This window comes from Lotus japonicus, chromosome 3, assembly GCF_012489685.1.
Source record: "Lotus japonicus ecotype B-129 chromosome 3, LjGifu_v1.2".
Lineage (NCBI taxonomy): Eukaryota > Viridiplantae > Streptophyta > Magnoliopsida > Fabales > Fabaceae > Lotus > Lotus japonicus.
The window spans coordinates 34,482,337-34,553,131 of record NC_080043.1 but is presented as its reverse complement, the minus strand read 5'-3'; the positions used below and the strand labels follow the sequence as shown (position 1 = coordinate 34,553,131).

Sequence of the window (70,795 nt, the reverse complement as noted above, 5' to 3'; positions counted from 1 at the left end):
GTTGATGCTTGGTAGGATAGGATGAAGCTACCGTGGGTGGTGATGATGTGGTTGACGATTAGGCACATAAAAAAATATCAAGGTGTTCATGCACTGAGGCAGTCTATAAGGATGCTTACAACGACAACAAAGGAGGTAATGCATGTCGCGTTCCCCTTCCATGAGTGACGACTCCAACCGTCTCCTATCACCTCAGGAGCGGGCGACACAGACCTAGTTTTTTTTCCTTGTCTTTCTCTTACTTTCTATCTCTCAATCAGCCATAGGGACCATTAGGTAAGAGAATTGCCCAAGAGTTCCCACTATCCCTTAGTTAAATGACCTCCATGTCTAAGTTATGTAAGGTAATAATAATAGTAAATGAAAGCAAGCACAACACCATATCATACATGAACAACAAAATTAACAACATTGTCCACAAGTCATAGGAAATTATTAAAAATGAGGATAAAGTATCCTCTCCACACCAAGTATGGATTATCAACACCACGAGAAATAAAAACAAGCAACATAAACACAGAACTAAACTTCATCGGATGAATTAGCATCATTCATTTCCTCCTTCCTCCTCGGGGTCCTCCTCCGTATCATCACTGTCTTAACCAACAGGCACTAGCACTAGCACACGCTTACCCGAGGTCTCTCCATTCTCGAAACGCTTGATGTATTTCTTGGCATCCCATGAGAAGTATGGTTGCCTCACCCGCTTTTGAGCCATAGTCCGAAAGCATGGGCATGCCCTCCGTGGGGGAGGTGAACCCACTGACTCTCGAAGCTGCGGTCTTTATTTGGATTGGTGAAAAGGACTCATCATATGAATTGGGGCGGCCGGAATAGGCTGCCCATCAAGTATGGGACCATCACCAGGTGGTGGTGTCTGGGGTGGTGATGTTCGTGGTGACGGAAGCTGAACTATGCGGGCATACTATGACAAGTAAAACGAGAACATCAGAGGCATCATCACTAGATACCCCAACTGATCTGCTCCAGGCACTCTGTACCAAAAAATAGTGAGACCTGAGTATGAGCAGAACCCAGTGGTCGGTTCAAAATGCCAGTCAGCGCGTGCCGGAGGGTGATCCATCTAGATCCCTGTGATCTGCTATATGTAAAAGAAGACGCAAGGGTGAGTCAAACACAACTTTTCACTTTATACACACCACACAGGTCATACGTTAAAATTCAAGACAACATATCATCATCACAAACATGTTAGCAACCACACAGAATATTATGCAATATGGGTGAATATCTCCTTATGACTCCGTCCTTCGGTTAGACTTCTCCCCCATGACTTCTTTGAAGTAGAGGGTCCCTCGTCTACCTGTTTATACTAAGTTATATGCAATGCGTGTTTTAGGGCCCAAAGCCTTATGTTTCTTAACTTCATAAAGTCATCTCGGGAACATCTATTTACCGAAAATGATCGCTCATTAGCTTTCAGAAAGAAATACGCGACTATCCTATTCTTGATACTTCATATCAGGCCGACCATCAAGGACCTTCCGGAAGCTGATAGAGAGGTTGAACCATCGTGTAAATCCTTGGTCTATTCATCTCTAAACAAGACAACCATTGGCGTTTATGTTTTTCCACTCTCCTCCAGTGGTAGTGACAACACTTTCCTACTCCTTATTTCTTCAAGAGTTTTGTTTGCATACATCAACCATCGCCCCTTATTCTTCATTTCTATTTCTAGCATTCGTTTCCTTACTCCCCGAGTAAGTATACCTCAAAACCTATAGAGGTAAGATTTTTTACAAGATCAGGTTGTCAGGTTTTCCAAACAGGAAATATCACTCCGCCCGGTAATGGTTATATACTTTTTCTTTAGAAAAAGGGTCACTACCCACTTTGTTCTTTTATTCCATTATCTTATCTAACTATCCTAAGGGAGAATACCTAACAAGTTATGTGTAGGCTTAGTTTCACAAAACAAGTATCAATAATGAATTAAGCAAGGGGATCATTTCCCTCTTCCCTTCTACCCCAGATGCATAAGTATCATTGTCTTAAGACAATCTTGATACCAAGCCATACGTCTTTTAATCCTAAGTACAGCTATATCCCATAGCGTACTTTTAACCTTTTTTAATAGTGCAACATTACAATCATGCACAGGCATTCCATATCATGGGTCACAATCAAAGGCAATTATATATCATAGCACAAAGCATATCAACATATAACTCAAACATGCATTCAGTACCATATAAGGAAATAACAATATGCTTTTATCATTATAACAGTTAACTTATACGATATGTACCAAGACGAGGTCTTGTCCATTACCTCAGACTTTTATCGGATGTTCGTCACAGATGCCCAAGTCTTCTTTCTCTGTATTATTGATTATACTAAGGTCACAATAGGTCTATCTAGTAGCACATTATGATATTTCAAGCATTATTTCATTTTCTAAGTTCATTATCTCACTCAATGCTTATCGCCTATGCTACCGTTAAGGTTTTCTTCCGAATTTCTCATTAAGTTTCTTTCTATCACTCTTTCTCCATAACTAGTTATCTCTGTCCTTCCCTGACAATTTTAGTAAGCTCTCTCTCTCTCTCTCTCTCTAAGGTTAACCACTTTCTTCTTCCTAGGGTTCCTAACCTTCAAGCTTACTTACTTCCTAAGATTCTATCATTCTATGTCCATAACTTAGTTCCAAGTGTAGAAACCTATCAATTTCTACCTACTGAGACTAACTCTCTTGATCCCAGAGAGATCTGGCCAAAGAACTCTCTATAATCCTCCCTTTTTCAAGCTACCCGAGAAGGTGAAATGATGAACTTCCCCTCTCAATGCCTTCTTTCACTTTCTGGGTTTCCTATTGGGTTCTAAGAGGTTCCAGGACTCCATTCAAGGTCCTAACATGCTCTAAAAATCAAATAGAACCGCAACTCTAAGAGAATTTTGAGTTGTAAACTCGAAGAGAATTTCGAGTTGCAAACTCAAAGAGAATTTCGAGTTGCAAGGTTCAAACCTTGTCTCCTTTGATTTCTATGGTTCCAGGGCCTAAAACTACTCTAATCCTTCTTCAAATCATCCTATTAAGCTTAAGAATGGAATTAGACGAAAAACAAATTCTGGGTTCTCACAGTTGCAGGCGGTGCTCGCGCTAGTTGGCTCGCCGAAGCACTTCTAGGTGTTGGGCCTTGGTCTACTCATTGAGAGGAAGAGAATGGTGGTGATGGTTGGTGCTGGAGTGGCTAGAAAATGGAGTTGCAAGTCGCTGATGCTCGCCGGATTTTGGAAAACTCGTCGGAGAAGATGAATCTTCTTCATTTCCACTCTTTCCTACCCAAAACTTCACCAAAGATCGACTCCTCTACTCTCCATGGACACAATGGAAGAAGAATTCCTCACAAAAACTCAAAGAACAAGAACAATCGAAGAAAAGAAGTCTGAGGGTGATGGCTCATGTTTGAGTGGTTTGGGGGCTCTCCACTCTACTTTATTTGCTCTGAAACTCTTTGTTCAACTGCTGAGTTGAGTTCCATTTTATAGGTTGAAAGGTGATTAAATTCAAGAATCAAGTTTAGCTCCTAAACTAGTTACACCACCAATGGAATTTAATGCAAAGGGCTTAACTCATAGATTAAGGCATGATGGGATGTCTAAAAACGAGCTGACATGCCTCAAAAGGGTTAGGATGAAATTAGAGTTGATTATGGCCAGTTACTATTGATGAACAATGACCTTATCAATCATGAATAGTGACACGTTGCACCGGTTGGTTGATTATTTTATTATGTCTTCAGAACATGATGAATGGGTCACTATGCTTCACTATTCAGACATGGTGTTGAGTTATGAGAGTTTCTTCCCCTCTCAAGGCTCAATCCCATGTGATGTGAGTCAATAGAGTCTTTCAACTCAACTCAAGTTACAATCACTCAGAGACAATGGTCCTCATTGTAAAGAGAGTTGATCAGATTACTTATCTCTTGGGTTTAGAATTTCTATGGGGTTGTGACGACCATGTCCTTGGTAGTGTCTCTAACATTTACCTCTATTGGTGAATAGATCTTCAGAAGAATCTTTACCAATTTATTTATTCTTATATTTTCCCAAATTAAAAAGGTTAAAACAAATTGAGTTAATGCATGATAAGACATTACCTTTTTACAGTGTGCAGAGCTTGCAGTAGTGCGCAGAAAGGGTATACTCGTAGGCTGCATGCAGCTTGAGTTGGCTTCTATTTTGACTTCTAACTATCTCTTTATTGGGTTTCGACGGGACTAATTTTCACATCCAAACCCGACTGTGATACCCGTTTTAATTCTTCCACCCGATTAAACTCATACCCAAAAGAATCCTCTCGTCAACAATTTTTCAAACACTGGTTGATCGGGTTTTGGGTTAAAACGGATTTTGTGCTCACCCCATGTTTGATATGTTATATTGTATAAAGCATGATAGTATTATGCTCGATATGATAAGTTGTGATATAAATTTGATACTATAGAACGTTTGTTCATACATTGTTTATCATTTAAACTAATTAATATAATCGTATATTTGGTGGAGTGTGCTGATGATGGTTGTGATGTTGGTAGAGGTAGTGGTGGTGGTGGGTGTGGATGTTGAGTGGTGGTGGTGGTAGTGATGATGGCTATGGTAAAGGTGACGGTGAGGGTTGTGGTGGTGGCGGTGGTAGTATTATTGGATTTTTTTTCGATATTCCCTCTAAATTACGGCCTATCAAGGGATTGGCCCCCCTCCTACAATTATGTGAAAGAATTAGTGTTTTCATCCTCATCCTTCATCCAAATAAGCCTTTATATTTAACATCCATCATATTAGATAAATGGCCCCCTTCCTCGAACGGATTTTCTCTTGATTCTTCTACCTTTTTATCAGACTCGTTCAGCTTTGTCACTATATCTCTTATCTTGCTGTTTAGATCACCACCAAAAACCTCTCAGTTCAATTGTTTCAGCTTTTATTTCAGTGCTTTTCGCTTTTCCTTGGCACTAATTCTCTCCAACCCTGAGCTTGAAATCATATCCCTGTTTCTTCTACAAATCCTTCAAATCTGTCAAGACACATGTAATAGTTAAGGGCAGTGATAAAAAATCATCTAATAAGTACCTCATGAATGCAGCCTGGCCATGTAGAGAACCATCATCTGACACTAGGACACGATCTAACTTGTTTATTGCCTGATCATTAGGCCTTATCCAAGTAAACCTTCTTCCAACCAGAGGTATCCATGAGTTTCATGGATATCAATAAAGCCAATAAATCCCTCTAATTCCTTTCTGTTATGAGAAGAGGAAGCAGAAGCACTTTTTCTTTTATCAATGGACTTGATGGCATTAAGACTTCCTAGTAAGCACCAAACGGGAAAATTGTTTTTGTTTTATCAGGCAATTAAATCAGACCACAATTGCTTCTTATCCACCAATTCACAAGGAGTGTAAATATTTGTTATAACACATTGGGTCTCATGCTCCCCTCGAAGTCCATGCAAGCCAATGAAGCTTGGTTCACCGACACAGTTCTGGATCTGCATTATTCATTTCCTCCATGTACACACTAAGCCACTAACCCTGCTCAATTCTAGTGAGAGTTCCCACTCGAAGTCATCATCTCCCCACCCCCCATAACTATTTGCATAGCCTGAAATCAATATCCTGCATTTTGATCTCCTGAAAACAGGCCAGGTCCACCTTCTCTTGAACAATAAGATTTCTCAATACTCTCTACTTTACCTTGCTCCTTATGCCCCTCGTATCTATTATAGCTCAGTATCTTCATTGGACACCTCTATTCATTCCTCCCTCCAAAGCATCAACACCATATATAGACTAACCCATCTTATTCCTTCTTTTCTAAATCAATAAGCTAAGTCAACTTATAATGTTTCCGTCTTCTCCAACGTGAGTTACGCCCATTCCCCATGGCCTAAATATTTTTAGCTTCAACGTTCTTAATCCAGGACACTCTATTTTTAGCTTCAACATTCCCCATGGCATAAGGGAGCTAGTAGAGATATGATGGTGTACTCATTCCTAGTCGCAACCTTTATAGATCACCTTGATGTTCCCAGCGAATGAGATTGCATCTTCCTTGGTCATAATCGGCCCTGTTGACATAATATGATGTGGTCCATTACATGAGAGAACACACATTGCAAACTATGGTGATTCTATAGAAGACCATTATACTATTCTTCTATAGATATTTTTTGACCAAAAAAACAAAAAGACTATTATTTCAAATTTTAGCTAATCTTTTGGCTATAAAGTAGTTACAATTTAGTTAAAACTATAGAAATAGAAAGTGTATAGCGGTTTTGATTCATCACATCTAACTTTTTCTTTCATGTCATTTTAACAAATTTTCTTTTCAATTTTTTTTTCATATCACATCGTTCATCATATTTCTTATCTCTCACCGTTTTCCCTATCTATCTTTGGGTGTTGGTGGAAATTGGGCGTCAATCAAACATTTTTTAACTTATTAATTAGTAGAATGCTAAAATATCATGGCCCAACTTTAGGACTTGGACACTGGACATCTAGATAGAGCTCTTTAAATAAATCATAAGAGCGAATAATAGAATGTTATTATTTAATTATTATGCACTTTACGTTTACCTTTCACCCTAAGATGACTTGGTGCTGAAGTTCATTGAAGCTCAAAACCATTTTGAGCCATTCCTAAATCTATTTTATATTAAGCTTAACTCGCACTCAATACATAAGACATGTTGCATGGAATCCTAGCCTAAGTTACCATTTTTATCCAAAAATGCATGCAACTAAAATCGCTCATAAACCCGACTTGAACCCTAAAATCGACTCGAAGCCCAACATAAACCCTAAAACTGGCGAAAAAACCCTAAAATCAGCTAAAAACACAAAATTTGACCCAAACCCGACCTTAACCCAAATCATTTGAAAAAGTGAAAGTCTCCAAAAAATCTAAATCGGCTCAAAACTCGAAAATTGACCCTAAGCCCGACCTAAACCCTAATACTAGCAAAAAAACATAAAATCATCCCTAAATCCTGATGTCGAAAAAAAATCATAAATTCGACCCTAAACCATACGTGAACCCTAAAATCGGCCAAAAAACCTAAAATTGAATATAAACCCTAAAATCATCCTAAACCTAAAATGAACCCAAAAACTATAAAATTAGCATACAAATCTAAAATCGGTCGAAACCCCTTAAATAGGTTGAAAACACCAAAATCGACCCGAAACCCGACCTGGACCCTTTAAATCTACTAGTTTGTCTTGGATTTCACATGAATTGAAATTCGGGATAAACAATGACAGTCTAAGTAATTAGTCTTCTACTCAGACGATCCCTTTAAGGAAAAGCCTTATCTGCAAGGATCATCTACACAAGCAAAAGACAAAGCTCAAGAAGGCACATCATTGTATGAGTCTACGATGATAAAGGAGCTTAGGAAGAAAGTTGAAGATCGTCTCAAGAGGAGAAATCGTCAAAATCTAAAAGTACGATTCTTCAACGAGAAGATTTTGATCAAAGATGAAAAGAAGACAAGACAACACACATCAGAAAGGAGAGCTGTCAACGGAAGATCAGAAGACCTCCTAGAAGAAGAGCAAGATCGTCTTATGGAGAAAGAGTGATTGTCTGCAAAAGGAAGAAAGGAGAACTTGCAGAGGAGGATCATCGTCCAACTCAAGCTGGCCAACCAGAAGATATTGTGTTCAGAGAAAGAAAACATCAAGTCAACATGGAAAATATCTATAACAAACAGTATAGAGAGGTCAAAGTGCAAAACTTCATGCAACCATAGTATGCACAGTGACCAAGGGAAATCATTATAATCTTCAAAATTAAAAGTTTCCCTATTTTTCTCTCTCCTTAGGAATGAGATGAAGTCCTTCGTTTACTGACACATCATCAGCCCATCCATTTCCTAAGGAAGAAACTTTAAGTCACTTTTACCTACAACCATCGTCTACATAAAAAAGGCAAAGGAAGGATATTCGTTAAAAGGTGAAGAGACGACGCTACTCACTGCCAGGCTACCTCATCAGTGAAACACCCCTCATCGTCTGATCGAAGAAACTCCACAAGGAAGTCAGTCAAAGAAGTCTCGACATCTACAGTTGCACGTGATCTGACATTGCACAGTGACCAAGGCTGACGGCACAACGCTCCATCCATCAACGAGCTGTTTGGCCATATCAACGGGTAATAGCTTCGACCTATGCTTAAGCAAATTGCAAATTCCAAAGCACTAGTTCTGCATCGAGCTGTACCACTTCATCACGTTTACTGACCTCATTGGTTGACTTATTTCTGGATGTTATCCGGAAATAAAAGGTAAGCTCAAACGAGGATCATGTAAATTTGTTTCCGGATAACATCCAGATGCTTAGCTTTTATTTTTTTATTTTTATGAAGTTATTTTCACAATTGCTTCTTTATTTTCATTATTATTTTGACTTATTTTCATAATTTTAAATTTATTTAATAATACAATAATTTAAAGAAGTTTTAATAGAAAATATAATAAATAGATAATAAGCATAATTACTACATAGTAATATGTACAAACATTGAATGTGCTCGATTGACATTGAATGTGCTCAAATGACAAATCCCCTAGATATTAACATTCTCCATTACTGAGGAGGACGGTGTTCTGGAATTTGTTGTGGGATTCACGGGCTATCCCTCGGTGCAAAGACCTTGTGTGGCGTGCGTGTTCAGACATCCTACCCGTGAGGGAGGTGCTGGCTCGCAGAGGTATGGATGTGCCGGTGGAGTGCCCCTTTTGTGAATTGCATAATGAGTCACTTGTTCATGCGTTGTTGGATTGCCCAGAAGCTAGGTGTACTTGGTTTGGCTCCCCACTTTCCGTTGTGCCTCCTAGCTCCTTGACAGGTACCGGAAACCTCCTCCATTGGTTGTATCAGTTTTTCAAGCTTAAGGATGATGCTCTCACTGAGCAAGTGATCACGATTTTGTGGGCGTTATGGATGCGTCGCAACAAGTGGATTTTTGAGCACGTACGGTTATCGCCAGAACAAACTTGGAGGTTGGCGGCGTCGGTGTGTGTTGTGCCTATGATGGAGAGCGGTTGTCGTGTTGCAGCGGATCGCGGGGTGCCTGCAATGACTGGCTGGTGCGCTCCACCTACGGGTTCAATAAAAGTTAATACAGATGCCGCAGTCAATTCCTTTGGAACGGGTGGGCTGGGCATGCTCGCGAGGGACTGCCATGGAACTGTTCTTGTATCAGCTGCAGCTAGGGAGTTTCACACTTTGAGTGTTAATGTGGCTGAAGCTCTTGCAGTGAGGTGGGCGTTGCGCATTGCGTTGGACATGGGCTTCAAGGACGTCATCTTTGAGACAGATAATTTACCTGTTGTTAATGCATGGTCTTCTTTTTCCTCAGATTTATCGTACTTAGCTTCCGTTATAGCGGATTGCGTAGCTTTATCTTCCAGTTTTACTTCTTTTAGGTTGTGTCATGTCCGTCGTGGTTGTAATAAAGCCGCTGACTTTATGGCTAATTATGCTTTCTCGGGTCAATGTTTTGTTTGGATAGGGGAGGCTCCTCCGGGTATCGAAGGAATCCTTTCCACTGATGTTCTTTCTCATTGATTTAATGAAATTTGGTTTATGTCAAAAAAAAAAAACATTCTCCATTACGAGCAGGACTAGCATCGTATGAAGTTGTTACTTTCAGTGACTAATTTTTATAGCCTAGCAAGTTTAGGGACTAAAGTAGCATATGTTACTACTTTTATGTACCAAACTATAAATTAAATCACTCATCTTATCAGCATTAGTAACCAAAAAAATATATAAATAATAATCTAACACATGATTCAATCACAAAAATGCGCTTTATCAAGCTCTACATGTTTTTCCAGAATCAGAAGATTCCATCACCGGTTTTAAATTGTAATTGCAGCCGCAGTTGTATACTCAATACTTGAAGTGAAAATTGTGAACAAATATAACTGATGCAATGGCAGAAATCACTAAAATTTTGATATTGCATAAGTAATTACTGTAATAGTCTAAGATTGCAATTTGAAACATTGGATTCCACATATGATATTAAGAATAGTACCTCCCAGCTGACAAAGTTCTAGCCTCTAAAAGCCAGTTTCTTTTGTATAATTTTCACTAGTAAATGTCACGCAATTGCTATGCTGAGATTTAACTCAATTAGGTAATCCCTTGTGTTTGATTTCTGTTTCTACAATGAAGAGCATATATGAAGAAAAAGAAGTTAAATTTCCCAGTTGCAGCTCCAGTGTTCAGACAGATATTACAGGGGTCTTAAAATACTACTCCCCAAGGGTCAATAGTCTTGTAAAAACAGAGTTCACCATTCTCCCTCTTAACCATAAATTCCATTTCATCTTATTATGTCTAAAGGAATTTCACTTGTCACAAACAATTCCTGGTTAATAGCAATGAAGAGGAACAGAATACTATAAAAATGATTTGAGAGATACAAAAAAATTCTGGAGGCTTTTTTTTAACACTCCAAAGGATGTTTTACAAACACCTGTATCAGCTATAAGCCATTATCTTTTGTAGATGCTCCTAGGTTGAGATCTGAGAATCTCAAACCAACTTGAGTTGAAAGCCTCACGAATTTTTCAGCACATCTAAGAACACATGTTTCCTCGTGCTTGGTCAGGGATTTTCGATAGAACGTATTGACACAATTCTTGAAGCATCTCTCCACTATTGAATTATACATCCTTAGACTGCAATGTTGGAGCAGGAAATAAATCAACAAAATCCACCATATGCTACAAAGCTGAATAAAACTTCTACAATCACATCTTCGCAAACTTCAATTCTACACAGACAAATAGTTGCACTCCAGCAAATTACATGTATTGAATTATTGATATATTATGTTCATTCATCATCAACCTGCATAAGTAAGGTATGCCAGTTCTAAGTTCTTAAAACACAATTCTAATCCAATCAGTAAATCACACCAAAATCATTAATTACTGTGTTCAGACCAGGTTTTTAGTCAAATCTTAAGGAACAGAAACATTCATGCAAGTCTTCAATGTTACAAGCCCTACTCCTCCCAATATTGCATAGCATAAGTTCTGAAATTCCATAGAGAATAGACCCATTTGACAAGCATGAACATTGAACAACAATAATACAGAGAGGGGGGCAGAATGCATGGAGTCCAATTCGCCAATGATCACTTGCCAGAAACACACCACATAGAAATGCATTTATTTTCTTCTCCTCAGCAAAACTTAGGTACTAATCGGGTAAAAACATCATCCAAGTATCATTTTATCTGCTCAATAAGCAATAAAAAAAAAAGCTGAAAACCAAACCAAATTGAAAATACCACTATCGACACAGATTCAGTATCAAGTCTCAACACTATCTAAATCATTCTTCATATATTACAGATATCAGAATTCAGAAACATTTGCACCCAGATTCAGTAATTTCCCATCAATAGGCAAAACCTGATTCATTTCAAGCAGACAATATATACATGCATACATATACTCAGATCCCCAATCTAGCATCCAATTACATTTACAATTTGCGATACCTCAATCAAACACATGAACATCACAATACACCTAACAAGTAAACAACAAGAGCAATCAAAGCATAGAAACTATGATTTTCCATGGAAAAGAAGCAGAGAGTTTCACAAAACACTACCAACCTGTCTCGGGTTTGGAGCTGGTCTACCATGGTGGACATTCTTTGTTTATCTTCTTCAGGAAGATTATCCAAGTCTGCAATAACTTTCTTGTCCATTTTCAATTGAAATCCAAAGAATCAGAAAGAAAAACAGTTATAGAGGTTTGAGTTTAATTTGAAGGAATCCAAGGGGTTTTGGTTTCTGTCAACGGCTCTGTTTTCTGAAAACACGAAAATGAAGAAGCGTATGTGCTTAAACCCTAAAACTCCGAGACGTAGCAGAGAAGTATGCCTTATGGCAGTTTTTGGTCGGGTCGGGTTCATGGGTCAACCGGATCAACCCAAATGAACCAACCCATAAATTTGGGTAAAGCACACGCTCTACTCTCTGTTGAGGTGTAAAACTGTAAATTGCAATAGGTATTTTTTATAAGGAAACAATCCTAATTCATAATCCATAATCAATAATATTTTATCTTATCTTATACTTTATACTAGTATTAATCTCACGTCATGCACAGATAGAATAAGATTATGAATAAATGAATAAAATGGTAAGTTAAACTCAAATATAAGTGAATAAATTAACAAGTGTTAATCAATATGGGTTAAACTATTCTTATAAACCACATTGATTGTTGTTGAACACATATTTTCTTTACTATAAATCATATGAATTTTCAATTTTTTCTATTTGTAACTCCCGCAAGTGACGCATACAATTGGTCATGATCTCGTAACAAAAGCAGCTTCAACTGTATAAAATATTCTAATATAATTAAATTAAGAAACATTTCTTTATGCACCGCACGTGCGTATCACGTGCACCATTCGTGTTTCAGAGGTAACTACGCTAGAGTCAATTAATTAGTGTGAATTGTTTCATTAATTCCCTTATCCATTAGTGAAAAGTATCTTATTGAGGTTTATTATTGTTCCACCATAATCACCTCAAATATGGTAAAATTCCTAGATTGGTTAGAATCGTTATAAATTAGAAGCCCTGTGGATTTAATCTTTGGAGATGTTTTTTGCGGATTTTCAATCGTGTCAAATATTGGTTAAGAACGGCTCTCCAACACAAAAGAATGTCATCACAACTTAAGGAGAAAACAACTCAAGCGTATCATAAGCTTTCTCCTTTAAGTTCTGCAACATTTCAACTGATATTAACCTTTTTTCCATTTGTCAACTCCTCATCAACATATATTTGAAGACCATAAAAGCCCTATTTTAAAACAATTTTAATGGAGTTCCACACTTGTGCTTAGAGGCGGATCCAGATATTTTTTGAAGCCTGGGCAAATTTTGGCAAAATTGGTTGCATTGGACCCTTCAATATATATGTCATTTTCACTTCGTCTTGAATATTCGAAGCATACTCATTAATTTGTTTCCTACGACCTGGATCACGCACAATATCATTTGGATTAAACTCATTGGTCACATTAGGCGGTGATTCTACTTCAGCTTCCGTTTGCACAACATTCACATTCTTAATACTTGCTTTATCAACAAAAAATTTCTTCATCTCTAAAATTTAATGATCTAAAGAAGCAACAAAGAAAAGCACAATTAGAAATTAGAATCAAATTAAAAAAGCACTAAAAGTCAACACTAATAAACAAATACAATGAGATCAATAATGCACACATGCTTTTAATGGGGAAGAATACCACCTCCATCCACCCACCCACCCACAATACTACTTATAAAAAAAATTGCCTCTCCACATTCAAATTTCCAATTTTCCAAAGCCACAAATTTGCTATTATTCACATTCCAATTTCCAATATAATTGTTACTACTATAATGCTATAATTACTATCCACTCACTTCTACCTCACCCACATTCCACATTCCATTTTTTTTTTTATAATTGCTATATAATGCAATCAAACCTGCAAATAACCACATTAACTTCAAATTGCTATCCACTTACTTCAGCCTCACACCACGCCCTCACCTCACCCACATAACCTCACGCCACACCCTCACCTCACTCACTTCTGCCTCACCCACCTAACCTCACACCACATTCTCTGTCTCTCACTCTCTAAAAACTCACAAATTCATCTCAAATTCTCCAATTTGCCACGCTATCACAAGCTCTCTGCCTCACAGCCTCACTCAAAGTCAAATTCATGTGTCTCACTCACTCAAATTCATGTTTCTCACCCACTCTCCAACAACAAGCCCTCAAAACGCCCTCACAAGCTCTCTGCCTCATGCGGTCATGCCCTCACTCACTCTCTGTCTCTCTCACTCTCTCTCAAGTTCATGATCTCCACAGACCACAACCACCTGTATGATTCACTTCTCACCCACACACAACCCTCTTCACAGTTCACTCACCCACGGTGTCCAAAAGGAAGAAGCGGGTGATCGATGCTACGGAAACTGAATAGGAAAACAGAGGAAACAAGCGCAGAAAGCTTCGAAAGCATTATTGCAGTTACATTGATAAGCAATTGAGCAGTTATGTTAGGGTTTGAATTGGAGAAGAGGAAAAAACGTACCATGGTTGATGAAGAAGCCTCAACAGTGCACGAGAGAGAGGAGTTTTGCCCAAAGGGCCCTATGGCCCAAATAAAAATTATTTTTTTGGCCATGGAGCCTGGGCATGTGCCCAAGCTGGTCGGGCGGTAAATCCGCCACTACTTGTGCTCCTCTCCTCCGGCAACCATTTAGTAAATCCACCTTGTTCCATCCTAGCATCAACGTTAGTACTAAGCTTCTCCCCGCAAATGCCAACCACCACCATCATCATCTTCTTAGTGGTAGTGTGCTCTGTAATGTTTGGTGCTTACTCCACCCGAGCGGCTTGACTCGATGTCCATCCTGGATGGAACCAAGGGACTTGAGCTTTCTCCAGACAAATTTGATCCAAAAAGATGCTAAGTTGTTCACGGTAAAAGTGAAGATATACAGCTATCATGGATGCGGTGCGTGCAACACCCAACCCTAGCATGACACACCATGTGATATACATCGATTGTGGACTTTACAATGACATTGTCTATATGGGTTCTAATAAGTGGAATATTAAGATGATTAGAGAGGGGATGCATCTCACTATCATCTCCAAAAACTTGAGTTGCCAACATCAACATTTGAATCCTTACGACACAACAACTTTTGGTAAATAGTTCATGAAATTTTAATCTTTTGAAAGTTTTTTTTTTCATTTTTTAAAAATAACATAATACATTTTTTCATCATTCTTTTATTTCATTTATGTAGGTGTTGAAGGATCGGAATAGGGTTTATGACACAAAATATTTCATTTAGGAACACTCTCGGGCCTAAGGAGAGCAATCTGTGGCACTACGATCAACCTTTGACCGCGGTATCTTCTATCGGTGTGAAATTTATGGTTATCAAGACACCCCCTACATTCACTTCATGAGGCAACTTCTGCATCGAATTTGTCGAATTCTTCATCAGGGATCACCACCCCCACCACCCTCCTCCTCAGAGGCCATACCCTCCTTCCCCTTATGGTTTAGTGGGTTCTCTTGCTAGGGTTTCTTCTCATACTGAGGACCCCAGTGAGGTTTTCAAGCACAATGCTATCAATAAGCTTGTGGAGATGGTGCATAACGATGTTACCGCGTTGAGGAAGACGAGGGCATGGATTGAGGAAATGTTTTGGTTAGATTATCTTAGAGGTTGATCACTGATGGGCCAATGTCTGATGTAATGATGTTGTAAACTAAATGTACTTTTGATTTTGTGTATAATTTTTGTGTACACAATACACAAAATCGATTCACACTTATAGAAGCTAAGGGAAATAGTTTTTGTGCACCATAATTTTGGTTCAACTATGCGTTTCCAAACGTACTGTCAGAAGAGGCTTACTCCCTTTTTATGGCCTTATGGGACTCAAGCAGATTTTCCATATCAACATTGCCCCATTCTGCTATGGAAGAAACACTTGAAATTACCATGTCTATATCATTATGTATCTAGGAAATCTATTTTGTTAGTTTGACTATGGTCCTTTTATTGCATTCTGTTTTTCTTTTCCTTTCGTTCAGTTATTTCTGAAATATATTGTATCATAAAACATTTGTTTGGGGCTAAACATTGAGAAACATTTTAGCATGCTAATATGTGGCTCTGCTTTCAACCTTCAGTATTGGTGAATTTGATTTGAATGCTAGGTGATTCTCCATAGTGACTGTATAAAACTTTTAAGGGAGAGTTTGAATTATGTTAAGAGATCAATATCCATTTTAAAAGAATTATTGTACTTGGTATCTTCAAGTTACCTATCTTAAGATTACTTTCTCGATTAATATCCATTCACAAGGGCGGAAGGAAAACTGTTTAGTTAATTATATAACTCATCCTATAATCACATTGAAGATAAGTGGTTTATAATTTCTATATTTTATTTATAAAAAATCATATTGGTCAATTGAGTTGTTTAGACAACCTTTTTTATGGTTTCTTTTTACAAGAGGAATGCTGAGAAGCATAATTAAGCCCTATCAAGATATAGGAATCATATGCAGATATATTGTAGTTCATTTTTTTTGAAAGATCTAAAACAAACAAAGAATGGTTCTCTCGTCAAACAGACTCGTTGTGTTTTTTTCTCTATTGTATATACTAAAAAAATCAAATATCTAGTCGCCTTACTTTAAGGAAGTACTATATAATGCCTGAAAGAGGAGTCTAAGAACTTTCAATCTAATCTCATAGGTCATGTTGTCGGGATCAATATTGTCTTGCCAAATGACCTGCAGAACATAGAAGAAAATGGCTTAGATAATCATATATTCTGCTTATGGCTGATGGATGACTATAGGTAACAGCACAAATTCCTTAGATGTCCATCAAATTTAACCATTCCATGCACTAGAAACTTGAAGGAAAATACATGATAATCATTGGAATTGCTGTGATGTTTTCGTGGGCCTGAAAGAAAATGGACAAAGCTGTTTAAATTGTGACTTGTGCTCTAACATTTTATATGCAGGGGAAACATTCTCAAAAAAGTTAAATAACAACTCTGAATAAGGGGCGTTGGATAAATACAAAAGAAGAGGTCATCTACTATCTTTTCTATTTAGGTGTTTGATGACCCGGGTTTAGTAGTGTTTTTAGGGTCATTTCTTTGTAGGTTTTGAGTCTTTTTTCTTTGTCTCATGTAGTGTTTCATGCATTCTCATGCATTTTTACTTTTATTCGTGTTTTTGCTTCATTTAAGTAATTACATAGTTTTATAAGGGTCTTTTTTGAATTTTTATAGAGTTTAGGACTTGCATTAGTTTTTCCATTGTTTTGTGAGGACTAAGGTGATTAAAAGCCCTTTGAATTTCTTGCTATTTTCACTTGTCTTGGTCCTTTAGTGCTTCAGCAGATAACTCATGGAAAAGGAAGGCCAAGATGCAAAGGAATTGAAGGAAGCATTCAAAGGAGGAGTTACAAAAGCTGAAAAGTCACCAGAAACGTGAAGTTGGCGCTCAAGCGCCCTCACCTGGCGCTCAAGCGCCAGCACTCCAGAAGCTTGGAGCCCTGCATCTGTTATAGGGGCGCTCAAGCGCCCCAGATCAATGCTTGAGCGCCCAGCACAGCAGAAAACACGTTTTTTTGCCTATAAATAGGATTCTAGTCATTTTCTCTGGTACCTTTTATACACTTTGTAAAATTCAGAGGTAGAGGATCATCTAGGAGAGTGAGAGAAGACTTCCAAGCTTGTGTTCAAGGTTCTTAGCCAAGCTTGGCTAATCTATCTTCTTTTACTTTGGTTTTCTTGTAAGACTTTTCATTTTTAAGTTATAATCTTAAGTTCTTTCCCACATGTTCTTCTTCTTTCCTTGAATCCCACATCCATGCTTTATGTTTCAAGTTAGAACATGTGCTAGCTTTACGCTTTTCTATAATAGAACGGAAGTTTGTTATAGATTAGGGACTTGTTGTGGGATTACCTCTTCTATGCTTGCTACTAGGAATAGAGGAAGGGTTGGGGTTTGTTGGCCTGAACTTTATAATCTTTATGCTTCAAGCAAATGTTTAAGTACGCAAGGAATTAGGCTTATATTTTGGTTTGAAAGAATTATCTATGCGAGGCATCGATAGGTAGTTGCTTAGGCTATAACATCAAGGAGAGGTTCATGAGAACATGTGCTTAGAATGATGTGCTTGAATTGATTAGTTGAGCAAGAACCCAAAGTAAATCACTCTTTCTTTTCATTCTCTGTTTCATTTCTGAATTTATATTTTCTTTTTCCTTATTACTACTTCGACATATGTTTGCCTCAATAAAACAAACCTTCAAACTCAAAGCTTGAACCGAATCTATTCACTCACAATCCCTGTGGTTCGATATTTAAAACCGGGTGGATTCGTACACTTGCGGATTAACCAACAGTGTTGCACCACAAGAGAAATGGAAATGAAATGGCGAGAACAAATGACACTTAAATACCATTATCCAACAAACAATTCCCACGAGTAGTGGGAATAATCAAGTGTCAAACACAACCACTTTTTAACCAATGTCTCTTGCTTATCAGTGAGTATTAATTAAATGATAGGTTAGATATGACATGCTTATGATCAGTTATCTCCAACTCAATCTTTCTAGTAACATTTCCAGACTTGGTAAATTGTTGCTCAGCAGAAACAGCTGTAACCAATCCAATAATATCTAACAAAAAAAATGAAAACAAATATCAAACACTGTTATCAAATACTCCAAAAGATTGAAAAATAACCTAAAAAAAAGAATTAATATTAAGTTCACAACATAAACACCAATAAGAACACTAAACAAACACAAATACCTATCAAGAAATCAGACTCTCCCATAGTCATGTGAATTTCAGCGGTATCTTTCAATGTTAAACCCATTCTGGGAATGCTTTCACACTGGTCAACTTGACCCTTCGTCCTGCTATTGAAGAGAATCGTGTACTCATGATCAGCAGCATGATATGATCCATTGTCATCAATCACAACGAAAAAGGTAAAATTATAAACATTGCCTTCAAGAACATCCCTTTGGAACTTGCTGATCAAATACTTCTTGATAGTAGCCTCTATTTTGGAACCCTGTCAAATAAGAAAGAACATAAATTTGAATGAACAAAAACATACCTAATAATGGAAAACATACATAAATTTGATTCAAAGGATTAAACTACCTCAGAATCAATCAGGACAAGTTGCAAAGCATATGGCTTGGAAGGTTCAGCAGTAGGGGCCATTTCCCACCTCCTAATAACCCTTGCTTTGATCTTCCAAGCTTCTCTACCAGGGCATAAGCTTCGAATGGAACTCATGTGTCCAGACATTAGTGCAAAGAAAAAGGAGAGATTAGTGAAACCAGTGCAAATAAAGGAAAATTTTTGAAATTTTTGAAAACAGAATTAGAGGGCAACTGTGATGACTAGAAGTTCACAGCAAGGGAGTATTTATAGGAAATTTTATAAACTACACGGACAATACAACACATGTAGGTAATCATCATACAAAAGTGTGTAAGTAGTAGGAAAATTAATTGAGATTTGAATTGATACTGACCATTTGAACACAGATCAAGGTCTGAAGATGCATTGGAACCCAAAACTTCATGTACTGATGGAAAAACATGACGAATAAACAGTAAACGACGGCGATGGTAATGAATCATCAGATCAACCGGAAAATAGAACGTGATGGCTTGGTCAATAGTGGGTGGAAAAAATAAGTTGAACACGGAAAGAAATCTAGGGTTCGCAATAGAGGGATAGGAGGAAATACAAGGAAGGGGAGAGACGGTAGAGAGGGAAAGGAACACGCCATTGCCAACGATGGGTTGATTTGAGAGAGGGGCGGAGTGGGTAGAGAGGGAGAGGCAACACGCAATTGCCAGCTAGGGTTGATTGAGCGAAGGGAAGCAGACATATTAGGTGGGGAACGACATCCTATCCAAGATTGAGTCAAAGATTAAGTGGAAACGACATCGTCTCCCAAAGACGATTATGAAAAAAAAAATGGTAGGATAAATGGAAGAAAGGCAGGTGGCAGAATCTCATTGGTGGTTTCTTATGAATAGTAACTCGAGAATAAGATGTAGTAGATTGCATGATACATATGCCTCATTGTGAGTCAAGTTAATTTTATAGCAGGCCACATCAGCTACATACAAGTCCAAAACAACTCCAACATGACAGTTTGTTTCTTTTTATTTTTTCCGGAAAAATAAATTGCATCCGCCTGAAATTAATCCCCACACCTCCCCCACCCAACTTACATGTTCCCTAACTCATGGTGGTAATTTTTTTACTTTAATTCTTTGTTTGGTAATTAGTTTTTTATCATTAAAAAATCCAAAACTTTTTTCTAAAATGAATTATGACTTCAAAATTAATTATACATAAGTCTTTCCAAAGATGTAATTATTGTTAAAAAAAGTAAATTTCCATAGAAATGTAGTAGCTCACAATTTAGAGTTTTTGACTCTTATATATAGAAGCTATGCCACCCATGATAAGGCAAGAGAAATTGATTCCCCCAACGAGACAAAAGCAAAAGGGTCATGTTAGTTTATCATAAACTTTTAGTGCCTATATATGTTCATGAATAGTAGACACTAATTACTTTTTAAGAGAAAGCTCTCATGGAAGATCTGGTGTTGTTACTGCTGGATCTTGTTTAAATGGTGCAAAAAAGGGTGGGGAACCTTGAGGGTTTGGGAAGAGTTTTACCGAGACCTCGCGGTTTGCGCCAATGTTCATGAATGAACTTTCCGTGAGTAAGACTAGTGAAAAAGACTTACTGTATTGCTCAAGTATGAAAATGATGGATCTTTAGACATAAAGAGCCCCCCTTTTATAGTGGGTGGACACTCTAACCCTAATTCCTACGTCTATTACACGGTCGAATGACTAAAGGGAACATGATGCACTAATTAGGATGAATGTCTTGACGAATAAAGAAAAAAGTAAGAGAGAGAAATATAAGATGTGATAGATGATAAGAGGAGAGAGATATAAATTAAAATAGGTGAAAATTAAGTGTATAAGAAATGAGGTGTGTATATATCATTGTTGACGTCATGACCTCTCCCTTCATCCTGTCGTGATTTGCGGGATATTCGACTGTGGATGTCCGAATGTTATGTTGACTTTGTCATTGCTCGAGAAGGATGAGCCTCTAGAGTAGCTTGACTGGCCCGATAAAGGTGTCACGTCCGCCCGAACCAAGTTGCAAGACGACTCACTTGTTAAATAATCACAACAAAAAACCCACTACTATCAAGCACTAGATCTTAGCTTCGCTAAGACACCTGGAATGCAAACCAAAATGGTTGGAAGTAGAGGAAGGTATGTACAGCTGTTTCCGGCTCCAACACGCAACGAGGTCACGAGTCGAGCTACATACCCCACGAATAGAGATTGGACTACACTAGGACAACATCGTTACCCAAACGCCATCACATGTCCTTCACATGGGAAATAGCCTTCACCTTCAAGAAACAGTTCCAAAAATCAGCAGGAATTGAAGACACAGAGAAGGAGGAAGCCATTTGAATGGTCTGTTAGTGAGGTGTAAATAGGTCATAACAGAGATATTTATTAAATAAATAAAATTAAATTTTAAAAGAAATCTACATTATAAATTTTGAGCAAGTTAGTATGTATTTTGATTTTCATTGAACTTAACATGGATTCACATTGGAGTTAACGTGAGAAAATGTCTATTTGTGTTATAATAGGAGGCTACAAACCCAAGTTTAAAAGATAGAAGGTTGAGGGTAGAGTTGGGGCTTGACCGAAGTCAAGGTGCCTCAGAAAGATAGATTCATATATGAAACCCAAACGGGTTCAAAATAATTCTTCTCCAATTCACATTAAATTTAACGTGACCAATTTTAACTTCTTTATTGATGCATTGAAATACGTGAAATTATGTTTTCCTTTTATTTGGTTACATAGGAAAATAGACAGGAAAAATAAACTATGCAATCGCGTTTAAATACAATAATTCATAAACAACAGATGGTGGCTGCTCCCATATCCGATGTTGAGTTCCCTCCCTTGATGCCTTCCTCGCCAGGAAATCATGTTTTCCTTTGCCTTAATGCTAACATAAACATTCACTTAATCGAATTATTCATTGGGCACAATAGACTATTTATGGTATTTCTTTCATCCTAAACTCAGTTCATTTACACTATGTTTGTTTGCGTAGAGATACGCAAGAGAGAATTAGTGAAGAAGGAGTTAGGTGAGCGTTTGCACTTCCATCCGTGTTTGGTTCTCTTTCCCTGTAGCAGTAGAGAGAACTTTGTGGTGGGCCATCCCACCTTTTTACAGTCTCTTACTTTTGAGAAGAAAGTTGACCGAAGGTACTTTTTAAAGTAATTTCCAATTTAATCCTTGCCCACTATTTTTATCAATCTCACAAACAATTAAATATTTTAAAAATTTAAGGGTAAAAATGTCTTAATATAAAAAGTAATATCTCTCTTCTCTTCTATCTCTATCATACCAAACAACCTACAAAATCTACTGTATTTCTCACATATTTTTCTCTACTCATTTTCTCTTTTCTTTACTCTCTCTTCTCTGTCTCTCTCTTTGCTACCAATCATAGTGTTAAAGCGATTTAAATAACTTTAAAAGTAAGGAAAAACTATGGAAATGGTCTCTGATGTTTGAGCGAGCGCTGGTTTTGGTCCCTCCCCGGAGTAACTTCCGGAAATGGTCCCTCCGGTGGCCAAAACCACTGTGCCTGAGTTTTGCACCGGCCACCATGCACACATGGCCATGCCACGTCAATTAATGAGATGACGTGGCATTTTTTTGTTTTAAAATAAAAAAACTAAAAACCCTTAAATTAACTAAATTTAAACCTAATCTAATATAAACAAAATCACTAATCCTAATCCTAATAATCCATCCCTTATCTATTCTAACCCACCCATTATCCATCCCTTATCCCTTACCTTCTTCGAACGAACTGCGACTGAGTTTTGGTGGTGACGGTGGCTGCGACTGGTGCAGGTGAGAGAACGACGAGACTGCTGCGCCTAAAAGGTTGGTCCCTTTCTTCCTTTGTTTTCGAAACCACCGCGCCTAATGAGTAGATTCCATTTCGAAAATACTCCCTTTCTGTTTTGGGTTTTCATCTCAAAATGTTGATTCACTGTTTAGGTTTCTTCACTTTAGGGTTTTTCAATGATTCAACATCAGTGGTAGTAAAGACATAATTTATTGGAATTTTTGCTTATGTTGTTGTAGGATATGGCATTCACAGTTGTTGTGCACCATTCTGGGTTATTTTGTTCGGACCCACACCCTCATTACAGAGAGGGACGAGTGACAACCGTTACTGATGTTGATCTGGACAAGTGGGGTTACCTTGAATGTATTGATATTGTTGAGGAAATGGGGTATAGAGAAGGCAAGTTCAAGTTATGGTGGAGGACACAAGATGATGCCATTGCTCGCAAATTTCGCCCTTTGTTGACCGATAATGATGCTATGGTGCTGGGCACATATGCAGTTGACAATAGAGGGTTAGCCCATATGTTTGTGGAGCATGATGATGATGAGCTGACTATTACTCCATATGCCACCCAACCAACCAAGAACCCTGAAAAACCCTGTAAGCCTCCATCTCAGAAGCATCCATCTCAGAAGCCTCCATCTCAGAAGGTAGGTCCATTTTCTCTTCCACCAAAGAAGGATGGTGTAAGACCTGGATTTACAGGACAAGTTAATTTCCGACTCGCGCGTAGAATCAGTGTAAGCGTGACAGGAGTTTGAGGTTTGAGAAAGATTAATGAAGAAGAAAGTTCAGGAATTGCTTGAGGAATGTTGCGTAGTCGTTTTAGGAATTAGTGCGAGTCGTCTGCACACCTGCCTTATGGCGAGCGTGTCCAGAATAGGCTAATTTCGCTTTTAGAGCAACGTTTAAGTGAAATTTCGAATCCCTGGAAAATTTAAAGGTTCTCTTCATTTTTCCTTCGACCAGTGTTTTCATTTCGGAACCCTGGACTGTACGCACGATAGTATTCACTTTTCGGAAGTCCGACGACGCTAATTTCTTTGCTTCGAAACCCTAGATTTGATCGCTGGATGAAGACTTTTTCTATTCGGAACTTCTAACGAAGTTTCCGTCTGCGTTGCCAGATTTGCTTCGACATTTCCAATCTTTCTTCATAACAAAGTTTTATCGTCTGACCATCACAGCAAAAAGTAGTTTTTCGGGACAGATTAACTTACACCGCTTTTGGGATTTTAGATATCGTTTTTCCCAAATGTCTGAGATTTGTTTTGAGTTCTGGAATTCTGACGCCAGAATCTCTCTTAGAATTCATCGGTGAACGTGCTGCAAAAATCGAAATCGCGAAATTTTCATTTTCCCGCGATTTCACCTTCCTATAAATAGTTAAAAATTCAAAAAATATCTTCATTTTCTTCCTTGTTGGCCGCGAGTTGAGGAGAGGAGAGGGAGAAGAAATTTTTCGCCGAAACTTGACCGATCTTCGCGCAGTTCGTTCCTACTTCAAGGTATCGAGGTAACTAGCTTGATTCTTACCTCTGATCATCGTTTCTACTGCTTTTCTGTAGTCGTTTTTGTGCTCAAAGTTTTGAGCTTTTTGTAAAACTGTCCTTTTTTCCTGATTTCTCTTTTGGGGTTTGTTCTCTACGTGCCCAAGAGCCTAAAACCTTCGTCAGTATTCGCCGATATGGATCGAGTTGTCAAGGATCTGAAAAACTGATTCAAAACCCTATTTGTCGCACATTTCGAAACTTTACTGTCGAAAAGTCGTAATCTGACTTCGTGCCTTTAGGATTAGTTGTCACGGATGTCGTTAGGATCATTGCTGTCAAATTTGTTTTCCGAAGTGATAACTTTGAGGTTTTGAGCTTTTATTTTGGACCAAAACGCCCCTGAACAGCCGTATTTCGATCCGATCGTCCGAAATTTTTTCCGACAGTTTCTTTGCCTTAGTTTTACCCTAAAACTACCTTGTGAACTGATTTGATCGAAGAAAAAGAGCCGGAGCCCTTTTTCCCTTGTGGCCGAGAGCTATATCAATGGGGAGGGAGTTTTTCGTTTTCGAAAACTTGTCTTTTCGTATCCGATTGTTGTATTCTGAAGCTTTAATGCTTTGTCTATCGTTAATGTGTTGTATTGCGATCGAACTAATCGATTTTGTTTGGATTCTGCTTTGTTTTTCTCCGAGGTTCAGTTGAAGGAACTTTGGGATCTTCAGAGCATTTGAGTGAAGGAACCTTTGATTACGAGGCTGGAGCAGCTCGAGGTTAGGGCAACTTACTATTAGCTATGACTGCATGATAGGCGTCGATAAATTCGACTTATGCTTTATCTGATGTTGATTATGATGATGAGTTGATGCTATGATGTTTTCCATAACTTGTGATATTGTGATATTGTTGAATTGTGCGTTTTGACGCGACTTTGGAGTGGGGAACCTCTGAACTGATGATCTTTGATATTTCGGGTTGGATGAACAACCCTAGGCAAGTTCAAACGTGGGGTTTGAGACTTAGCCATTCGTTGGTATTCGTTGGAATACTTACACTTTCCCCGGGAAACTTCTTTTGGAGGTTTTTTGGAAAATTAGAATGATTAGAATTTCGAAAACTAGAGACTTTGGGAGACTTAGACTTTGAGAAATAAACTCATAACTTGACTAATCCAATTCGAAACGTTTTTACTAAACGAATAAATATAGGGAACCTAAAGGGAAAAATGATTGTGAAAGACGGGGAAAAGTCGACTTTTGTTGTGGGTTTTGGAATTGGGGAAAGCCACTGAGGTGAGCTACGGTGATGATTGAAAGTCATCGAGTTCTTTTAAGTACTCTTGTTGTTGGGGTTGTGTTGTATTGACCGACACTAAACCCTTGTGTACTCTTGTTGTTGGGGTTGTGTTGTATTGACCGACACTAAACCCTTGGGTTCTTTTGTTGTTGGAGTTGTGTTGTATTGACCGACACTAACTCCGAGTTGTGTTGTATTGATCGACACTAACTCTTGGGTTTGTCTTGATATTGGGTTTGAGCTAAACGCTTGTGTTGTGAGGACGATTCAATGTTTGGCTAACCATATTGCATCATGCATTATATGGTGAATAACGGGAATGGTTCACCATTGCATCATTTGGTGAATAACGGGAATGGTTCACCAATGCATTATTGATGAATAACGGGAATGGTTCATCATACGGTGAATAACGGGAATGGTTCACCAAGAGTGAAGAACGGGAATGCTTCACTAGTGAAGAACGGGAATGCTTCACTTGTGGCGAACGGGAACGCGTCACAATTATCCGGATCATATTGATTGCATTTCACGCATACATTCACTCTGACTGGAATTGTGTGCTGTTTGATTTATTGAAGCATTGTTAGAGCCAATAACATGCTAGGATTGCTTATATATATATATCAACATATATAACTATACCCCACATCACATGTTGATTGTATATCTACTTATTTCCGTGAGTTGACCCTAGCGCTTTGGCTTTGGTTTCATGTTTGTGTTTGGGCGGTCGGCCTGCTGCCAGATGTCGATGGCCGACTGGTTTTCGATGGTCTCTCCCTCGGGGGGGGGGGGTCAGGTATGAGTTGGTGGATCGTGATGCCCCCACCGCTTGGGTGATCGATGTTGCGGGTCACCGAGTGACGTACCGGGGAAGGGTCATGGAGGACCGGACAGACGAGCGCGGACGCTTGACGAGAGGAGTGCTACGACGTATGGAGCTGAGCTTTGACTTGCCGCCCTCAGTTCACTGTGGACCAGGTACTGGTCGAGGACCACCTGCACCACCTCCGGCTTCATCTTCTAATGACGAGGACCCAGCGGAGATCGAGCCTGTTGTTGCTGCACCTGTTGCGCCACCTCCTGCTACTGCCATTGATCCTACCGACGTGGCGTCGTCCTCTAGGCTTGTGCGGTCGAGGAGGGAGTTTGTCGTCCCATCTGCCTCACGTCTCTTTTCTTTCTCTTCACCGGCTACCGTGTGGACCCCTTGGTTAGGGTGGTGGAGGAGGATGTTCTTACAGGAGAGGTGGATGTGGAGACCGGCTCGACTAGGACGGTGCGCAGGACAGTTAGGAAGGAGGTTGTGGACTTGGACACCGAGATGATTACGGTGGATTCCAACTCTGACTCCGAGAGCAGTGGGGACAGCTACTCGCCGAGCAGCGATGAGGAGGAGGAGCTATGAGCTGGATTGGGAGGGTAGGTTAGGCAGCGTCATTTTTTGTGTAGAGCTCTAATCGTCTTACTTTTTGGGACAGGGTAGGTTCCCGATGTGTGGCTTTTTGTGTGGTTCTTTTGAGGAGAATCACAGAGAGTCTGTCGGAGTATAGGGGTCTTTTGTTCAGGCCATTTTTGTAGCCGACTTTCTCTTGGATGACTGTATATTTGATACTTTTACTTACAGTTCTGGTTTTGTATATATTTGCATGCGGGCACACTACTTTGGAGTCACTGCGGGTTCGCGTGACGTGGAGTGCAGCTGAGGCTGTACATGTGTATATATTGTATATCGGTTAGTTTAGTTGTTGGGTTATGTCTTTATTTCTTTATCGCTTTAATTTAAAAGAATCAAACGGAAAAAAAAAATTACCTGTTTTCCGCGTAAAGTTTATTTTTGGTTACTAAGGTGGCACCCGGAAATCGGGGTGTTACAGATGGTCTACGTATGCTGTTACCAAAGCAGGATGGTCCACGTATGATGTTACCAAAGAATTTTGTTCCACCAAAGAAGGCTACTCCAGCCAAGAGACCTGCTACACAGCCTCTTAGAAGGTCAAATAGAGTGCAATGGCTTGGGAGAGAAAAAAAGAAAAATAGCCAGCTTGCATTTGTGGTGTTGTCTAGTGATGAAGAAGACATTGGTGCTGAAAGTGAAGTGGTTCCTAATGGTCAAGGTGGACTAGGAAGCCAAATGGGTGGTCAGAGTCAAGTTATTAATGAGGCTATAGGGGTGCAGCAGCTTGGTGAAGAATTGGGGCAACCTAATGTTGCAGGTTTGACTCTCTTTTCTTTTCAATTCTCAATTTCCTACTTCCCTTAATTATATGTCATACAATTCCCTTCCCTAAATTATGTGTCATTATTTGAAGTGCAAGCTGATGATCAAGTCCCTGAGAACATGCTTAGTGGTGACATGCTATGTGGTGATAAATTTGAAGTTGTTAATGAAGCTGTGGGGGTGCAGCAGCAAGAAAGTAATGTTGCAGGTGTGATATTTACTTCCTTTGAATTGTGAATTTAAATTGGGGCTGGATTGTGAATTGTGAATTTCAATATCTAACTGAGAGATTTTATTTTAAGTGCAAGGTGATGATCAAGTACCTGATAACATCCCACATGTTGAGCAAGGTGGACAAGAAGAAGAGGACATTGATTTTGGTTATGAGTCTGAGACTGATGGGGAGGATTCTGTGCAGGATATTCACTTTAGTGATTCTGAGGAAGAGAGGGCAGTAGACAAGGATGATGGCTTTCAAAATAACAATATTGGCATTGCTGAGTCTTTGTTGAATGAATAGCTGAGGAAGATGCAGGGAGGGACATATGAAATTGCTGGGAGTGGGCCTAGTGTGATCCTTGGTGATGCTGATGGTCGAACCGGTTTACACAGTGACCATGAAATGGAGAATGCCTATGATTCTGAGGACCTTGGTAGTGTGTTTGGCAGTGATGATGATGATATGCTACAGGAGAACATAAATTTCACACAGTTTCACGAGGAAGACATGAGGGAGGATTTCAAGTTCCAGCTTGGGATGGAATTCAGATCATTGAAACAATTTAAAGATGCTGTCAGGGATCATACTGTGCTGAATGGTAGGAAGATAAGGACTGTGAAGAATGATGGCATTAGGTGCAGGATCAAGTGTAGGAGAGAAGATTGTGCTTTCGTCATGCTTTGTAGTAAAGTTGGTGGAAAGGCAACTTTTAGTATCAAAACAATGATAGGACCACATACCTGTCCTAGAGTGTTCAATAACAAGTCTGCATCAAGTAAGTGGGTTGCTAAGAAGTTGACTGAGAAGGTAAGGAATTCAAGGAAGCTCAGGCTGACTGATGTGCAAGATGAGGTCAAGGTGGCATTTTGTGCTGGAATCACAAGATGGAGAGCCTGGAAGGGAAGACAGATGGCCATGGAGATTGTAGAGGGAGATGCTAGTAGACAGTATCATCTTCTGTATCGGTTTAGTGCAGAGCTCATTAGTAAGTCCAGAGGAAACACATGTAAGATTGGCATTGAAAGGTTTCCTGGAGCCTTACATCCTAGGTTTCAGAGATTTTACATGTGTTTGGAGGGTTGCAAGAAGGGGTTTGTTGAAGGGTGCAGGCCATTTATAGGGTTGGATGGTTGCCATTTGAAGACACAGTTTGGGGGAATCTTACTGTGTGTTGTGGCCAGGGACCCCAATGATCAGTATTTCCCCTTGGCTTTTGCAGTTGTTGAATCAGAATGCAAGGAGAGCTGGAGATGGTTCCTTGAAATTTTATTAGATGACATTGGGGCAGATAGAAGGTGGATATTCATTTCTGATCAACAGAAGGTAAAATGTCAATTTCACTAACTGTCCATTTAACTAATTTCCTTATTGAACCCATTTATGAAGTGTCCTAAATTTTGTAGGGTTTGCTAACTGTTTTTGATGACCTCATGGGAGGAGTAGAACACATATTCTGTCTTAGGCATCTATATGCCAACTTTAAAAAGAAGTTTGGAGGAGGGGTAGTCATAAGGAACCTCATGATGGCTGCTGCAAAGGCAACCTATCACCAGCTATGGACTGAAAAGATGATGGAGTTGCAGGCATTGCATCTAGAAGCATACACTTGGCTGATGCAGATTCCTACAAGGGCTTGGTGCAAGCATGCATTCACATTTTATTCAAAATGTGATGTGTTGATGAATAATCTGTCAGAGTCATTTAATGCTACCATATTGTTGGTCAGGGATAAGCCAGTTCTGACAATGGTGGATTGGATCAGAAGTTACATTATGGGGAGGTTTGCTACAATGAATGAAAAGTTGGAGAAGTATAAGGGGGAAGTCATGCCAAAGCCATTGAAAAGATTGGAGCATGAGATTGAAATGGTGAGACACTGGGTTGCTACACGTTGTGGTGAAGATAAGTATGAGGTCAAGCACATAGTCAGCCAAGACTAGTTTGTTGTTAATCTGGCTGAGCACACTTGCAGTTGTAACTTATGGGAATTGGTGGGGATCCCCTGTAGGCACGCAGTTGCTGCCATTTCACACAGTTCACAAAGGCCAGAAGACTTTGTCCATCCATACTACAGGAGGGAAGCCTATATGGCAACTTATGGCCATGTCATCACACCCATTAATGGTCAAAAACTTTGGCCAACAACCAATGATCCTTACATCCTGCCTCCTTTGTACAAGAGAGCCCCAGGGAGACCTTAGAAGCTAAGGAGGAGAGATCCACATGAAGACACAACTGACAATCAGACAAGGTTACGCAGAGGTGTGGCTAGGAATAAATGCAGTAGGTGTGGGCAGTTTGGGCATAATTCAAGAAGCTGCAGGAATCCAGTGGTCTCCCCAGATTCCCAAGTCCCTGAAAGTAGCAATCAGGCTGCTGCTAGACCTAGAAGACAATCTGCTGACAGGGTAAAATTACCAACTCTCCTTCTATCTTTTTTACATACAATCATGAAAGGATAAACTAATTCAATCATCTTTGTGTTTTACCTGCATACAGGTCAATGCTAACAGTGAAAACACTGTTGTTGAGGGAGATGCAAGTGGTAGTCAAGTGCTTGATCCTACTCAGATAAATTCCAATGTAAGTAACCTGCACAGATCTATCCATTATCATTGAAGTTCCATTTTTTATTGTACAATTAATTGAGTTGTAGCCTTGTGTGCAGGTGAGAAAGAATAAAAGGGGAGCTTCTAAGAAAAATACCCCTGCCCCTGCTGAAGAACAATCTCATATTGTATAAATCTTGCCCAGATCTAAATTTACATAGACATACCTTTGAGTTGTTGTTATGGAGCTTTGATATTCTTATTCTTGAATGCAGGCAAGTATCACACAGGATCAAGGTACTGATGCTGCTGAAGCTTTTGGACAAGTCAAGAGGACTAAAAGAGCTAGAGGACCTTCAAAGAACAAAACCTCAACCTCTGCTCAAGACCAAACTCAAAGGGTAATAATTCTACTCAGATCTATAATGTTTTTTGGGATACATACCTCTCTTCTGAGCTTCTGCATCCTTAAATTTTCATTTTCTTTTATGCAGCTTAGTGTCATAGAACAAGCTTCTGAGCCAGCCTGGGTGGAGGGCCTTACTGCAAACAATCTTGGAAGTCAAGTCCATGGTGAACGTGTCACACAAGCTGCTGCTGAAGGTTCTGGTCAGAGAGGAAAAAAACACCTCAAGAAAGGAAAAAGAGTTGCTGATAGTTAGAGAGAAGGAGGAGATCTAGAGTCTTTAAATGGTTGTAATAGTTTAATCCTGCACATGGGGTGCATATTTTGATATACTTTATGTATTGTGGACCACTTAGGCCATGACCATTTCCCTTTCTTTAATGCTTGTTGTTGTTGTTTGATAGTGGCTGGACCACAAGGATCATTGAGATTGTCATTTCCATGGATTATTCATGTGCTTTTGTTGACAATATTAACCAAGTGGACCATTTCCCTTCACTTTTGAATTTTGTCAGTACATGAATAGTTGAGATTCTCAATTTTGTTATATGTCTATTCTATTTTGTCAGTGCAAGAATCTTTCACTTTTGTGCTGTCTTTTACTAGAACCAAAAGCAAAGCAAGAAAAAAAGGAGATATGTGAGATAATTGTAAACAAAAGTCTCATACATTAATGAAAACAGAGATACATTTAGGTTGTATCCAACAACCAACTTCAATTCCTTTCAATTTTTCATCATCCTTCAATATTACATCCCTGACTTTCAACTACCTACACAGCAACATTAAGTTTTCCTGACATAAACACAAACCAATTTCTGCACCTCCAGAACTTCCTTCCTGGGTTCGCGTCACTGTGGGAGGTCAAGTAAAGAACCCTTTCTCCACAGTCACAGAATCCACGACGCATAACGGCAGCAGCGGAAGAACGACCACCGGAAGCGGAGGCGGAACCAGAACCAGAAGATGTAGTCTTACCCTCATGTCAGATTCGTGGAGGATGAAGATAAAGGGTCGAATGTGATGATGATGCACGATTAGCACACACAATGATAAATGTGATGATGAAGATGCTGGGATGATGAAGAGAGAAGCTCGAATTTGGGGAAGAAGCTCGGATTTGGGGAAAACTCAAGAACCCTAAGACATGAATTGGGGATTTGGGAATTCAGATGTTAAGTAGCATGAATTTAGGTTTACATTAGGTGTACTTGGATTAGGATATTAGATTAGGTTTAAATTTAGTTAATTTAAGGGTTTCTAGTTTTTTATTTTAAAACAAAAAAAATGCCACGTCATCTCATTAATTGACGTGGCGTGGCCATGTGTGCATGGTGGCCGGTGCAAAACTCAGGCGCGGTGGTTTTGGCCACCAGAGGGACCATTTCCGAAAGTTACTCCGGGAAGGGACCAAAACCAGCGCTCGCTCAAACATCAGGGACCATTTCCATAGTTTTCCCTAAAAGTAATAACATATGAATGGACTACAATTATTAAACCCAAATGACCGAGAGATAAGCATTTTTTCAGAAATTATTTATTGTTTAAGCCAATAAAAGTTGTGTCTCACAAGAGACAAGTTAGATGGTGTCAGAATTGTAAAAAAACCTCACATAAAACAATTTAAATGTGAGAAATTAATGTATCAAAGTTAGTTAAAAAGTTCCCCACACATGAGGTGTGTTTCTTTTCATTCATATTGCATACATAATGCTCATGGTAATTTGTTCTCTTTCATACTTTTTTTTGGCAATTAGCCTTTTCATTATTGAATAATCCAGAAACTTTTCCTAAAATTAATTATAATATTAAAATCAATTATACCAGAATTTATTCTCAAAAAAATAATTCTCATAGAAGTCTAGCTCACAACTTAGGGGTTTTGACTCGATATGTATAGAAGCTACCACCTATATAAATGTTAGGCAAGAGAAATTGATTCCCTACGAGACAAAAGCAAAACGGTCATGTTCAGTTTATCTTAAACTTGTATTCAAAAAGAAGTTTATCTTAAACTTTTAGTGTCTATATATGTTCATGAATAGTAAACACTAATTATTTTTTAAGAGAAAGCTTTCATGGACTGCGATAACTCACAATTTTGACTCGTACAGAAAAGTTGCCTGTGCAATGATAAGGCCAAAAAATTTGATCCCACCACATGATAAAAGAAGAAAAGAAGGGGCTCCATTACAACGACGTGTGATAAATATCTTCTGTGACTGGAACACAATAATTCACTTGGATTGGCAGGTCATGCAACTTTTTTCAACGTACAACGCCATTCACTAGCTCATTTCGTCATCAAAGAAAATATCTCTATCATGTCGTGTTGTTTTTCTCTTTTTGCAACTGCAACATTAGCCAAACCAAGTGTGAAATAAAAGGAAATATCTAATATATATATTTGTTAACATCTCATTTCTACCTCCATCTAAAGTGATTAAAAAAAAAGTGATATGATATGTGATGTAACAGAAAATATAGAAATAGTTATGAAAAATATATAAAAATGAGATAGAAGAGAAAATGAGATATCAATGAATCATTACTCTATAAACATCTGTCGCTGTATCACATACTTTGATATTTTATAAACCTCTTTTTTCCTCTTTATTTCTTTTAATCACATCACATCATGTATTCATGTATTATATCAATTAATCATATGTCTCTTCTCTCTGCACTGATCGAGTTGAGTAAGACTTGATTGATTTTAGTTTGAGTTAGAATTCAAAGAGGCTTGAACTCGCTTGATGTGTTAAATCAAAGTGAGGATATAGCTTGAAAGTGAAAGTAAGGTCCAATTAAAGAATAAAAATTTGTGACTTGCTCAGAATTAGCTCGGACATAAGTCTCCGTACTGGGTCAACTCGAAATGCAAGCTTTTATGATCGATGAGGTATAAGGCCAGACTTCAAGTTCAAGCTGCAATAAACACAAGTCTTCAATACCAAATTAGAACCAAGCCTTCGAAGTCAAATTTCTCTAGACTTGTTAAGAAGAACCAAGGTATCCAAGGGTGAAAGACACAAGTCACTACACCATTTTTTTCTTTTAACAACAAGGGTATATGCATCAAGCAAAAAGTATTATTAAAAATGTCTCAAGAATTAGTTTGTGCATGTTGCCATAAATGGTTAATTTTATGTAACACATGTTATAATAACACCAAATAAGTGTTTATGTGTAATAATAGAGAACAATTATTATGTGATAATTGTTGTATTTTCTCCGATTTGTAATAGGTTACATTTTCTCACAGTGTTATCAAAGAGCACAAAAAATTATTTTCAAAAATAATAGGTAACGCTAGAGTATTAGACAGTTGAAAACTGTTGCGTGAAGTTGCGAAAAACAAAAACTTTTATCTTTTGTGTCTAAGGCTACACTTTTGAAATGCTGCGAAAAACAAAAAATGTTGTAGTGAGTCAAAACTCAATGAGTGTTGATGCTGACTAAAGTGAAAATGAACAAAAGCTAAGAAAAACTAGCAAAGAGAAAAGAAGAAATAAACCGTGATTGATTAAAGAAAATGGAAAAGTGGAAGGAGATATTGTTTGCTTAGTGGTTGTGTTTCGTAATAGCAGAAATAGACATTTTCAAAGTGCTCAATAGATAGATGCCCAACCCTTGTTCAGAATTACAAACTTCTATTTATAGTATTTACAAGATAAACGCTACCCTGCCGATGGAAATAAAGAAACAGATTAACAAATAACTTATGCCATCTACTTGGCATGACTATGAAGTTCCAATGCATCAAATTTTTCTCAAATGTCTCGAATCCATCAGTTACATCTTGGAGTCCATAATTGCTCTGGCTGTGGGCTAATGACTCTAATCGTGTGTAAATGCCTCTAGTCATGGGCGAGTGCTCGTGAAACGTGAGAATGCATGTGTCTTTGCCCAAGCATACTTCAATCCTAAATGTTACTTCAAGCAACCCAAGACATTTTGTCTCAGTCCGAAGTGAACTTAGCTTTTGGTTTTAATACCATCTTTGTGTTTGGGCAATAGTTCTTCGAACTTTAACTTGTGAGTTCCATAAATATGACTTCGAACTAATTCAAAACCTGAGCCATTTAGCGGGAATAAAAATTGGTACCCCTTTTGGATTTGCTACCCCCCTTATTTTCTAAAAAAACCCAAAATTGCCCTCATGTTTTGACCCCCCCCCCCCCATTTTCTCCCATTCCCGAGCCTTCACGTTCTCTGCAGTGCATCACGTTCCTCATCACTTTCTCTCAAGCTTTAGGGCTCGGGACTAGAAGTTATTCCCGAGCTCGGGACTGAAAGTTGTTTCCTTACGTTTTCCTTACCGAAGTCTAAGGCTCGGGAATTGTTCCAGTTTCTTCAAGGAAGTTTCCTAGGCTTGGCAACCTCAAGAATACATCTTTCACATTCCGAGCTTGACAAACCTCGGGAAAACCACGTTTATAAATTACTGAGGCATAGCCCCCGGCTTCCTTTATTCACTGTATGATGAGTGGTATTCTAATCCTACCATCTGTATTGAAGGGTTTACATGTTAACTAGGCTTGTTAAGAGGAATTCATGCGTTGGGACCTTGAAGAACTAAGGAAAGATGTCCAAGTGGCTACTGGGTCACGCTTGCAGCACTTTAATTGGAGTACCTGGAGGTTATATTTTGTCAAGTGGATGGAATGTCTGCTGGTTAATTCATGTGGGGTTGGGTGGAGCTAGCTCCTTTCTAATAATTTTTTCTTGTCTGTAATTTTGTTTTTTCTCTTCTTCTTTCAGATGTATATGGGTTTTATTATACAGTAATGATATATACACACCTCATTTTTAAAACACTTCATTTCCACCTCTTTTTATTTCTATCTCTCTCATCTCACCATCTATCACATCTCATATTTTTTCTCTCTTACTTTTTCCTTTCTTCATGTCTCTCTCCTCATTTCACCTCTTCCACCTCAAAGATAGGTTTGTAGGTAACATTATCCTTTCTTATATGCATTTTCTTTTGGCCTTTAAAAAAAACAATATGATGGAATGAGAATTCAGTTACGTTTTGAAAAAAAATATTCACGACACATGATACTAGTCACAAGATGTTTGAGTCTGCTTTTTAATGGTAATCACATCCCACTTGATAACTCCCGTCACCTGAATGTGCTTTACTCATTGATTACTTTTAAGTTTTAACGTGAGAATTCGTGAACAAAACTTACCAGGTTTGAGACCAGGGGCAAACTCACGATTTCAACTTTCAACTAACGTGAGATTGTAGATTCACAGTGCAATACAAAAGATAAGATGAAGCAGATTTTTCTTAAGATTATATGATTAATTTCATTATAAGAAGCAGAGCTTAATGATTTCGATTAGCAAACAGATACAAAGCAACCATAACTTGAGACACCCTCAACAATTCATGTAGAGCAATTGAATTTGTAGAAGGTAAGCCACAGTCACTTTATTCTAAGACGCCAAACATTAAGATAAACACACACACACACACTCTCTTATACAAAAGTATGTATGCATACATATAGCTATTATTTCTACTACAAATTAAAGGGGTGAGGCTGATCTCTGCTTCAAACTTCCATCTGCACTTCACTTGCAGGTGCAGGGGTCGCAGGTGCAGTTTGATCCGCACTTGCAGCCACCGTTCTCAGCGGCGGCGACACCCATCTCAGCACCCTCTAACTGAGCCTTCACAGGTGCAACGCCCATGATCAGAGTCTCAGTGGTTGTGCTCTCAGTGTAGCTCATGTCTGGGTACATCTTGCAGCTGCATCAAAAACAAAAATTGCATCAACACCCAGAAGAAGAAACGTTCAACACACAGAAAAATTTCTCCAAAAAAAATCCGAAATTCTTGCATGTTGAAGGGAAAACACAAAAAGTATCATGTCTTGAACAATTCAGCCAAAAGGGTATCCAGAAACCCAAGCAAAATGAATACCCAGAGGAAGAACATAAATCTTCAGATTTTGAGCAAATCAGACAATTAAAGACAGAAAAATGAACAAAGAGATGAAATTCTTACCCTCCACAACCGCTACCGCACTTGCAGCTGCTTCCGCATCCACAGTTACCATTGCAGCAAGACATTTTCAGAGGCGAAGAGGAAAATCACAAACGAGGATGAGGTAGAATACGAAAGGAAGGAACAGAGATGATTACACTGATTGGAGCGAGTTTCAATGAAGGAGTCTGACCCGGATTTATAACTGGATGAGGACGAGACTGTGAAATTTGGACCGTCCACCTGTTCGAATCAGATGCCAAGAAATTTGGACCGTCCATCTATACGTACCTCATTCCATTCGATGTCGTTTCAATCATCACTTCACTAAGGCGGTGTTTGGTTTTTGGTTGGAGGCTTGTGATTCTTATCACGTTTCATGCCTCGTGATAGGCGCTCCCAAATTCCAATGTATTGACTGTGATTCTCAATTGAAAAATAAACATGCACTAAGTTTTTTTTAAAGGAAAACAAGCAATATATTTCTTCTGTGTGTTTCAGAAAGATTGTTATTTTAGATATTTTTTTTAATATTTTAAAATGTTTGTTGTTTTAATGAGTTAATATATATTTTGCTAATTTTTTCTACTTGCATTATTATTTAATGAATTTTTTCTCACTTATCACATTTCATATTAATCAACCATAATTCTTCTCTATCAACTACATTCTTCTTTATTCAAGTATAATTTTATTGCTGCACATATGGTATTAGTAAAATTAAATATGGGTACTTTAGTACCATTATACTTTAGTCACAACCTTAAAAAAAAAGCTTTGTTGAACAGAGGGTGTATGAAATTGGAGGAGGCTCGAAAGTGAGTACATTAGAATGAACCAATGGCAACAAACTCAATTGCCAAGATGGAATCACTCCTAGCCAAATAACAAGTTGCACGGTTGGCACTTTTATGAGCAAACAGAAGATCAACATGATCAAGAGATATAAAAATAAAATGTAAATCTAAATAAAAGATTCTCCAGAACAACGAGCATATTGTCTCAAAGGAAACTGATCTGAAGCCAAGATCAACTGCTACAGTACATAGCCCAATGAAGACCAAGGGCTTCTGCAATCCCAAGAGTTGAACCGAAAAGGAGGTAGCTGCAGCCAAAACCTCTCCAACACCATCACGAGCAATCATCCCAAACCTCGCAATCGAAGAGTCCTAAACTAAGGAAGCCTTCTCCATCCTTGCATAAGGAAGCTCTGTAGGAGGGGCGGTAAAGCTTACAAATAAGCAACACGGGTGTTAACACCAAAATTTATAGCTTTGAAAATTTATCAGTGATATACTGGGTATGTAAATGCATGGCATGTGTTAGCATAATATCTACTTTCTACCAAATTATTATTACATATATTGGTTGAAATCATATGCCAATTACTTTCCTAGTCGAAATATGGCCTAGTCGAAATATGGCCTTGGTTTTGAGGTCCAGATTATATGTTGATGGCACCATTTTAATGCCAAAGTGTTTATTGTCGAGAGTTCATAGGGAATTAAAATAACGTGGCATTTGCAATGTATATATTTCGACCACATAACTTCGACAAGGAGAAGATGCAACAATACTAAGTGGAAACTTTGTAATATATAGCCACATGAAAGGAGCTCCTCGACCAAGACAAGAAGATGAAGGTGGTTATTATCCATGTAGCATGAAGATGAAACTAACTTGAAGACACAATGGAATAAATTGAAGATGGCAGCTGTCATAGAAAGCGGAACAACGTGGCAATCATGGAGGTGGAAGTGGTGCAAGGAGTTACCATAAATATAGCTACGGGAAGTTGATACAAGTTGCTGCAAGTTATTTTATGTGTAATTATGCCAAGTGTATGGCTCTAGTGTGGGGAGTTATTTTCTAAGATTTAATCTCTACCGTAGGATCTAGTGGCAGTTTCATTTCTTATTCTATAAGTAGCAAATCTGATTGTAAAATTACTCAGACTCACACAATTACTCAAAACTCTCCATGGATGCCTCCAAGTCTCATGTGACATATGGCTACAAAGAGACTAAGAGTGTGCTGTGATTCTCACCTTTTATGTTCAATGCAATTTCATTTCCTTTGCCAACTAGAAAACTCTGAAAACTCACTAAAAGCTCTAAACGTCCGCATCAATGAGACTTCGAGAGCAGAACGTGATGATGGAGGAGTATGTTGCAGAACCAACGCTTTAATTTCCTTGCATTTCAGTTTGTTAATTCCCAGTTCTTATGTGTAACTTGTTTTGTCGAAATTTGCTTTCATGTTATTTTGGTTTGCTTAACTATTTTGTAATCGACTCATATTCAATAAAATCCAGTTTCGTTTGAAGTTGTTTATTGTTGTCGAAAACACATCCGTCCATACACTACACTTTGGCAAAACGTTTTCTCAAAAGGACCCTGAAATCTAAACTTCCTTTAGTCGAACTAAGAGGATATTTGTTTACCAAAAATCCGTGTAAACAAATTGGCACACCTGGTGGGACCATTTTAGTGAAAACTAAGTTTTTCAGTGTCATTTATGGTCCAGTTCTGAATTCCAGTTATTGACGTCATCTCGTTGATTTGATATATTGGTCTAAATTGACCATTTGATTTCAAGAATTGGTTTTTAGAATTTAAAAACCAATATCAAGAAGGTCAACGTATTGTGCTACTGTGCAACGAATTGAATTCTATTTGAGTTCAAATTGGAACTTGGCCACCAATTAGTATATTGATATTTTTCGTTCAGGTAGTACTCAGAATTTTGTGAAAATGTTTAATGGCAGAATGACAAATGATGTCATTTCTGAAAATTCTGGGCAAGGAGCAAATCAAAATGGTCAAGAACATACACAGTTCAACACATTGGGAATGACCATGCCTTTGATGCAAAGTGGTTCAATGAATTTATTTCCTTCAAATTCAACCACTGATATTGATTTACAATCAATTAGGCAACAAATTGATGAAAGTAGGTACAATATGGTGAACATGTTGACACAACAAATGTCAACTATGTTTAATCCTCTCATTCAAAATACTCAACACTTAACTCGACAATTGTGTCGAATTGCTGATGTTCTTGGAGCACCGCCTTTGAACCAAACGTTCCAGCAAGTTCCTGATTATGGTCAAAGTGTGCCTCTAAATTTTACTCAACGTGAAGTTCAGAATTTTAGTCAAAATGAGCCTCAAAATTTGCCTCAAGATCAGAATTTTGGTCCAAACGAAGTTCTGAATGGACAAGAAAATTCAGTCCAAAATCAGCCACAGAATTTTGATCAGAATTTAGACAACAATGTCTTATTTAATCGAAATCAAAATGACTATGGGGGGCCACAAAATGTGGCCAATGCTGTCGAAGAAGTTCTAAATCATCATGGTTTCAATGTTGGATATGTCAATCGTCCAAATTTCACGTCTCCGTTTTCTGAAGTAGTTCTTCAAGCAGAACTCCCAAGGGGATGGAAGGTTCCAAAAGTTACTAAATTTTCAGGAGACACAGGTGAATCAACTGTTGAGCATATTGCAAGGTACCGACTTGAAATTTGTGATCTTGCTAACAATGAACTGTTGAAAATGAAATATTTTCCAAGTTCCTTGACGAAAAATGCTTTCACTTGGTTTACTACTCTACCTCCTAATTCGATCCATAATTGGAATGAATTGGAGATGGCTTTTCATGAGCAATTCTTTAGAGGAGAAACCAAAGTGACATTAATGGACTTGGTTAATGTTAAGAGACAGCCGAATGAGTCAATAGATGACTACTTAATTCGATTTAAGCATATGGAAACTAGATGTTCTACTCATGTGCCTGAATTCGAATTAGTAAAAATGGCTATTGGGGGCCTAGACTATTCGATTAAAAAGAATTTGGTTAATGATGAGTTCATAGATATGACTCAATTGGCTCATAAGGTTAAAAGGGTAGAGAAACTAAGGCTTGAGAAATACAAGCCTGAAGAAGTTTTTCAAGGAAAAGAAAGTTCTTGCATAAGAGCCACTCAAAATCCTGAAATTGATCAATCTGATGAGGATAGTGATAGTAATGAGAATGAAGTGAATATGGCTGAATTTAAGCCAAAGTCTCCCTATACTTATGAAGATGAGAGCAAAGGAAAATTTCCAGCAAAATCCTTCAAAGGATTGAAGACTACAAGTGACTATCAGAAGGTTATGGTGAAAAGGAGTCAGAATTTGCCAAGGACCTCAAGCCCAAAAGGGGTTGGCTGAAATATAAATATTTTCGTTTGAAATTCGGCATACATTGCCGAAATTCGGCACACGTTGCCGAAAATAAAAGAGAAATGCTCTTTGTGGCAAAATGATGTGCCAACTTGGTAAGAAACAATGAATTGGTCGAAGTTTGTTTTGCTAAGTATTGAAGTTATGGTTGAGATTTGATACTGGCTTTGGATTGATATTATATGATAATGAAACATGTTGCCATTATAAAATGTTTATATTCAAAGGCCAATGTTGAAATTGCATGATGGTACTGGACTAGTATTTCGACCAAGTTAGAAAAGGATATCACTTCGACCAAAGAGGATGATAATGGTTTACTCTTGAACTCTCTCAATTTGCTAAATTTTCCACTAATCTTAATTTGGCTTAGCCATTAAATGGTTTAGTCGAATTTTATATACTGAGGGTAGCAGGTAGCAATCAAAATGGTGAGTCACAATTTCAAAAGAAAAAATGGCTAGGTGACTGCAAAAGGCCATGAGGAGTTTGCTTAAAATTTTGGTGATATAACTCAAAATGTTATTCCTCTCATTTTATTCGAGAAACAACATTTTGGGGGGCCTGTGTTAACACCAAAATTTATAGCTTTGAAAATTTATCAGTGATATACTGGGTATGTAAATGCATGGCATGTGTTAGCATAATATCTACTTTCTACCAAATTATTATTACATATATTGGTTGAAATCATATGCCAATTACTTTCCTAGTCGAAATATGGCCTAGTCGAAATATGGCCTTGGTTTTGAGGTCCAGATTATATGTTGATGGCACCATTTTAATGCCAAAGTGTTTATTGTCAAGAGTTCATAGGGAATTAAAATAACGTGGCATTTGCAATGTATATATTTCGACCACATAACTTCGACAAGGAGAAGATGCAACAATACTAAGTGGAAACTTTGTAATATATAGCCACATGAAAGGAGCTCCTCGACCAAGACAAGAAGATGAAGGTGGTTATTATCCATGTAGCATGAAGATGAAACTAACTTGAAGACACAATGGAATAAATTGAAGATGGCAGCTGTTATAGAAAGCGGAACAACGTGGCAATCATGGAGGTGGAAGTGGTGCAAGGAGTTACCATAAATATAGCTACGGGAAGTTGATACAAGTTGCTGCAAGTTATTTTATGTGTAATTATGCCAAGTGTATGGCTCTAGTGTGGGGAGTTATTTTCTAAGATTTAATCTCTACCGTAGGATCTAGTGACAGTTTCATTTCTTATTCTATAAGTAGCAAATCTGATTGTAAAATTACTCAGACTCACACAATTACTCAAAACTCTCCATGGATGCCTCCAAGTCTCATGTGACATATGGCTACAAAGAGACTAAGAGTGTGCTGTGATTCTCACCTTTAACTTTCAATGCAATGTTATTTCCTTTGCCATTTTGATTTCCTTTTACTTTTTGTTCTTCTTTTTTCCTTTTAGTCTTTTACCTTTCCCTTTTGTTCATATCGTTCTTCACAAAAACTCAGCCTTGACATTTAAAACGTCTTCACTAAAGAACCCAGAAAGGACTCTGAATCCGGTCCTTGAATTGCTTTTGGATTCTGTTTGTTTACCAAAAATCACCGTAAACAACGGGCCAACACTGTATCGGAGAAAGGCATACTATCAAAATCCAAGCGATGCGAGCTCCCCAAATCACATAGGCCATCATAGCAAAGGTAGCATGAACCTCAGGATCTGTATGCTTCAAGAACAACACCCAGATAAAGTCCCGAGGAAGACACAAACCAAACTCCCATAACCCAACAGGGAAAAAGAGAAGAGCATGGGAGATGGTTTCAACATCCAGGTCGCAAAGAGGACAAATGGGGTTAAGATTCATACCTCGATGAACTAACTCACCACAAATTGGAGGGTAACTAGAAGTTAGAACATTGTGGAAGAGCGGGGGGTTTTCAAACTTTTTTCCACAAGAAAGCATCTTCACAAAGGGCCATCGGTAATGGTAGCCCAAGAACTGAAGAAGTTGTTATTGGGAAAAAAGTAGTTTATAACTGAGAGAAATTTTAGCCCCCGTTATTACATAGTAAATTCGAAACTCTATCAAGACGAAGCTCTTGAACAAGGTGGTTGCGATTACTAATAGGAGGACCATTAGGAAGCCAACAATCCTTCCAAATATTAACTTGTTGATCATGACTAATTCTCCAAGAGAAACCTCTTCAAATTCTCAATTAGCGTTGTTCTTATGTTTTGGAGGTTTAATTGGTGGTTATGTGGTCGAAGTGGGTTGGTTCATTTTTGTTTACTTTGTTTTCTTCTTCCATTGGCAAGCTTATTTTGGATGAATTTAAACTCATTCTCGATGTAGCGAATGTAAGATATTTGGTTTTGTGGAGTGATAATGATTGAAAATAATTTAATTGGTTTTAAAATTTAAATGGCTTGTGATTTCTTGATGTGTTTTTTGTAATGGTTTAGAAGGGATGGTGTTGTTAATGGAGATGGTTTAGGTCACCACTGAAATTATTTTTTAGGTTATGTGCTGCGATGTGCAAAAACAATAATTTTGTTTTAATTATAGTTATGGAAATTGCATCTACGTGAAAGATGTGTTAGTTTCCACATCACACCTTTTTGTTAGAAATCGGGCGGAACATAGACAAAATGATCTAATTTTTACTACTGTCATTAAACACTGGGGCTTAAATCGTACAGTCGCAATAGATTAAGGACAAAATGGAAGTATAATTAATCCTTATAACCACTATTGCGGATATTGATTTTCAGGTCCAACACGGTACTTGTTATGGTAGGCTGACTCAAATTGAATACGGCTGGTAGTTTTACAAGGCATGATTCTATTATGGGTTGTGGGAGGCTGTTGAGGGACCACATAGGTGCTTGGCTTCTTGGGTTCGGTAACTTTTAAGGGATAAGTGAAGTCTTTCTAACTGAGTTGCTTGTTGTTATTCATGGTCTCTCCTTGGTGTGTAATGTTAGCGCACGGAAGGTTGTGTGAGCTTGATTGTTTGGATGTGGTAAATGGTCTCATGTTCAGTAAGCCGGTTGATGCGTTAGCCAAAATGAGATTAAGGGGGAGAGAAGGGTTGAAAACTTAATCCTCTCCCCATGTTGAGATTTATTGGAGAATGGGTAGTCTTTATTTAGTTCTTTGTTCTTCTGTTGTTTGTGTTTTAAATATCCAATTTAAAAAATATTACTCCCTCCGTTCCTATTTATAAGAACCAAGGAAATGGTGTAGCTTGGTCATTTTTATAAGAATCAATTCAAATTTCAAGATGCATTAATTATTTTTTGGCAACAATACCTTCATTTAGTAGAGGTTTCTCTTTCTTTCCACTATGCAACTCATTAATGATAGATAGAAATTAAAAAAAAATAAATTGGGGTGGTTTTGGAAAGTTGAGATAAATTTGAACAAATTTAATACTACCAACCACTTTCTTAAGGGGCGTAAAATGTTAGTTTGGTTTTTATAAATAGGAAAAGAGGGAGTAACACTCTTTTATTATATTTTTTCAGATATGTTTTTTTAATCAGTTGAAATTAGCATTAGTTCCACTAAATTATTTCAATTCCACTCCTAATCTTATGACACACTAATTAATAGTCTATTTTAACATAGCATCCAAATAAATGTCAACTATCTTAGCAGTCATCCTCCTATGAGTGCAACTTCAATTTATTAAACACACTTATATTCCATTCATAAGCAGAGATTGATGATTCAAATCAGCATAACTTTACACAATACCAACCAAACACAAAGCAACCATAGCTCATGACACGCACAACAAATCCCAGAACATATGAATTTGCTGATTGATGAAGTGAAGCCACGGCCACTTTATTCTAAAACATCAAACCGTGACGTTGGAACCAAACACAAACCAAACATACAATTATTATTAAGTGTGGATTTTACACATATATTGCTGCCATCTCTCTGCTTCAAGCTTTCACACCTGCACTCACTTGCAGTTGCAAGGATCGCATGTGCAGTCTGATCCACACTTGCAGCCATTGTCCTCAGCTCCGACACCCATTTCAGCTCCCTCGAACGAGGCCTTCACTGGTGCAACCCCCATGATCAGAGTCTCTGTGGTTGACTTCTCAGCAAAGCTGAAGTCAGAGTACTTGTTGCATCTGAGGCACAAGAAAAAATCATTCAATCAACATACTCATGTTTTATGAAATTAAATAGGAAAATGAATAAATTTTAAATAATCTTTTATCAACATAAACGCCTAAAAACATAAACAAACTCTAGAAACATTCAAGACACTGCAAAATTTTCCCAGAAAATCAACATCATCTCAGTGAAATTGCAAAAGCCGGTGCAGGAAAAAATACTACAGAAAATATCATTTTTGTTCTCTGCACAATTCAAGGAAGCAACCACTTTAAAAAGGCAATTAAAATTCATAAAAAATATGATCGGAGAATAAAAACAGAATCTCTGTGAAAGCAAAAACAGAGCCACAGAGAGAGCATAGTTCTACTACACCCTTTTAATTCAACAAGCTGAAAGAACAATAAAGCATCAAATTTCACAAAGTTCATCCAAAAGGGTACCCAATAATCAAATTAAAATACCCAGAAAATTTCTCCTCATGAAAAAAAAAAGAAAATCTTATTTTATGAGAAAGAGGAGAAAGAAAAAGACAAAAAAATGGAATCGAAGAATCCTTACTTGCAGTCGCTGCCGCAACTGCAGCTGTTTCCGCACCCACAGCTAGACATGATCGGAATCGAAGGAAGAGAAATCACACGAATGGATGGAGAAGAAGAAAGGAAAACTGATTGGTAGCTGGTAATGGTTTTTCAATGAAGGTGCGTGACTCCAATTTATAAGGAATTTCAAGAGGCAGAGTGAAATCTTGACCGTCCACGTGTCAGAATCTTGTGAGTGTGGGGCCATGACCTGTGCCAAGGACACCTGTGCCAAGGACCCGGTCCACGTAGACATTGTTTTCATCACTCACCTTTGGGTGGGCGTGCAGTGATAGAACATTAGATAAAGATGTGTTGACATTTATGTTATGTATAAATTCATATTTGTTTTTCTAGTTTTTACTTTATGTTATTTTTATTATATTATATATCATATATCAATTTTTTTCATTTTACTTTACAGATTTCAAGTATGTGTCTACTTACTAATTAGGGATAAAATTAATAGAAAATTAAGTGGAAAATATAGTAAATGATGTGAGGTACGTAACAGCAATAAGTCAATAACAGAGAGACACCACAAAATATGAGGTGTATGTGGGTAAATTTAGTGCAAGAATAAGTCAAAAATAAAATTCTTTTCTTTTTTGAAAAGAAAAATAGAATTCGTGTGGAACTGATAGAGGAAAAATAAAAATAAAAAGTTTATAAATTGATTTTTCCACATTTATAAAATAGTGTAAGTTTTTTTTGATAAAATAAGTTTAAGTAAATCATTCTTATAAAGATTAATGCAGTAATGATAAACTCATAAATTACAATTCACATATCAACATCAGTTCAACAAATTGTTAATAAGTTTCTAATTGTATATTTGGGATCAGTTAAAGTCGTATCACGTTGAAAAGTTAAAATTTTACTTTTCAATATTAAAAATGAAGTAAATACTCACTTTGATATTTAAATGTGTCAGACTCTGCCACATTCGTCCCTAAACTAAAAAAAATCAACTCGTGATCCCTGGAAGTGGCTAACGCTAGTCAGTTTAGTCCCTAACGTTAATAAACCTAACAGACGTTAACGGAGAAACTGATGTGACACTTTTTTTGCCACTTACACAATATTTTAGCTGTCAATTTAGTCATTCCGTTGAAAAGTCAATATTATCTATCTAATTTCCTATCACTTTGGTCCCTTTCTACTTCCTTCTTTCTCCCATCATCTCCATCCCCTTTATTCCATCATCTTCATCCCCCTTCTTCCATCATCTTCACCAAAACTCAAAACTTAAACCCATAAAATCTTCCCCCACCATTTCACCGAACTCAATTACTTATGCATCTCATTCATCAGTCACCAAAATCTACTACTACCGCCACCCTCCACCACCACTACCTCTACAATCACATCCACCACAATCGTCCACCACCACCATCGTTTCGACCTCCACGACCACCGACACCACCACAACCACCACCTCCATTGCCACCACCACCACCACCATTACCCCCATTGTTACCGCCACCCTCCACCCTCCACCACCATCACCACCTCTACTATCATCTCCACCTCAACCATTCACCACCACCATCGTTGTCGCCGCCACCACCGGAACCACTTCATTTCCACCACCACCATCACCTCCACTGCTACTGCCACCCTCCACCACCACAACCACCACAACCACCTCTCTACCTTCACATTTCCACAACTGTTCACCACCACCATTGCCACTGCCACGACTACCATCACCACCACCGCCACCACCTTCATTGCCACCAACACCACCACTTTCATTGCCATCACCACCATCACCTTCATTGCTACCACCACCCTCCACCTTCCATCACCACCACCTTTACCATCACCTCCACCACAAATGTTCACTGCCTCCATCGTTGCTACTGCCACGACCACCGTCACCACCAACACCACCGCTGCCGCCTCCGAAACCACCACCACTGCCATTGTCGCAAACTCTTCATTCATAATCCCCACTACCATCGCTTCCACCATCACCACCACTGCCACCACCCCAAAGCCACTACGACCACTGCCAATAGGTAACACCGACCTCCAACACCAGTGCTACTTGACCCTCCACCATCATGTCGCTTCAATGACCCAGTGTTGTCAATTTAATAACTAACAAATAACTTTTAACAAAAAGTATCTTTTAAGTTATAAAAACTTAAAAAACTAACAAACAACTTTTAGGCTTAAATGCATTTGGTGCCCCTGATGTTTCAGGTTCGTGCAAATGATACCCTCCATCTATTTTTGTCGACGTTTGTACCCTCGATGAAACAAAATAGTGTAGTGAGTACCCCTCCGTCAGTTCAACGTTAAAAAACTAACGGAAGGTGCTGACATGGCTTTTTTATTTATTTTTATGTGGAAATTACATTTAAAATTTTAAAAAGAGGGAGAGGAAAAAGGAGAGGGTGGGGGGATTCGAACTCAGGATCTATAAGTGGCAAAACATAACCCTAACCAGTTGAGCTACACAAAGAATTGATATATAATGCAATACAATTTTATTTATATCTTTATTTCGTCATTTTCTTCTCACCAACACAGTTCTTCTCCGTTTTCCTTTCCCTTTCACGCTGCCATTTCTCCTTTCCCTCTCCTCTTCATGTTTTCCTTCTCTTGGTTGTGTCTTCTTCTTCACCTTATCACCACCGTCACCGTGTTCCTTCCAAAGTTTCTTCTCCTTCAAAGGACAACACCATGAAACTTACCCAAGCTTTGTCCTCCTCAACCCAAGATCAGATTTGGGCTTGGAGTTACCCCCACTTCCGCCAGTGGCCGACCACCACCACCACCACTGTGAGTTCATCTTCTTCATTCGTCTCCGGCGAGACCGCCACCAACACCATATTCGTTGCACTTGAATCGGCTAAAAAACCCCACAAAATCATCATTCCCGTCTACCCAAGTGAAGAGGAACGACCAGAAATGCCTCTTGGACGTCTCACGGCCGCGATCTGGTCGTTCACCGACGAACCATCCGACCTGTAACTGCGATTTCCTGGAAAACCGTTGAGAAATTGGAGAAACGGATGCCACCACCGTGTTCCTGGCCACGAAAGGATGGAGAACCATTACACTTTCCCCCCCCGGCGACATCTCCGACGCGGGCCACCATCCTTGCCGGCGACACTTCGCCGGAAAATCTCCAGAATTGCGTTTTGGTAAGTTTTGACCTACAGAACTCATTTTTGGACTCCAAACTTCAATATTAAATAGAGAATAAAGTGTTGGTTGTTGAATAAAGGTGAAAAGGTGAAGAAGAAGAAGGGTAATCTATCGTTCTACACATGAGCTAGATGCTAATGATGTTGTTAGTATCAGCATGTGGGTTGAAAGCCACCTGAATTGTGTTTTCTTCTATGAAGATTTCTCAAACTCAGATCCTTTCATTTTGGGTATTCAAACTGAGTAGCAATTGCAAAGAAACTAACATCAAATGGATAAATGATATAAATAAAATTGTGTTGCTTAATATATCAATTGTTTGTGTAGCTCAACTGGTTAGGGGTGGGTTTTGCCACTTATAGGTCCTAGGTTCGAATCCCGCCCACCCTTTTTTTCAACTTTCAAAACGTGGTAGGTCCAAAAAATTAAAAAAAAAAGCCACGTCATCACCTCCGTTAGTTTTTTAACGTTGACCTGACGGAGGGGTACTCGTTACACTATTTTGTTTCATCGAGGGTACAAACGTTGACAAAAATAGATGAAGGGTGTCATTTGCTCGAACCTGAAACATCAGGGGCACCAAATGCATTTAAGCCCAACTTTTACTATTTTTGTAAAAGATCTTATTTTTCACTTTTACTTAAAAGTAACTTTTAAAACAAAAAAAGTCAGGTCAAACACTACCTTAGTGTCATTCCGCTGATTAATCACCCAAGACTCTATACTTTGAAATTTAAAAGTTTCTTCCCTCCAAGTAGCCCTTCCTCTTTTCTCCTCATCCTTATTCAGAATGTTGGTTATTATATGTTTAATAAGGGAAGAAGAAAGTGAAGAAAATAGTAATGATAATTTGAATAATGTCCGATCAAACTCGATTCTACCCCTTTACAATCTATAAAAACTCTCCTTAAACTCAACTAGAGTGTGAAAGGTATTATTAGGAATTTTGAGGATGAGTTTGGAGCAATGATTCAAATAGTAACTCTTCATCGAAAGAAGGATTCTCTGACCTTGAGTTTGATCCTAACATTGCATAGTTCTGAATCATGGGTCATCGAAAAGGTGTTCAAGAAAAAAATTAAAGACGACAACCTATGATCTCTTAGAGGTGATGAAGAGCTCTTCTCCATTCATTCAACGTAGGCTTCTTTTTTCTCTTCGAGCTTGTTCGGTTCTTCTTCCTTGTTAAATCTTGCTTGATCAACCTTCTTTGCCTCGTTGTTTCCTTTTTCTCGTAAACAACACTAATATATTCTTTTTGAAATAGAACTTCAAACACCTTTAATCTTTGTACGATGGATGTAGAGGCTAAACGCTTTGATAATGATAGTCGTGTCCAAGGCGGAGTACGAAGAGAGATGTACCGGCAAAGACACTCAACGCTTTAGTCAGCTTCTAGATTAGAGAGAGAATCTCAAAGGCTTTGAAGAATTTCAAATAGAAAAATGAGCAATACTTATGTAAATGAATGTATTTATAGGCATTGTAGAACTTGTAATTGGGGCATTGAGCCGTAATAAAACATTTGTGTAAGACTTTCGAGATGATGATTACGCTCGAGTAACATTGCAATTGTTTAGTAAGTGTGCCTACTCTGATAAGCTCGATTTACTATTGGAAGAGAAAAGTCTTCTTTATTGTTGTTATAAGGTGGCCAATATGGTATGGAATTAGTTTTAAAACCAGTAAGTCGTTCGTAACGATATTGAGCCTTGTGGCTATTTGAGTCGGCCAAAACACAGGTTTAAAAAGCATTATGTATATATTATTTGGAAGAAAAATGTTAGAAGTCTCATATTGGTTGTAGATATGACTAAAGAAGTGTTTATAAATGGTAGAACAACCATCAACTCTTGAGCTAGCTTTTGGGTTGAGTTAGACCTCCTTAATTATAATATGGTATCAGAGTCTATCATAAATCCATTTATTGTGGAAACCTCACATATTTGAGCCACCTGTTGATGTTCATTTCACGCTCCAGATGTCCAGCCCTTAGCGTGAAGGTGTGTTAGAAGTCTTATATTGGCTGGAATTATGGTCAAACAAGTGTTTATTAAGGGTTGAACACCCCTCAACTATTGAATTAACTTTTGGGTTGAGTTAAACTCCCCTAATTCTAATAAAAAAAAATTAAAAAATAATATTCAAAGAAATAAAAGTGATAAAATAAATTTTTGGTCGGTACAAATTCTTACATCATTGTTATCGACATCTAAACAAAATTATCCTCATGACATTACTCAGACACAAAACTGAAACCATGTATAGACAAATAATGTCACTATAATTTTAGATTTTGCAATTGCAATTATATAAGACTTGGCCTCGTATATATCGATTTCATTTTATACATTTCTTATGAAATCATGATAACTCAACTTACACGCAAAAAGTACGAGATAACTTATAAAAATTAAAAGAAGTGTTAAAAATTAAAGTACATGATGAAAGGTTTTAAGAGTTGAGTTAAAAGGTCATTGTCATAGCTAGTCACATAGTTACACTTACATTACATACCGCTTTGTTTATCATTTTATTTTGGTATGCTTCATGCTTTGAGCGAACCTTGGTAGATTATATTTTGTGTGATAAGAATCATAAGATTCATCTAACGGCCTTTTTAATATTTTTTTAAGCTTAAACATCGAGCAATGAACTTGTAAAAAAGTTTATACATTTATCCAAATAAAATTCATCAATTTTTCATAGTATAATTAAAGTTAAAATATTTAAATGAGATATAGAGATATGATTGAATGCATGTGTAAAACTCTTTACAATATTAGTGTGTAGAAACTATTTTTTTTAAAAAAATTGGAAATGAAAACATCTTAAATGCATTGAAGAGCTTACTATTAAAATGTATTTGATAATAATGCATTTCACCTAAATTAAAATTTGGGAAAAAAAGTAAATTGACCTTCTAAAGTTTAGGTGATGTGCGATTTAGTATTTATCTCTTTCAACTCTATAACATGTGCAAATAATTCTTCCACCAATTGTTTTTTTTATTTACCAATCAAGGAGCAGTACACTTTTTTTATACATAAGACATTTACTTTTTTTATTTCTTTAAGTTATAAATTTGTTTAATCAAATGTAGATATTTTCTGTCTTTCCGAAGAAAGAAACAAAAAATATAGATATTTGCTAAACGAGCTTATCTATAAGTAGTGTGTTGCATTAGCGTGTGAGCTTATAACTTATAGCTTGTTAAATTTTTTTTTTTTGATCATTCGAAAAATTAACAAGGCTTGTTAATTTTTTTTTTGTTTTACTATTTTAATTAATTTTCTCCATCACAAAAATATTGAATTGATTATCAACTTAAGTAATTATTTTGTATTTAAATAAATTACATATGAGGATAAAATAAAAAAATTAATAATATAATTTTATACTTTGTATTATTTAATTTGATTTGACGTTTCCTCGTGGAAAAATTTATATGATGAAATATAATCATATTCACTTTTTCTCATGTAATTTAATAAAATATTAAATATGAAAACAATATTTAAAATAAATATCATAGTTTTTAATATTTAATTTAAGTTAATTCATTTAATTTAATTAAAATATTCCATTACAGGTAAAGGTGGAAATATGTACAATTTTGATAAAATATTATTCAGAAAAATATTATATTAAAATTTAGAAGCAAGGATTTTAATTCGAAAAATATAAATTTAATTTTATGAAATTATATTTTATATTCATATATTTTATATTCACATCTTAAATGCATTGAAGAGCTTACTATTAAAATGTATTTGATAATAATGCATTTCACCTAAATTAAAATTTGGGAAAAAAGTAAATTGACCTTCTAAAGTTTAGGTGATGTGCGATTTAGTATTTATCTCTTTCAACTCTATAACATGTGCAAATAATTCTTCCACCAATTGTTTTTTTTATTTACCAATCAAGGAGCAGTACACTTTTTTTATACATAAGACATTTACTTTTTTTTTTCTTTAAGTTATAAATTTGTTTAATCAAATGTAGATATTTTCTGTCTTTCCGAAGAAAGAAAAAAAATATAGATATTTGCTAAACGAGCTTATCTATAAGTAGTGTGTTGCATTAGCGTGTGAGCTTATAACTTATAGCTTGTTAAATTTTTTTTTTTGATCATTCGAAAAATTAACAAGGCTTGTTAATTTTTTTTTTGTTTTACTATTTTAATTAATTTTCTCCATCACAAAAATATTGAATTGATTATCAACTTAAGTAATTATTTTGTATTTAAATAAATTACATATGAGGATAAAATAAAAAAATTAATAATATAATTTTATACTTTGTATTATTTAATTTGATTTGACGTTTCCTCGTGGAAAAGTTTATATGATGAAATATAATCATATTCACTTTTTCTCATGTAATTTAATAAAATATTAAATATGAAAACAATATTTAAAATAAATATCATAGTTTTTAATATTTAATTTAAGTTAATTCATTTAATTTAATTAAAATATTCCATTACAGGTAAAGGTGGAAATATGTACAATTTTGATAAAATATTATTCAGAAAAATATTATATTAAAATTTAGAAGCAAGGATTTTAATTCGAAAAATATAAATTTAATTTTATGAAATTATATTTTATAGTCATATATCATATTTAATACAATAAAATAGAATTTAGAGATTTATATTGTAATTTTTCCATTATTTTGACCTAATTCATTTGATTTGATGTGCAAAACATGAAAAAGTGAAAAATATCGCCCACCGTGGGGCTCGAACCCACGACCACAAGGTTAAGAGCCTTGCGCTCTACCAACTGAGCTAGACGGGCTGGTTATTCTATTTATTCATTTGCACGTATATTAACTATACGACAATAATTATAGCTTTGGTGATTTTATATTATTACTTATTCTGCATGCATTTATAGATTTTGTATGTCAATAAGTTTAAGAGTTATGACAAGTATTGGGTTTAGTGTGAGGTAGCCGAAAATGTTACTAAGAAGAGCAGTTTGATGTAGTCAGAGAAGTGTAGCCCAAAATGCCTTAAGGCAATTGAGAGTGCAAGTCTTTCTAGGTTATAAACACTTCATTTTGTCTTCAACGGAGCATCAATGACTAGTTTCTTGTTATTTTATCAACATTGAATAATAAAACAAATGAGTTTAGAAAAGAGAAGTATAATTAAGAAAGACCGCATGATCTCAAGCTAAGTCCCCTACTATTTCCTTGAGGAGCTCTTGAAAAATCAAGTCTTCCACCTCCAAACCCACACTCTCAGCAAAAAACTGAAGGTTCACCAACTCATCAAGCTTTGCTAGATCTCTACCTACATGATCATCCACTGTTTGCCCCCCTCTGAATCTCAAGCACAGTGACCTGCTCATTCTAGCCCACACTTTTGAGACAATGTGACACCCTGGCATTGGATGAATTAGGGGAAGAGATGATGAAGATGGTGTAGTAGGATTGTAGCAGCAGTTATAAGACCTCCCATAAATATCCAACAATGACTCATTAATTAAATCAAACAACACATAGTGATTACACTGACCACCAGTGCAGAATTCAGGATCCCCTTCCATTTCTTCATAGAGTAATGGATCAACTGGCTGGTCACTAGAATGCCATGCTGAAAGGCAATCATTACCAGTGAGTCCTGATACCTCAAGTACATATTTTACATAATTAAACTCATCTTTGTGTCTTGTGTCCACTTGAAATTGAGGAATCTCATAGTTTAGAATCTCCACTTTTTGTGCATTCTCTGTGGTCCCAAGGGGATCCATGTTAGCCTCCTGTTGCTCAGCCACATTATCCAATCTATCAACTGGTCCTGGCTTTGATTTTGAATCTACCAATATTGAAAAAGATAACTCAATTTATGAACATGATCATTGATTATATCAAATTGACATATTACATAGAAAATATCAATCTAAACATACTAAAAGAGGTAGAACAAATACTCCAAGTGATAGTATGCAAAGTTTGATCACAATTTACAAATCTATGTTGTTTCCTGCAGCTTATCTAATGGTTAAAATTCAGAACTGGACTTAATATGATGGAAAAAATAAGTCCAGTAAATTTATAAATATCAGTTTGTTTCTGTACAATTACACATTTTCTACACATTATACTATAAGCGTGTTTCGATAGCTTTTGTCACCATTGATCTTGTTAAAATTGATTATAGTAAAAGTGAGTTGAGTGAAGTGATTTATGTTAAAGTACATTTATGAAAAAGTGATTTTTGTCGGGGAAATGTTGTGAAATTCAGTTGTAAAATCTCATAATTGATTAAGTACCCGTTTGGATGCAAGTCAACAAATAACATTTATTGGAGATTATTTAGTGATTTTGCTAGTAGATTAGCTCCAATAAGCCCATATCCAATCGGGCGCTATGTTGAATGCAGAAGCAAATCTCACCAGCCCCTACTGGAATTGATTCAGTGTCTGAAATCAATTATGCAAAACGATTCTCAAACATCAAAACTTTCATCTATAATTGATTTTACTCTCCCAACGGGAAACCAAACGCTCTAAGCAAGAAAAAAAAATCTCTTAACACATAATACATTCTGTAACACCAACTCCTTAAAGATAAGGTACCATATACATATTAAAAAAATTTAAAAGAGTTGGATAAAGTGGGTGAACCTGATTCTGCTATTGCAGCCTTGTCTTCTTTTATTGCCCCAGAATCTTGATCATTGGAAGTGCCATCTTTTCTCAAACTACTGTCTCCAAAGTCATTAACTATTATGCCCAAATTGTCATTAATCTTACTGCTACAATCTGATCCTGATCCCATAATATTACTTCTAACCACTAAATCATTTTCACCTTCACTGACAAGGTTTTCTTGAATTAAATTTTCCACATGTGTCTGCACTTGATTTCTTGAATGTACATTAAGGTCAAGCCTCTTTTGCTGATAACTACCACTCTCTGAAATCATAGTGCCATCTCCATAGGAAAAAGATTGGAGATCAGGTAATGAAAGAATCCTTATCCTAAATGGTGAATGAGCCATTTCTGTTCTTAACTTTGGTTTCTTAGATTGAGGGAATCTTGCTTCTGTCTTAAATCTTTTCTCATGGAGTTTAGAATAACTTTCTAGTGGTTCTGGAAGAGACCAGATTCTTCTTATTCTGTGCCTGGAATGGCTCTCATTACAACTTGGTTCTGTCAATTTCTTAAGAATTTCCTTCTTCAATTCATCTGATATCTCATGGCCTTGGGGAAGTTTATCAATGATAGCATCATTTGTAACTCTAAGCTTTTCTCTTTTGTTTTCTCCAGTTACAAGCTCTATTTTCTGTTTGAGATTCTTAACATGTTTGATTTCTTTCCTTTTCTGACACTGGGAATATCCTGAAGAAGAGTTCACATTTCTTACTATCGTTGCTTCATTTATATTGGAATTTCCATTTAGTCTCCATTCTAATGCTGCCTCTTCACAAAATACTTTTGAGGATTTCAATTGAACTAGTTTTTGTGTTTTACTTCCAAAACACAAACTTCCTTGTCTTTTTGGAAGGGAAGCATTGCTTATAACCTCCGACCGCGCTCTTTCTGATGACGAGTCAGGTAAAGGAAATGATGCAGACCTGGTTAATGCCATTTTCGCACTACGCATCTGTTGTTTATGGAAGTGATAGATTGTAGGAGAGACAGGATCATGAAGAAATGTCAATATGTCACTTTTCATGTTGATGTTGAAGTGTTTCCTTCCATATGTTACCATATCTTCTTTGATTTCTTGTCCAAGAAAATCCTTTTTATCTGGTTGATGCTTTCTGACCCAATGATACTCACTAGAAGGTTTAGCACCACATTGTAATCCTCTTTTCATCCTTGTACTATTATCAACATTTGATTGCTCCAAATCATGATTTGAATGAGACATGATAGGACATGATGAACTTCTGTGATGCCTGCTCCTCTTCTTAGATATCTCTTTGAAAAGTGCTTTTATCTGCTTCTTTACTGAGTTTTTGGCTACTGGAGAAAACGGTGTCACCTTTTGTTGTTCAACCTGGCAAGCTTCAAATTAGATATTAACATTATTTATTTACCAGTAAAAGACCAATGCATCCATAATCAATAAAATTGAAACTATGGTATCCGATTAATAACAATGGTAATAACAATGAGAACACATTCGTGGTTAATATGCATATGGTCATATATTATGTTAATAAGAACATACATTTGAGTTTCTTGTCTCAGCAAGGTTGAGGTCCTTCTTCATGTTAGCTGGGATTGGTCCCAGTACAGTTCCTGCATGAGATTTAAGGGTCAAACATTCAATGTTTTGAAGGAAATAACGTCTCCTTTGGAGTTGTGAATCCCTACATCCATGCATTCACTGAATCTGAGTTGTCCTATATCTATCATCTGATCTGGATGAAAAATATAAGTTGACTGATCTTAATAATGCAGTCCAGATATTATGAATGCGTGAATGTAGAGTATCCCTGACTGCAGGTAACCAAATCCTTCCCCCACATATCAAATCCTTAGATGACAAAGAAGACTTGCTAACAAATTATAAATGTAATTTCCATCTAGTATAGAAAAAATGAGGATTTTTGATAACCTGCAGAATTTGGCAATTTGCTATATATGATGTAACATGGAACTCTACCAAATTTCACTAACCTGCATTAGCACTTCTTTCACCATCACCATCCCTCTTGTGTGCAAGTCTTTTCATTAAAGGACGCAATGGATGGTGCTTGATAATGTGGAAAAGTCCCCTGCTGCATTCTGGATGATGATTCTCCCAATATGACTCAGAATGCTCCTCTTGTTGTCTATGCCTTCCCATGTTTCACAATAATACCAGCATTCAGCTACAGCCTTGTCAAACCTGATACAAGTTACAAATCAAATATCAAGCATTAGCACCTATGGTTATGAATGAGGAATTCTATTGATTAGGCTTCAACAGAAGAATCTTTCTATACTTCTAATTAGATGATTATGCCAGCATTGCAATGATTTCATGGAATTTGCAATAGATGAACATAGATGGTTGTCCAAAATCAGAAGACGGTAAAATCATAAAGCATGACAAGAAAATTGCTGAAGGCTTCAAAATAAAAGAAATCTTTGATCACATAAAGAAATAGAAAAAACAAATTATTTAAGTCCCAGCCACAGGAAAAAAATCATGAAATATATATGTACAGGCATGGACTATTTTAGTTTCAAAATCAATTGTGGAAATGTTTCCAAACAAAAACGCAGAAGATTATTCATTGCATGTTCCCAGACAAAAACCAACATTATCATAACATATTCCATCATATATAATATCCAAACAATGGGATCAAAACTTTATTTTGTTTCTTTCCATTTTTTTTGGTTTCATTCTATTCATCATAAAAATATCTAAACACATCCTGAATGTAGAAATCAATTGTGGAAATGGGTGGAAAAGTTTTGCAATGTACAAAATCAAGAGGGTAGTGATATCACCTTATGGAATCATATTCTCTTGCATGAAATAAAGGTGACCAAAGAAGCTCTGGATTCTTGCTTTGTTGTTTTTGTTGTTTATGATTGTAGTGGAGCAGAAAGTGGATGTGGATGGATGAATAAAGGTTACCTGGTTGATTGACGCCTTTCAACAAAAAGGTCAAAGAAGAAACACCCCCACCAAAATTCTCGGCTAGTTATCTCTTTGTTTCCCATGTCCTATTTTTATTTATTTTTGTTAGAACTTTGGAAAATAAATTTTGTAGAAATAACAAATTTTAATTACTGACATAAGAGATTTTTTTTTAATAAAGATCAATTGTCACTAATTAATACTAGATCTCAACTCTCAAGGTTGGACCTGAATGAAACATTGAAGCAAGAAGATAGAGCTTATTTAAAAAAAAATCACTTGTAGTTTATTTAAAGAAAATAGTGGAACATAGAGAAATTAAGTACCTCTGAACTACTAGAAAAAGCGCCAGTGACATGTCAGAAAGACCAACAAATATCCATCAACTGAGGTTTTATTGGACACATAGGATTCAAACTCCTAACCTATGGGAGGTGAGATTATATGTTGATTTTTTTTTAATTGTTTGATATGTGTTTATGTAGCAAAAAAATAAAATAAAAAGTAACAAAAAATATCCATCCATTCTTTATAATCGGTATAAAATAATGGAAAGCATATTGTTTGGTGCATTCATGTAAAATCTTAAAACATTCTCTTTTAAATTTTATATTTTTTTTTGCACACTTTTATTTCACCCCCAAAATTCCTTATCTCTCAATCTTAAACCTTTAGATATGCCCACGACAGACAATAGGACTTCTTCAGCTTCTCTTTTAACCTTCTCAAACATGTCATCCCAAATGAAATTAGTATTACCTCATGCCTCCCAAATACTTTCTCCCTTTAATTTCCTCTTAAAAGGAAAAAGTTTGTCTCCCTTGGGCAGCCACCACTTAATTCTTGGATTCATAACTTGTAAGTTTTCTGTTTACGACTCTTAAAGCAGACTCCAAGGACTAGAACCCTATGTTGTGTAGTCAAGCACTCTCCCCATATTATCTTGCAAGCCCTCTTATCTAAGCTCCTAACAAAAATGAAACCAATTTGTGATTTTAAGGTCCCGCTCTTATAGGTAGTAAGATGTTTCTCCCGCTTTTCAAAACAAGTATTCTAAATTTTGCGGTCATATGCTATAGAAAACTCTAATATAGACTGTCTTTCCTCATTAAACTCTCCACAACCAAAACCTTCTAAACTCTAGTAAAATTCCTTGCCTTCCGAGTCCCAACCTACTCATCCGTTTAAATCACCATCTATGAACTTCTCTTCTTGTGGAATGCCTTGAACAAGACTCTCCAAATCTTCCCAAAATATCTTCTTCCAAAGAACAAAGAAGCCTCTAATCCAACTTGAGGGGGCATAAGCACCGATAATATTAATTGTCTCAGGAGACACCGCACCCAGTCTCGAATCCGTTTAACACTCGCAACATTCTTTTTCCAGTTCTGTGAAGGAACCGTGAACGAACTGGAAAATTAGTAAGAGAACTGTGAAGGAATTAAAAATTATAAGAGAACTGTGAAGATGTTAATTAGTATTTATTGTGTAAAATTCCCATTCAATATATGCATAGCTTGCATTCAACTCAGGTTTTGTCCATCCAATATTGGCTAATCTTCATTCATGGAACGGGGAAAGAAAAAACACTAATACACTCATTTGAACTAGTGTTTCACTTGATGAAAAGAAGTGTGAACTAATTAAGCTAGAAAAAACTTTGATAGCCGGTAAGGTGGTAACCTCAAATTGAATCATAGCTCCATCAAGGAAGGAGAGGAATAAGGAAGAAAGATTTCCTTCAAAAGGACAAACTGATTAAGCTTTCCACATGATTGAACCATGTTTGGAAATTCTTCTACAATTGATTCTAAAGCCAAAATCAATTATGGAGAGAAATTCTAGGTGTTAGAATTGATTTTGAGAAAAAAGAAGCTGATCCAAACATTCAAGGGAGGACCTCCCTCCACCCCTCCCCCTGTTCTGCCACGAGCTTCTTGTTTTTCTGATGTATTTTTGTCACCAAATAAATCTCTGAATTCCAGGTTCATGATCCCAATGAAATGGACGAAACAGAAACATCATCATTGTAAAGATATTCACACCAACATATACCATTCCTATGAGGAGCCAACTTTGACTATCATTTTTACTACAGTGAAGAGCCAGGAAATAGAATGGTATTGTGTAATATCTGAACTCTATCAGTGGGGTTGGTATTAGAACAGCAGCTGTAGCCAAAACGTATGCCAACACCCAGATTTTCTTTTGAGATTTCCCTGTTTTGCAAAAGGTGTTACAATTTCCCAAGTAAAAATGAAAAATGAATGCTTATAAGGATATGTACTAAGTACTAACCCAACATATGGATGATGGAGAGCCATGAACATAAGTAAATTGGGACCAGAAGATACTTAATTGACCAGTGAGCCATGATGACTTTCCTCCACAGATAGAAAGGGTAATGCCGATTATCAGCAAGAAGGTATGGATGAGCTACACTGCAATAACCAATTGAAATTGAGCAAAATTGAGTAAACATGTCTTACAAAACCATCACATATATTAAAAGACGAGTTAATGTTCTCAAATAAGAGAATTACAATGAGCCAAGTTTTGCAACATATATACACAGTAAGAAAGAAATATACAGCAGTTGCTGAGGGTCATATGATGCATGTACTGATAATCCCTTTCAGCTCTCCAAAGATACACATGAGCTTGATCATCCGATAATAAATATACCAAATAACCCTTCAATGTTAAGTTTTGTAATCAAACTGATACTTTGATATCATTATCTTATAATGAAAAATAGAGGGCGAGCCTCCGTGCAACGGTAAGGTTGTTGCTATGTGACTTTTTGGTCATAGGTTCGAGTGGAAACAGCCTCTTACAAAAATGTACGGTAAGGTTGCCCACATTAGAACCAGAAAGTGGGTCCGGTCCCACCTAGGACCTCAAGCATAGAGAGAGCTTCATATCACCAGGTTTGCCCTTTTTATTTTATAATAAAAATATTATGTCAGAATTTCTCAATAAAGACCATTTTAATATATTTATATTATTAGAAGACAAGCTGACAACACTTGTATCTTCATGTTACCAAAATGGCTGGTTTAACCTAAGATTAAATTGCTGGAAAAATGGTACTAAGTAACAATAAATAATGGAAGATATCTATGAAGCACGGACTCGGACACGGACACGGGACACGGACACGGGCGGGAACTCCAACACGGCTAAACTCCAAAAAGTAGGATACGGGGACACGGCTTATATATATATACACATATATTAGAGATAAATGATAATATATATATTGAAAAAAAGGAGTCAAAGTACAAAAAGCAAGAGGTTATAACCTCTGCAACATAAAACGGTTACAGGAAAGATACAAATGCAGAAATAAAAAGAAAACAGAAGCAACAATAGCAGATAGATGACATGAATGTGAAGAGCCAGCTTGTGATTGAGCCCAAGTCTAGAGCATGCACGATTACATAGAAAAAACAGGATAGTGCAATTATGAAATCAGCAGTCCAGCAAGATGAATTCAGAGCTCAGAGTATATATATACATATATATATAGTATATATATACATATATATATATATATATATATAAATATAAACATGATAATATGTTCACAAGATCTGATTTGATAAGGTTTTTTTGATTTTTAATTAGATAAAGTTTGTTTTATTTTTAATTTATCTTTTTTTTTTAAGTCAAAAAATAATAAAAAAACAGTCCAAGTGTCCCCTATGTGTCCAGCCACAAAGGTGTGTCGGCTCAATAAACAAGCCGTGTCCTAGCCGTGTCCGAGCCAAGAAATAATAATTTTTTATTCAGACACGCCCCAGACGTGTCCGACACGTGTCCGCAACGTGTCAGCAGCGTGTCCGTGTCGTCCGCGTGGACACGCGGACACGCCTCTGTTTTGAAGTGTCCGTGCTTCCTAGGAAGATATTGATAAAGGGTACTTAGAAATATCATCTTCGTCTTCAAACTATCTGAGTAAAATCAGTCTATAAATCAAGTAATTAACCCGAAAAGGAATTTACTACTTGACAATCAAAACACTGATTCTGCTTGCGATTCTAAATCATACCTGAAGAAGTGTACTGACAGAAAGCCAATAATAAGGGCTATGAACCCCACAAAGAAACAACGGGGCCTATATTTCCAAAACAACTGGAACAGTTCCACAGCCTGGGTGACAGTGAAATGCAAAGGAGCCAGAGCCAATACAGAAACCAAGCTAAAATAAAGTAGCTGAGTGAAATGTAGGGTAACTGTGTGAGCCTCTTTTGCACCTGCAGTGTCATTAGGATGAGTAAAAACATGATCTAGTGGTCCAAAAGATCACAAGGGATGATAACAAAATCAATATTACCTAGAACGACACTCCCATTCCAACGTAGAAATAAAATAAATGCTACTAACACGATAAGATAGGGACTAAATGAAATCAAAAGCCCCCACTTCTCATGCCATAATGCTACTAGGATTGCCTGAATTTCATCAATCAAACCTATAAAATAAAATCACCTTTAGCGCTACAAAGACAATTAGTACAAAGTTATAAATTAACTTCCTGATGAGTATGAAATAGATCCTGTGGTTTCTGTTAAACATGTAAAAGTGAACCTGAAGGGAAAGAAGATGAGGCATGTCTACTGGGCAAAGAGCTTTCAACAATATCCACTGATTTCACAGACTTTCTTTTTCTCATATATAAACCTGTTGTACTCAGGCCACCATCATGTGTCAAACTAGGCTTGCTAATGGATACATCTGACTGGGCTGCTCTTGCATGATCCTTTCCATGCATCAGAGAAATATCTATGATCCCAGAGCACGCAACAAAAAGCACCCATATAATATTTGTTTGTCGAATAACAACTGAAAAGCCTCCAATCTAAGTATAAAATTGTGTAAGTTATCACAACTCTGTACAGTGACAATTGTAAAAAATTACCCATTAAATCATTAATACGAAGTCAACATGCATAACCAAAACAAGGGACGGAAAGAAAATGAGAGGACAAAAGATCTCCCCAATCCCTTTATAAAATGATCAATATATAAAACAAAATCAATATCTTTCCAATCTCAATGCTAATGCTTCTGGAATGAACAAGTTCTACATTGGAGATCTAACAACTGCAATATTTTCAGTCAGAACTTACATGCATCAAGAGCTTACAAAGTAAAAACCCCCGCCAGAAAACCATGTAAAGATACTAAGATACTTAGCACTGATGTTTATAATCTAGAAACAAGCGTAAATGTGAAAAAGACAACATAAAGATCCATTTGAACCAATCTCAGATTAAACAATAGCAATAAATATTTGAATTCACACAAAACCAGCAAATTCTCTAAATTCTCCTTTAAACTCAGATCTACAATGAGGAGTTGATTCGTAATATTGTAATTTAATGAGTCTTCAACTTCAAATGACAACAAATATGTTTTCTCCTAGTTATTAGTTCCGAGAATCATAATTAGAAACGGCTAAGGTCATTAAGTAGTATGCTCAATATAAATAAAAAATATAAACAGAAGGTATTTGTGTCAATAACCATTATATTAAAAAACATTGGTTAAAGAAGTACCACGAGATATTAAAATATAACAACACGAATGAAATGTATCCATACACCAAAACAAATATCAATCTGAAAACATAAAAGATTAAATATACCTTAGTACCTTACCAATGCACTAAACCAATAATTCTTCTTCAAACTTGCAAGATACATAGCCAGCACAGCAGTAACAGATGCAACATCAGTATAATAAAGAAAAGTGAAGAACCAGTGAAGTGGGTACAGGGATAGGACCACTGCTTGAAGCATTGCCTTTCTATCATCAAGAGAAGGCTTCAAATGAGTAATTATGTCATATAGAATTATGCTACAAATGACTGCTAGGACACCATTAATTGATCGAAGAATTGCAGCAGAGCACATATCAGAAAAAGATGAAGCAGCTTGTGCAGAGTAAAATCCTGGAAACAAAGAAGCAACATGGGCAAGTGAAAGACAGTACCTGCAAAAGTTTTTACATTGTAAAGATCAGCCTTTGGCTTTGATAGGACTGAGGACGCAAGAATGAAAGACGGGAAAAGCAGTTACATGGAGTTGCAGAATTAATTACACAGGTAATGAGAGTATGTAGTCACAGAATCAGGTAGGTGGTTAGATAAAATAGTAGTAGAGTAGAAGGTGATTTCAGTGTGAATTGTAATTACTGAGAGAACTGAGCATTATCTCACATAGTCACACATGTAGAAATGGTAAACCCTTTGTTGAAGGGGAAACCATCTAGTCTGAAGAAGAACCCTCCGCTGCAAGCTCATGTCAGTATTCAGCAATCAGCAGGACCAACCACTCATTCAGGTAGAACTGTAGAAGGGTTACAGGGTAGAGCCCCAAAAACATTCTGCAAACTATTCTCATACCAGTTGTGCATTTCTTCCATGAAACAGAGAGGCAAAGGAGGCAGCTTCCATATAAAAAATATATCAGAAGAATGGAAGACATTAGATATTTTACTGTGACCATACCCAAATGCTGAGAGAAAAGTATGCAAGTTATGATCTTCGCAGAAGACAAACAAGTGGATGAGGACATCCAGACTCAAGCTAAATAAGTACTGTGGGAAGGTGATCATCCAGGTCCTCGCATAAGGGATATCCCCAACTTCCACCTTGTCCTCAAGGTGGAACTTCAAGTGTGTGGCATTGATGGGACACAAGGACACAAGAAACAAGATTGAAAGACTTAGAGACAAAGAAATATGATAAGTGTACATAACTAATTAGGTGGTTACTTAAGTGTAGTTAGTTACAGACTTACAGCATTGCATTGGTGGTTGGCTTAAATAGCAGGATGGGAGTAGAAGATTTCATTCTGAATTGTTAGAACTGAAGGAATCAAGCACTAGGTCAGTTGTAGAAAGAGGGAACCCTTTGTTGAAGGGGAAATCCTCTCCTTTATACTTTTGTTAGTGACACTGACACAGATAACTCATACAGTCTTTGATTTTTTTTCTGTATTATACATACCAGTCCAGGCTCATGCATACCTCTACCACCCCAGTCCAGTCAACGCAGTCCGTCACATTGGCACTAGGGAAAATTCATGAGTATATATATCCCTTGTAGCTTGGCCCCAAGTAATTGATACAGTTAGGCTTTGAACCCGTGCCTACCCATATATCAAGTGCTTGTCGATCACTAAACCAACCCGTTGAGGTTACAAAGAAGTTGATTACTAATCAGATGTATATCCTATTCTTTTCCACACACTAGTCATTTCATTACCCTTAAGCAAATAAAAAGAGTAAAATAGTTTAATTAGTCCATAAATAATAGAACACTGGTCATATTAGTCCTTAAATGATTGAAATCACTTTCAAAGTCCCTGAAAGTGCATTTTTTCAGGCATTTCAAGAGACAACAGTACATAATTAGAGCCTAAAGGACAATGGTCACTCATGAATCTAAATCATAACTCCCTTTACTCAGAGACTAATATAATCACATATATCTTTACCCTTAGAGACTAATTTGACAATTTACTCAGATAAACATCTGCTAATGAATAGATTAAAAGTAAAAAAAAAAAAAAGTGAACATACAGGCCAGGAGGAGTGGTTATCATAGGATCCCAACTTCCAAAATTTCCCCTGCAGTACTGCTGAGCCTGTGGTATATGAAATATCTCATCCTGCAAAAACAAGTAATGGGTATGAATCATATCATATTCAAAACAACCAAAAAACAATTTTTTTTATATTATTGACCAAAAAAATGAAAATTTTGGTTACCATGTATGGGTCAGGAACTATGGCATTAACAAGAAGGGAGATAGGAACAACCCATGAGCTCACAATTGCGGCAACTGCTACTCTTCCCATTAGAAACCCTTCTTCTTCCTCCTCTACCAGAATCAAATGCAGTTACAGGAGGATCCAAATCAGTAGTCCGATCAACTCGTCGGTGCGTGACTGCTAACCTCGCCGTTTCTTTCACATGTTCTTTTACAACAGACAAGAGAAACACACTAGCTTCGGTTTTATCACACAAACATCGTTTTTACATTTTACGCATTGTTTGGAAGACATGAAAATGGCACGATAGAAAGGAAAATACATAAATTCAAGGATGTTTGGGGAACGACCTCACTTATCATCATTTAACAGCTCTGATCCCTCAAAAAATTTATTAGCCTACAACTTCCTTCACGTTTACTAATTGTTATAGTTTTTGTTTTCCTTCAACTTCCATCCAATATTTAACGGTTTTTTTTATCAAAAAATCAATTAAAAAAAACAGAAACCATAAAATTGTAAATTAGAAAGCACAAAATTGTTCTTCAAGCCTTACTTTTAATTGGTTTTTTAATTAAAAACCGTTAAATATTGGATAAAAGTTGACGAAAAACCAAAACTGCAACAGTTAGTAAATGTGGGGGACATTGTAGACTAATAAATTCCTTAAGAGACCAGAACTGTCAAATCGTGATAAGAGAGATAGACAAAAAATGTTATTAAGCCCAACTTAATTAAGGGTAAAGTCATAAGGGTTTATCGTTATCGTGTAAGTTCTTATTCATAAACTATTTTAATAAATTAGTAAAATAAGTTACAAACTATTTTATAGATAGGTTACAAACTATTTACATAATTTTTTCCAAACACTTGCATAAGGTAGCGTTTGGTAGACAAATGAGAAGGGAATGAAACATGACATATGAGTTATGTTTTGTGTTTGTCGTGTTTTTAGGATGGAACAGTGCAGAGGCGGAGCCAGGATTTTTGTGGAGCCTGGGCAAGATTAAGTCTAAGCCTAACTACTGCCCACACCTGACGTCTGCTTCAGATTTTTTTTTTTAAATTGCGATTAAGGTTGCGGTTGCAGGTGTTCTGGTTGCGGGCATTACGGTGTTGCAACGTGAAACATATAGGTCTCCATAATTATCAGATTTGCCATACGCACCGATACGAGTTAGTGAAAATATAAATTTTATTTTCTTTCTCCCATTGTCCCACTCCCACTCCCACTCAATCCACTAATCTCATAATTGTTTCAAATAAAAGTATGTGGAATATGAAAAAAAAAATGATAAAAGATCAATTAATATATTTTGATAATGAGATCAACTACGTAACAAAAAAAAATTAGACTATCAGATACGTAACAACAAACAAAACCATAAAGACACACATTAATATTACCCAATTTATTAACCATCTCTTTCTCTCACCCTTTGTTTTTTCTTCACAACACTGCACACGCCCCCCCCCCCCCCACCGTTAGAAGAAAGGAAAAAACAGAGCAAAAAAGTGAACAAAGGAAAAAACAGAGCAAAGTGGAGAGAAGAAAAAAGACCATGCAGCCACAAACAAACCCAGACGGGACTTGGTGGCAGCAGCAAGTTCGGCTAATGGAGGTTTGGGTACTTGGTGGAAGCAGCAGAAGACCAGATCTAGAGAAAAATTTGCCCCTACAGCCCTGAACTGCACCACTGCAGACCTGTGGCCCTACCCAGATGTTCCAACGGAGCCACGCCAGGAGCTCGGGCAAGTGCCCAGGGTCGCCGGACGCTGGCTCCGCCCCTGGAACAGTGGGAAATAGTCGAACAGAAAAACGAAACATAACACCCTTTTAAAATATTTACACAACCAAAATAGCCCCAATTTAAATTTGAGATATTTTGTGTCCAAGCAGTTTAAAATCACCTCTTAACGTGAAAAGCACTTATTATATTATTATATTTGGTGACAAACAAAAATGAATTTATGTTTTTCATATAAATGACTAAAAATAAAATCAATTATTTTTTCAAGAGTAAAACCAATTTTTTTAACCACCGACAAACGAGCCAATTAGACTGTTTTGTTTCAGCTTAATTTAAAAAAAATCATTTTTGAATTAAAAAGTTATTTTTATGTTTGGTTCAGCTTTTCAAAAAATTATTATTTTAAAAAAGCTGAAATTAGATTATTTGAAAAAATTACTTTAAGTTTATTTAATACAACTTATTTTAAAAAATGAATTTTTAATTAAGATATCAATTTTCTAAAAAGTTTAACATCTTTGATTCAGTTTTATTTTTTTAAAATCATTAATTTTTTTCGAAAGTAGAATTCATATATATTGAAGAATAAACAAAGGTACAAAATCCATCTCCAAAGGAAAAAAACCTGAAAATAAGGGCAAAGAATCTAAAATGAAAATGACACTTTAATTGGCTTACCATTAAAATCAATTAATAGATAAGAGAAAAGATAAAAAAAGATTTTAAATAGTGTAGTCAAACACAAATCAACTTATGCTTTTCTCAAAATCTCTAAAAATTATTCTTTATTAGAGAGCTAAAAATCACAAATTTTTTAATCTAAAACAAACACACTTAATTAACTTATTAAGAAAATCTATTATGATAGATGAGGGAAGATAAAAAAAAGTGATTTTGATAGGTATAGCCAAGCACAAATCATGTCATGCTTTTCTCAAAATCTCTATGAGTTGGTTTGTGTCTGATGCTAGGAAAATGAAGATATCCCTTTTTCTTCTTTTCTTTGATAATTATTTATTTTAATTTTAATGATAAAATAATTTTACGAATAAAATAGGAACTACAATAATCGTCTTAAAAATATTATAATCACATTTCACTTCTAGTATACAATATTATAAGGAAAATGCTAGAAGGCACGAGCCATTAAACGCACGAGATAAAAAAAATTGACATTTTTAAAATTAAAATTAAAATAAAAAATTGAGTTCTCAACACAAAATCCCCTGAACATTCAATCCAACCCTTTTGATTCACCACACCATCCATGTAACACTCCATGAAAACCGTCCTCGAATACTTCTTCCAAGGCTGCCGAATACGAAGTCGACGGTGCCGTAGATGTCGCAGGTTTTCTAGATCTGTTTTTGTGATTATCGAACCAGCACCAGAAACAAAGCTGAAGTCACCACCATCAACAGAACTGCTTTATGGCACAAGCAAGCACTGCAAAGTAACTAACTTCCACCCTTGTTTTCTTGGGTTTTATCTGTAAAGTAACTAACTTTCTCAGATTTGGAGTTGGGTGAGGGAGAGATTGAGGAAGAAATTGAAGAACAAGATGGGTATTAAGTTTCTAGGTTCCATCATTGAAGGCTAAAAAATTAATTTTTCCCCAACAAAATGAGCTTTTTTTGATATAAGAATGCTTATAGAAATACCCACCTCGTGGTAACCAATTGTGCCAGCAGAATCGATTTTGAACTTGGAATCGAGACCCTTTTTCTTGACCAAGTCAGTGAATACTCCAGGGAAGCTTGAATTGGAGAAAAGATTCGATTTTTGTAGGAAACGACAGATGGAGTTGGGGTTTTCTGAGTGAACTTCGTAATACGTGAACAAGGAACAAGGAATGGGGAAATTGGGATTGGAGAGAGGAATTGGGAACAGTGGCAAAATCGTAAATTAATATAGTTCAGTGCTTCAATGTTCAGTGTCCACGTCAGCTCGTGCCTCATCGTGCCTATACTGCTCGTGCCATATAGCAGTTCTCATATTATAATTGTAAATGTATTTCTAATATCAAATATATATATACACAATATAATTAAAAAAATTAAATTATTTTTATGTAATTATTTTAAGAATCACCGTAATTTTCTTTTAGAAAGCAAAAGTTTATTGAATGCGAAAGAAGTCGAGATATAGATCCTCTCGACAATGGATTAGATACAAAGCAAAGCAAAAAACGAAAGTAGCACAACGAAAGCAACAAACGCCAACCTACACGATACACACAAAAAGACCGCCAAAATAACGCAAACTGAAACCACGCAAACCAATCAACGCAAACTCCCAGACGCTCCATACTTCTTCGGATGAGTAGCCCTGAGATGCTCCACACAAGCTTGAAGAGCCTCCTCATCAATACTAGAAAACATAAGTCCACAAAACTTCCCCGTCTCCAACATGCGCCGTGCCCTCTCAAAAATGCAATCAAGATTCTGCTCTGTGACAGGTGACTCTAACACATCCAGCATGTCACTATCCTCAACTATCAACACCTGAAGATCCTTCTTCTTCTTGGGTCGTCCTCTCCCCTTATGCATTTTCCTAGGCCGACCTCTGCCTCTCCGACCCAAACCCGCAGAAGGTAAAAGCTCCACCAAACCAACATCAGCATCACCGACCATCGTCCCCGCCGGTTGCTCCTCTCGTGACAACACATTGAAACGAGAGAATAGAACATCCAAAGGAATCGAAGAAG

At 37.0% G+C, this 70,795-nt stretch overlaps 6 protein-coding genes, 2 long non-coding RNA genes and 1 other non-coding gene across 12 annotated transcripts; 2 read left to right on the top strand and 7 right to left on the bottom strand.

The window, feature by feature from the left end:
• Nucleotides 1-10,228: 10,228 nt before the first annotated feature.
• LOC130749656 (mitochondrial import inner membrane translocase subunit Tim9-like) lies at nucleotides 10,229-12,044 on the bottom strand. Its single transcript, XM_057603028.1, has 2 exons — nucleotides 11,680-12,044; nucleotides 10,229-10,729 (listed from the first exon to the last, which is right to left on the bottom strand). The coding sequence occupies exons 1-2, from the start codon at nucleotides 11,772-11,774 to the stop codon at nucleotides 10,534-10,536; spliced, it is 291 nt and encodes a 96-aa protein (XP_057459011.1). The 5' UTR covers nucleotides 11,775-12,044; the 3' UTR covers nucleotides 10,229-10,533.
• A 766-nt stretch (nucleotides 12,045-12,810) lies between these two features.
• Nucleotides 12,811-15,484, top strand: LOC130749657 (uncharacterized). Its single transcript, XR_009023016.1, has 2 exons — nucleotides 12,811-14,798; nucleotides 14,901-15,484. It is a non-coding gene; the product is annotated as an uncharacterized LOC130749657 (long non-coding RNA).
• Nucleotides 15,485-18,081: 2,597 nt separating this feature from the next.
• On the bottom strand, nucleotides 18,082-31,089 carry LOC130749655 (uncharacterized). Its single transcript, XR_009023015.1, has 5 exons — nucleotides 30,895-31,089; nucleotides 30,677-30,803; nucleotides 18,818-30,492; nucleotides 18,458-18,725; nucleotides 18,082-18,321 (listed from the first exon to the last, which is right to left on the bottom strand). It is a non-coding gene; the product is annotated as an uncharacterized LOC130749655 (long non-coding RNA).
• Nucleotides 31,090-36,148: 5,059 nt separating this feature from the next.
• LOC130749652 (metallothionein-like protein 2) lies at nucleotides 36,149-37,085 on the bottom strand. The gene is made up of 2 exons (XM_057603024.1): nucleotides 36,878-37,085; nucleotides 36,149-36,619 (listed from the first exon to the last, which is right to left on the bottom strand). The coding sequence occupies exons 1-2, from the start codon at nucleotides 36,940-36,942 to the stop codon at nucleotides 36,442-36,444; spliced, it is 243 nt and encodes an 80-aa protein (XP_057459007.1). The 5' UTR covers nucleotides 36,943-37,085; the 3' UTR covers nucleotides 36,149-36,441.
• A 2,539-nt stretch (nucleotides 37,086-39,624) lies between these two features.
• LOC130744022 (uncharacterized) lies at nucleotides 39,625-41,073 on the top strand. The gene has a single exon (XM_057596218.1). It carries the CDS (start codon nucleotides 39,625-39,627, stop codon nucleotides 41,071-41,073), a length of 1,449 nt encoding a protein of 482 aa, XP_057452201.1.
• A 3,679-nt stretch (nucleotides 41,074-44,752) lies between these two features.
• Nucleotides 44,753-45,899, bottom strand: LOC130749651 (metallothionein-like protein 1). The gene is made up of 2 exons (XM_057603023.1): nucleotides 45,765-45,899; nucleotides 44,753-45,217 (listed from the first exon to the last, which is right to left on the bottom strand). Exons 1-2 carry the CDS (start codon nucleotides 45,812-45,814, stop codon nucleotides 45,043-45,045), a joined length of 225 nt encoding a protein of 74 aa, XP_057459006.1. The 5' UTR covers nucleotides 45,815-45,899; the 3' UTR covers nucleotides 44,753-45,042.
• A 7,782-nt stretch (nucleotides 45,900-53,681) lies between these two features.
• On the bottom strand, nucleotides 53,682-53,754 carry TRNAK-CUU (transfer RNA lysine (anticodon CUU)). The gene has a single exon. It is a non-coding gene; the product is annotated as a tRNA-Lys (tRNA).
• A 56-nt stretch (nucleotides 53,755-53,810) lies between these two features.
• LOC130749856 (uncharacterized) lies at nucleotides 53,811-58,608 on the bottom strand. Of its 3 annotated transcripts, XM_057603220.1 has the most exons (5): nucleotides 58,420-58,608; nucleotides 57,598-57,808; nucleotides 57,146-57,216; nucleotides 55,591-56,971; nucleotides 53,811-54,779 (listed from the first exon to the last, which is right to left on the bottom strand). In XM_057603220.1, the coding sequence occupies exons 2-5, from the start codon at nucleotides 57,764-57,766 to the stop codon at nucleotides 54,130-54,132; spliced, it is 2,271 nt and encodes a 756-aa protein (XP_057459203.1). In that variant the 5' UTR covers nucleotides 57,767-57,808; nucleotides 58,420-58,608; the 3' UTR covers nucleotides 53,811-54,129. The 3 variants fall into 3 exon arrangements, with proteins under 3 accessions (XP_057459203.1, XP_057459204.1, XP_057459205.1); XM_057603221.1 differs by lacking the exon at nucleotides 58,420-58,608 and having other exon boundaries at nucleotides 57,598-58,372; XM_057603222.1 differs by lacking the exon at nucleotides 58,420-58,608 and having other exon boundaries at nucleotides 55,591-56,979; nucleotides 57,598-57,667.
• Nucleotides 58,609-60,008: 1,400 nt separating this feature from the next.
• On the bottom strand, nucleotides 60,009-66,630 carry LOC130749649 (dol-P-Glc:Glc(2)Man(9)GlcNAc(2)-PP-Dol alpha-1,2-glucosyltransferase). Of its 2 annotated transcripts, none has more exons than XM_057603021.1 (8): nucleotides 66,335-66,630; nucleotides 66,146-66,234; nucleotides 64,219-64,552; nucleotides 63,146-63,416; nucleotides 62,892-63,029; nucleotides 62,607-62,811; nucleotides 60,851-60,993; nucleotides 60,009-60,771 (listed from the first exon to the last, which is right to left on the bottom strand). In XM_057603021.1, exons 1-8 carry the CDS (start codon nucleotides 66,422-66,424, stop codon nucleotides 60,512-60,514), a joined length of 1,530 nt encoding a protein of 509 aa, XP_057459004.1. In that variant the 5' UTR covers nucleotides 66,425-66,630; the 3' UTR covers nucleotides 60,009-60,511. The 2 variants fall into 2 exon arrangements, with proteins under 2 accessions (XP_057459004.1, XP_057459005.1); XM_057603022.1 differs by lacking the exon at nucleotides 66,335-66,630 and adding an exon at nucleotides 64,779-65,008 and having other exon boundaries at nucleotides 66,146-66,231.
• Between the last annotated feature and the right edge of the window lie 4,165 nt (nucleotides 66,631-70,795).

Excerpts from the sequence above, each read along its gene's own strand:
- LOC130749656 (XM_057603028.1), bottom strand. The coding sequence starts at position 11,774 with ATGGACAAGAAAGTTATTGCAGACTTGGATAATCTTCCTGAAGAAGAT. Across the intron at positions 10,730-11,679 it reads CAGCTCCAAACCCGAGACAG|TCTAAGGATGTATAATTCAA; the intron begins GTTGGTAGTGTT and ends CCAACATTGCAG.
- LOC130749652 (XM_057603024.1), bottom strand. The coding sequence starts at position 36,942 with ATGTCTTGCTGCAATGGTAACTGTGGATGCGGAAGCAGCTGCAAGTGC. Across the intron at positions 36,620-36,877 it reads TGCGGTAGCGGTTGTGGAGG|CTGCAAGATGTACCCAGACA; the intron begins GTAAGAATTTCA and ends TTTTTGATGCAG.
- LOC130744022 (XM_057596218.1), top strand. The coding sequence starts at position 39,625 with ATGACAAATGATGTCATTTCTGAAAATTCTGGGCAAGGAGCAAATCAA.
- LOC130749651 (XM_057603023.1), bottom strand. The coding sequence starts at position 45,814 with ATGTCTAGCTGTGGGTGCGGAAACAGCTGCAGTTGCGGCAGCGACTGC. Across the intron at positions 45,218-45,764 it reads AGTTGCGGCAGCGACTGCAA|ATGCAACAAGTACTCTGACT; the intron begins GTAAGGATTCTT and ends CTTGTGCCTCAG.
- LOC130749856 (XM_057603220.1), bottom strand. The coding sequence starts at position 57,766 with ATGGGAAGGCATAGACAACAAGAGGAGCATTCTGAGTCATATTGGGAG. Across the intron at positions 56,972-57,145 it reads CTGAGACAAGAAACTCAAAT|GTTGAACAACAAAAGGTGAC; the intron begins GTATGTTCTTAT and ends GAAGCTTGCCAG. Across the intron at positions 54,780-55,590 it reads GGCTGCAATAGCAGAATCAG|ATTCAAAATCAAAGCCAGGA; the intron begins GTTCACCCACTT and ends CAATATTGGTAG.
- LOC130749649 (XM_057603021.1), bottom strand. The coding sequence starts at position 66,424 with ATGGGAAGAGTAGCAGTTGCCGCAATTGTGAGCTCATGGGTTGTTCCT. Across the intron at positions 63,417-64,218 it reads ATTATTGGTTTAGTGCATTG|ATTGGAGGCTTTTCAGTTGT; the intron begins GTAAGGTACTAA and ends TTTTATACTTAG. Across the intron at positions 60,772-60,850 it reads CTCCATCATCCATATGTTGG|GGAAATCTCAAAAGAAAATC; the intron begins GTTAGTACTTAG and ends TTTGCAAAACAG.